Source organism: Podarcis cretensis, assembly GCF_951804945.1.
Source record: "Podarcis cretensis genome assembly, chromosome: 3".
Classification (NCBI taxonomy): domain Eukaryota; kingdom Metazoa; phylum Chordata; class Lepidosauria; order Squamata; family Lacertidae; genus Podarcis; species Podarcis cretensis.
This window is the reverse complement of record NC_137172.1, coordinates 92891470-92963301: the sequence shown is the minus strand read 5'-3', so window position 1 is coordinate 92963301 and position 71832 is coordinate 92891470. Positions and strand designations below refer to the sequence as shown.

Genomic DNA, 71832 nt, shown 5'->3' with positions numbered 1-71832 from the left:
TGAGAAAATCCAGTTTGTAGGAGAGAATGACTCGAGTCAGCAACACTACAAACACAACGTAGGCGGAATTTTCAAAGTCTGTTAACTGGACCTAGGGATTGAAAAATCACCAAATATAAGATGGACAAGTGTGCCAGAAGAACCACTAACATGGTTCAGCAGCAAGTTCACAGTCTGAAATCATTTTTGCTCTGTTGCTCTGAAACTCACACAACGGTAAGGAGACTGGGAATGGCCTTTGGGCTTCTTCCCTCTTTCACAATGGAGCCAACTGTAGACACCCCATACTTTCTCGGGCACAGAATATCCCTGAGCCTGCAAGGATTCAACCCATTAGATAAAGTGGATTCTACCTTGCAGGGTGGGGGGAATCTTGCATTCAGGCAAACATGGGGGCTCTGCCCCAGAGTGAAGGAAATTCCAGTTAGAAGCTGGAAAGTGATGTATAGATCAGAGCTTCCCCTCACCATACAATTTCTTCTGAGAATCCCAGGACTGCTAACTGTCTCCAGTTCTGTAGCATTAGCAAAGTAGTGACACATGCACTCAGTTTTATTTTATGTACCCAGAAGCTAAAATTTGTGGAACATTATATTCTTGGCGGGGGGGGGGGGGAGAATTAAGCCATGATATAAAAGCAGTTGCTCTTCATGATTTTAAGATGTCCATACCTATTACTTGTGTTTGGACAGAGATAGGGTGCAACACTCCAGGCTGTGAAATCAAATTAATCTGAGTGATGCTGAACTGCACACCTTATCAAAACTGAAGCCACTGATGTTTCTTTTAAAAGACATACATGACAGATGTGAGTAGACGGTTACAAACCCTTCAACTCTATGCTTTGGATTGTAAAGTTTTCGTTTGCAGTAAAGGTAAAGGGACCCCTGACCGTTAGGTTCAGTCATGGACGACTCTGGGGTTGCGGTGCTCATCTCACTTTACTGGCCAAGGGAGCCAGCGTACAGCTTCTGGGTCATGTGGCCAGCATGACTAAGCCGCTTCTGGCAAACCACAGCAGCGCACAGAAACATCGTTTACCCTCCCGTCAGAGCAGTACCTATTTATCTACTTGTACTTTGTGCTTTCAAACTGCTAGGTTGGCAGGAGCAGGGACCGAGCAATGAGAGCTCACCCCATCGCGGGTATTCGAACCGCCAACCTACTGATCGGCAAGCCCTAGGCTCTGTGGTTTAACAGTACTATCTATGAAACATGCTTCTTACTAACCTCCATTGGTCTGAACTCAACCCTCCATCCAATGTCTGAATTTGGAGGTGGTGGTTTGAATCTCATTGTCTGCCAATTTGTTGACTGAATATTCTGCAAGAGACAATATATACATTAAGGCTATGACCTCTAACAGCTTCAAGAGTGGTAAACTATTATGAAACTGTTTTTGCCACACAGTGAGCGTCATGATTTGAACACAGGCCTCCCCGGTTCTAGTCTAAAATTCTAACTAGCACACCATGCTGGCTTTTATTCTACCCCAACAAAAGAGCAATAATTTGAAGTTAAGATTGCAGGCACATTTCTGTCGTTTTAAACTGTTGATTCTTCACTAGAGTTTGATGCAGCTCTTCAGACAGGATGCTGGTTCCAGTGAGAGCACACTTTGTCTGTCCTTACACTTGCTTTTTGCACTGTGCCAGATGAGTTATAGGAGTCTCTCTAAGTCAATACTGACTTTTGCTCTGAATGCTTACCCGTACGTTTAGATATTTTTGGTTCACTCTGCACTTCTGCTGATATCTGATTATTTAAATTTAGACAACGGGTCTATTCTATGTCTCAAACATGGATACGCTTGTAATTTAAGAAATGCCCATGGACCACAAACTACTGCAAATCACTTGGCTTATCTGAATGCAGTTGCATGTTGCATGCTCTACAGCTGTCCATAGTACACTAAGTAGAAAAATACAGCTTTTACTATTAGGACACTAGTATAAGATACAACCTCAAAGTGGTCAGATTCATTTGCATCATCCAGGTGTATTTTCTCTTCGAACAGAGTCAAAGGATCACGGATAAATAAATGAGCAATGTGTTGGGCCAACAGATGGTCAATGCCTATAAAAATCAAGAAATTGGGACACTTTTCAATATTAAGAAGAAAACTGGCCTGTCAAATATGATAACTAGGTGAATTCATATTTGCCTGCAGTTGCTTCACTAAGAATTATTTGAGAAGTGGAATAATCACCATAAACCTATGAGCTTTTGCGAATATAAAGGGAATTATGGTTTGTGGCTTGTAGTGTTGCTATTTGTTGCTAATCCATTATTTCCTATTACTTAAGAACAAAATCAGATGAGGTGTGCTCTTCAGAAAATTCCTTAATAAATATCCTACTTTATGCACCATGGTAATTCAAGCACAGCTACTGCAAAATTAATCACAAGAAGCCCTTCTTACAGATTACGTATTGTTAAGACAGAAATCAACATAAACGTCACTGTCACGCCGTTTCAAATAAACTTACCTTCCTTCACTAACTGCTCGTAGATTTCTTTATCTACCGTCAAATCAATGTCATTGTATTTTTCACCACATTCAGAGAGATAACTGTCTATGGAATCGTATCTGGATTTATTGATTCTGTAGCGGTTGTTCTTCAACGGCTGTGTAATTTAAGAAGAAGGGGGGGAATCTAGTGATAGTAACCATATCTCGTAATTATAAATGTTACCTGGCAATAGATACCAAAAGCAGGCCCAGTTCACGCCACACTAAACAACAAACAATGATTTCACGTGAACAAGCACTGAGTTGGTGTATGCTATTTAAAAATTCCCCCTCTTCCCCCACTCACTGCTGTGCCACAAGAGAAAACAGCCCCCAATCTGGCTTGTTCTGTTGTCTGAACCAATGCTCATGGTGTTTCCACCAAGCAACCCACAAGCCATAAGCCAAAAACAAACTTTGGATACTGCTTGTGATCTGGACCTTTGTCAATGGATGACTTTTATCAAGACAACGGGAGCGCAACCCTGTTAATTCTGATTGATTTCTCATCAGCTCTTGATACCATCATCAACAGCATTATCCTGAACCGTGGTTTGGTTTCAAGGGGGTGGTTTCAGAGCACAGAAACTGGCTGCACTACTTTGTTAAAAACCCTATTTAGTATCTATGGAAAACTGTTGGGAGCAATCGTCAGCCAGCATCGTAACAGGTCAGGGATGATGGGAGTTGTAGTCCAGCAGGGTCTGCAGGTCCACAAGCTCCCCATTCCTGTGCCAAAAGAGCTTTTTAAAAAAATATAGATAGATAGATAGATAGATAGATAGATACCACGTGAAACCTTTGTTAACTAGCCAACTCTGTATTAAATTTAAAACTTGATTTTAAATGGATTTTTAAAAACAACAACTTTGTAGCTAAGGCTATATACTAGGACTGCACACTGACCATGCCATTTGGGTTGAATCCCAATTTGGTGCTTCATAAAGCAGCCTAAATTGACTTGGAAGACTCAGTTCGAGGGGTCAAAGTCTGCTTCATTCGCTCCCCTTCACTAACAGAAAGCTAAAAAATGGCAACAACAACAATGTTGTTTTGGGTTTTTTGCTAAAAGGGATTGTATATGTATATGTATATGTATATGTATATGTATATGTATATGTATATGTATATGTATATGTATATACACACACACACATACAGTGGTACCTCGGGTTAAGAACTTAATTCGTTCTGGAGGTCTGTTCTTAACCTGAAGCACCACTTTAACTAATGGGGCCTCCCGCTGCGCAATTTCTGTTCTCATTCTGAAGTAAAGTTCTTAACCCGAGGTACTATTTCTGGGTTAGCAGAGTCTGTAACCTGAAGCATCTGTAATTCAAGGTACCGCTATACAGTGGTACCTCAGGTTACAGACGCTTCAGGTTACATACGCTTCAGGTTACAGACTCCACTAACCCAGAAATAGTGCTTCAGGTTAAGAACTTTGCTTCAGGATGAGAACAGAAATCGGGCTCCGGCGGCGTGGTGGCAGCAGGAGGCCCCATTAGCTAAAGTGGTGCTTCAGGTTAAGAACAGTTTCAGGTTAAGAACGGACCTCCAAATTAAGTTCTTAACCTGAGGTACCACTGTATAGCCCAATCCAGAGTGGATTATGGTCATTTTCCTGAGTGCCTGTAGCCCTTTTTTTAAAGTGTCTGGACAGCTAAGGCACCACAAAACACTTCAGAGGTCCCTGCTTTGACTCATGCTCTTTTACAGAGATTTCCAGTAAGCCAAAAAAACTTCTCAGGCATCACGTTTTGCCCTGGCCTTTGTCCCAAGGCGACGCAAACTCTTAATACATACTGCAGAAGCATTTGCTACACAGGCTGTTATTATTATGGCTCAGGTCCTTGTGTGCACTTACCTCCAATCCCCTCTCCTCCCTCGTCCTGTCGTCTACGGAGGCAGATATCACTCCCCAACGGCAATCGATATCTGTCACGTAGCCTCTGTAGAATGGAGCTGCCGCACTTAATGCCATCTAAAAGAAAAGTGTCAGGAAGTACAGAAAGCTGCTAATGTAGCGCCATTTAAATCTAAAGATCGTTCGTTCCGAAACACAAGGCACGTTCCGTCCCCCGTCCCCCATCTTGCCTTCAACCAGAGAACTCTTACAAGAGCTGTATCTTACTGAATAGCAGCACATTTTGGGCTAATAAAACACACGTGGAGCTTTGGTTAGCATTCTCCAATATAGCCTCCCTCTTCCTAATCTAGCATGAGACCTAATCTCATTCAGTGTACTACAGCTGCATATTTATGTTCCAGAAAGAAGCATATACAGAGGGAGTCCTATGAGGAATACCTCATTCTATTTTTTAAAAAATGACAACTGGGTTTTGTTCGGTGTTGCCCATCAGTTGGCAAAAAGACTTCACCTAGCAGGACAGGGCTTTTTTTATCCCCAGGCAAGCAAGTTGTGCAAGAATACCCAGTTCCAAAGTGAGCATTTTATTGGCATAACGTAACACACTGCGCACAAATTGCTCTGCAAATCTCATTCTAGGGTGATTGGACCACTTCTCTGAACCCCTGTGTTCTCATCCTCCATCAGTTCTTGCAAAGTGCCCCCAAGTTGGTAGTATTCAGAAAACCTGTGCAGAGCCCTGTGCATTTGAACACCATAAGGTTAGGGTTGGATCTTATGGGGTACATGGGCCTTTGCAACAAATATTCTGTTGCCCTGCCTCTCTTGCTGATTTTTTCCCTTAAAAATAAAATTTATAAAATATACGAAATGCGTTATAATAATTAACACAGAACACAAGATAAAGCATGATCTACTAAAATAATAATTCATACATAATTTCGTTATTGACTACTGCCATTCACCACCAGTCTTCCCTTACCACTTCCTAAAACAGCGCCACTTTCCTTATATCGTTTTGTTTCCACAGTGAGGAGGCACCAAAGAGTTCACCTTTAAGTGCCTGTTTCACAAATGCTGTGAAAGTAAAATAGGATTTTTCAAACTCTTATTTTACCTGAACTTCTTTGGTAAGCGCAGCAGTGACACCACTTACACGCTAGGTGGAAGCCATTAACTTTTTGTAATATCTTGTTTGAAAACAAAAGTTATCCTTACTTATGACAAAAATCTAATTAAGAAATATGACCGTTAAGGCCAATATAACCTGAAACCCAAAGGTTGTTCTACTCAATAGAATGTGGGCACACACACACACATTTACACACGTTCAATATGTGTGTGGCCGTGCATATGTGCATCGCGCCGAACCCTGAAGTGACCCCACAAAGATATCACTGAAACGTCACTAAAAGGACAGAGCGGGGCATTTGCAGGATTTTTCAATGGGTTTCAGTTATACACAATTTCACTTGACCTGCACACACACACACACACACACACACACTTGACCTTCTTTATGTTGATTTTCTTTATGAATTATATAATGTTTGGCGGAATAAATTCTACCACTCACTCACCACGATGGGGCAGATGGTCGCTAGCTGATCATAAAGGTATCTTGCTTCAGAGATGCTGCAAGCCTGGAATGTTACCTGTAGGATGATATCAAGCCAACCGCTATTAAACCAAAAGAAATAAAATATGCACGGTCACTTTAGCAAGCTGTAGAACCAACTTCCCCTGACACCAAAGCTGCAAAAGCCTATGGTCACTTGCACTATTTTAACCAATTGCAACCAACCCCTTCATGCAGATATGAAGACGCAATTGTAATGGGAAATCCCAGTATGGTCTCCCAAGCAGTTCCTTGCTCACTTTCCTCCTAGGGATGGCTAGCCAGTAGGCTATACAATCACTTTATGCAAGCAGGAGCTGCAGGCTTTAATATGGAAGTTAATATTGCTTAAAAGCACTAGCAAAAATATATATATTTGCTAAAGCATTTGTTTCCGCGAGTTTACCTGAAGGCAGCAGTTGCCCATTCCAAACCCCATGGCATCCATGTAGACATGGTCAGGCTTGACTGCTCTTGCCCCTTCACCATCATCATTAGGGAATGTTTCTATGAACGGCGACGGAGTATTCTTGTCTTTAAATACTGCATTAGACAGGGTGACAAAAAGTTAAACCCGTTGCTAATGGTCCTACTTCCCTTTTTGAAAAGCAAATTATTTGCTCACTTACTTGGTACGTTTATCACTACTTTTTCTCCTCTTCTGTGTCGAATGTTTCTTGTTAAAGTACTAAAATGGAAAAGGAACCTGCTGAAATGCCATCTCAACAAACAACAGCCGCACCCTTTTTAGCGATTAGCAAAATATTATTTTATTTTTTAAACTTAGGTTTCCTTTGCGAACCATCTTCCTACTCAGCTAGGTTTGTATCAGAACAGCACTGCTGCTTCAGAGGACTCCTTGGATGAAGAATCCTCTGAAGCATAAATGTTATATTCTGCTACTATATATAGCTTGCTTTTATTTTCAGAAAGGTAACAAATTTATACCAACCGTTATTCAAATTTTTCAAGCTAAAGTGGTGTCCCAGCAACTTTTTGGGATCCCAATACAAATACAGTGGTACCTCAGGTTACATACGCTTCAGGTTACAGACTCTGCTAACCCAGAAATATTACCTCAGGTAAAGTACTTTGCTTCAGGATGAGAACAGAAATCATGCTCTGGCAGCGCGGCAGCAGCAGGAGGACCCATTAGCTAAAGAGGTGCTTCAGGTTAATAACAGTTTCAGGTTAAGTACGGACCTCCGGAATGAATTAAGTACTTAACCTGAGGTACCACTGTACAAGCATTTAATAGTGATTTAGATAAGAAACGCTCAAGTTTCTTGAGACATATCCTGGGTCTCCCAAGTTCAATCAAGTATGAGACGATGTGTGCAGAACTAGGTATACACACGATGGAATATTGGGTGTGGGCTAGCACTATAAAATACTGGTTGCGTTGCCATTTCCATTTCCAGCCTTCGAGTCTGATTTCTGACTTATTTAAGGACTCTTATAAATCCAGATGGTTCCAACACTTACATAAAAAAATCAGATCTATTGGTATTGACTTGGAACTCTTATATAATTCAAGTGAGCAATACAATTATTGTAATATTAAAATCAGATTAAGGGACATTGAAAAACAAAATATTGAGTTAGCTGTAAATACAATTTGCTCCCCCAAGTTTTATGGTTTAAATACAACAGATAACAGGGTCACTTACATTTCAAATTAGCCCAACTGAACGCTTTCCCCTCAACTTTTGTCAAGGGCAGATATTTAAACATCCCCAGAAATGATAGACATTGCGGATGTTTTTTTGAATGTGCCGGACACAGCAGAACATATTCTTTTCTACTGTCCATGGTACAACCAACTACACAAACACGTGCTTTCCCATTTTTTTTGGGTGGTCTAACATCACGGGACAATGAAAATATCAGATTCTATCTGTCTGACATTAACCTGGAAGTAACTGCAAATTTTTATCAACAGTATCTCTCAGAGTAGTGAATGGCACTATTTAGCGGGAAGAAACTCCCATGAAAATCCTCATTATGACATATTTTTACATGGCTGTTTATTTGTATATATTTTAAAATTTTAGATATGGATGTTTTATGACGGCCTATATTTATAATGCCTAATATAAAGGTTTGGCAAAGTAGCAAGTAGTCATTGTTATTCTGCTGCAACTATGACAGAAAGCTGTAAGAGAAAGCCAGGGGAGCAGAATTTATTTATCTTCAACTATAATCTAATGTTCTGCTGCTGCAGCAGTTGCCAGGAGGCAGCAAGCCGTCAGGGTCTTCACACGCACACGCACGCGCACGTGCACACACACACCTCTGCACAGCCTCAACCAGTTTATAAATAGAGAAATTCCTCTGAGGAGAAAGAGGTGTGCAAGTCTCAACTACCTGCTCCTAATGTAAGGAATGTTCATCAGATGTCAATAAAACTGTACCAGAAGCTGGCCACAGTCAACATATACATATTCTACATATACTACTGAGCAAAGAAATTTAAACCTGAAGGAGTTTATAAGTATCAATGAGTGTACACTTTATTCAGGTGGTATTCAGAAAAAAGCAATTCCATTTGGGAAGGACGTCTGGCTGCTCATGGTACTGCCTCACACGCACGTTTCCCTGCACTGCCACCCTCAAATCTGCTCCAGAACAGTTTTAGGGTGCACCCAGAAGGAGGGCAGTACGCAGCTTGTTTTCAAAAGCACTACATCCTCCGGTTAAGTTTTGCTTTCCACCCAAAAGGGAAATACTATTCTACGATTTGCACATCCAGAGAGAAAGGACAACTCTCTTCATTCTGAAATATACTCACCTAAACCTGGGGTGTTTGTTAATGGCTTCGTCCGGGAAGAAGAGCGACTTGGAGGCTCCTGTCTCAACAGGGGTAGGCACACACTCTGGTATCGTAAATCCTGGACAGCCCAGTCTATACATTTCAAAGCAAACCGTGAAAGGCTTTTAAAAATAGTCAAAAACATATAAAAGCTGGAAATTACTACAAACACGTCAGAACAAAACAAAAAGGAAAGTAACGTAAAGACAAAATACTTCGGGGTTGGGCACAACTTTCTCACATGGACAGAAGTGGAAATAGTTACGGGTACTCTGTATAAATACACTAATCTCCAGATTAGGAAGCAGATAGAGGGCTTGACAAAAGCCCTGTTAGATAAGTCACCAGCTATAAGACACCCTCCTTCTGTGCAAAGAGTTGGGAGGAAGAGGCAATGGCTTTTCAGGCTTGCAAGAAACCGTGGAGGAGGACAGAAAAAGCAGGAGGAATGCCTGCTATTTCTGGGCTTCTCAGGCTGCAGTGAATCTCTCACCAGGTGGCAAGGCACACTCAGCCCTGGTGGGCAGCATGATTAACGCTGTTTCAGCCCATATTAGAAGGATGGAGACAAACCTTGGAAATGATGTCACAGTGCAAACAGCTTCGTTTTGTTTCAGTACAGAAGCAGCCTCCAGGCGTCGCTTTCTCATGTTGTCTTGCACAGTGTTAAATTCAGACATTGTCCCTCCATAGGGTTGCCCAGGGGTCCCCTCAATCATATAGCTTCCATATTCTGGCCTCCACAGAGTTGGATGGCTGTGAAGGAAGCAATGGTGCATTTGAAATCTTTTTGACCAACGGCAAGGACAGCATACAACTGTGACTGTAAGTCAGTGGTGGCCAAACTTGGCCCTCCAGCTGTTTTGGGACTACAGTTCCCATCATCCATGACCACTGGTCCTGTTAGCTAGTGATGATGGGAGTTGTAGTCCAAAAAATAGCTGGAGGGCCAAGTTTGGCCACCACTGCTGTAAGTCTATCATCATCAACATCATCTCTATACCACTTTATATTTTAAAAATAACTCAAAGCCATTTACAGCACATTTGAATAATCAAATAAAACAATCCAAAATAAAACTTTACTGAAGAAAGTCAAATATAAAACATACAGTCAAAGCCAACATAAATTAACAGGCAACTTAAATATTATCTTAAAAGATTTCAAAGTAAAGCATTACAAAGGAGGTCAACTACAGAACACATATTTAACACAAGCAAAGTTAACAAAACAAAAAATTCTTTAAACATTTCGAAAGAAAACATTGCTAAATGAAGTCAGGTATAAAGGACGAATATAAGAATGAATGCTTAGCTTGGAATCATGTGTTTTCTGCCATAGACTTATGAACCTGCTCAGCTGCATCAGTTTGCCCAGAGTGGACTAAGTCTACTTTAGGTTTATAAGACCATCATCTTTATGAGAAAGAGAATTTTGGCCACCTACCATGAAGCAGATATCTAAGCTGGGCACCAAATGGCTCCTTAAACCAGGGTTATGGTTGCCAAAACGGAATGCCTAGTTGCCATTTGGGGCCAGATGGCTTGAAAGTCGTATTTTTCAATACAACTTTTTGGTTCCTGAAATCCATTCAGACTGTGCAGATAAAATATCATGGATAGGATTCTACAGGATGTGTTGTTAGTGTGTGAAAACAGTGAAGATTCAAGGATCCCCAGGCATGCACCTCGAGATGGTGAAGACGCCAGGTGCCACGTCCGGGTCGCAAGTGGCCGATAGCCAGGTGCAAAATGTGCCTGGCAAATTTTGAATGCTGACGTGAAGGTTCTTTCTACATGGGCTGAGATGTCTCTAATATTCTGGGTTTAACTCCTGCTGCCCAGACCCAGGGAGGGACGCGGGTGGCGCTGTGGGTTAATCCACAGAGCCTAGGACATGCCGATCAGAAGGTCGGCGGTTCAAATCCCCGCGACGGAGTGAGCTCCTGTTGCTCGGCCAACCTAGCAGTTCAAAAGCACGTCAAAGTGCAAGTAGATAAATAGGTACTGCTCCGGCGGGAAGGTAAACGGTGTTTCCGTGCGCTGCTCTGGTTCGCCAGAAGCGGCTTAGTCATGCTGGCCATATGACCCGGAAGCTGTATGCCGGCTTCCTCAGCCAATAAAGCGAGATGAGCGCCGCAACCCCAGAGTTGGTCACAACTGGACCTAATGTTCAGGGGTCCCTTTACCTTTACCCAGACCCAGAAGCATGTGACAAACATTTGGAGGGCCACATTGCTGTGTGTCACATGTCCCCTGTCTTCCTGGCTGACAGGCGGTGAAACCAGCCTATTGGGAGTCCCAATCATCCCAACTGAGAAATACTGCTCAGAGACATCAGCATTAACAGTATTCTGGCATGCAAAATGACAACCTGTATCAAAGCTGACGACTCTGATAAACGCTAGTTGCCACGTGGCAAATAACATACAAACCACGTTCTGCTCACCGCTTGGATACTGACTTAGAAAATCACCTGAGCTTCAGGAAATAAGTGGACCAATTCTAAGGACAGTTGCTACTTACTTTGGGTTTACTCTTTCTCCTTTTTCTTGCAAAGTATGAAGAACGTCTCCTCCAGTTAGGGACAACTGCGCTCTCTTGTTTTTATGGTCAAATACTACCAACATGTATTCCACCTGATGTGCAAAAACACGAACACACAACATTTAGCACACTAGATGAATACGGCAGGCTAGCCATCATTTGTAAACACATTGACGGGTTCAAGGCAATGCTCTGTAGGTAGGAATATCAGGTGTTTTATTGAACTTTCATTATCACAAATAAGATTGTTGTTGTTTAGTCGTTTAGTCGTGTCCGACTCTTCGTGACCCCATGGACCAGAGAACGCCAGGCACTCCTGTCCTCCACTGCCCCCCGCAGCTTGGTCAGACTCATGCTGGTAACCTCGAAAACACTATCCAACCATCTCATCCTCTGTCGCCCCCTTCTCCTTGTGCCCTCCATCTTTCCCAACATCAGGGTCTTCTCCAGGGAGTCTTCTCTTCTCATGAGGTGGCCAAAGTATTGGAGCCTCAGCTTCACAATCTGTCCTTCCAGTGAGCACTCAGGGCTGATTTCCTTCAGAATGGAGAGGTTTGATCTTCTTGCAGTCCATGGGACTCTCAAGAGTCTCCTCCAGCACCATAATTCAAAAGCATCAATTCTTCGGCGATCAGCCTTCTTTATGGTCCAGCTCTCACTTCCATACATCACTACTGGGAAAACCATAGCTTTAACTATACGGACCTTTGTTGGCAAGGTTATGTCTCTAATTACAAACCTGCAAATCCCTAAAGCCACAAGCGACAATACTCAGCAGATGTCACTGTAGTTTTTCAGGATCCTCAAGATGTTTTCAATCGGGGGGGGGCAGGGGGGATCCACCCATGAGAATTTCCCTCCCTGTCTTCCATTCCCATATTTGTGAAAATTCAATTTGGCACTAATGCTATTCCTTTCAGATTATTGTTTCTTTCAAAAACACACCAGAAAAAGCCTAAGAGTTGCTTCCTCATAGATGCACTAGCCTGTTACATAATCACACGGCTAAGGGAAAAGACTCATTTCAATCCCTGATGTGCTTTTACTGGTGTGACACATAACTGTAAATATGCATACATGAATCTATATATTGCATGGGAGTACAGTGGTACCTCGGGTTAAGAACTCAATTCATTCCAGAGGTCCGTTCTTAACCTGAAACCGTTCTTAACCTGAGGCGTGCTTTTGCTAACGGGGCTTCCTGCTGCCACCACGCCACTGGCGCACGATTTCTATTCTTGTCCTGGGGCAAAGTTCTCAACCTGGAGCAAACAATTCCTTGTTAGCGGAGTTTGTAACCTGAAGCGTCTGTAACCCAAGGTACTACTGTACAAGCGATTCTGTATGTGCCACAGGTATTTCTGTTGGCCATTTCCCCTCTATTTGTACCAGAGCAATGGGCCCTAATCTGTGTCATGTGGTCTGACATAACTAAAGGATGTGCAACACATACCACAAACCAGGAAGCGGGGTTTAGATTTACTATAGAGAACTAAACCTAGAGATTACAGTATTTTGTACACAACTAAAGGGAAAAAATGTGATAGATTATAGAGAACAAAGTGTGCTTTTCTTTGAACAGTGTACCGCAAAGCAGGGCAATACTATAAAAACAGACAATTTTTTAAAAAGTGATGTTTATTATGGTTGAACCCATAATACACAAAAGGGATTCTTAACTGGACTGTTTATGTGTGCTTTTGTAGAATTCTATTATGCTTCAATTTGTTTTCCCTTGTGAATTCACGAGGGGGGGAGAAAGGCCTCTTCCTACTTCACATTTCATACATGTGATTCAATTTACAAATATGTCATTCAATTTACTAACATTGAAGTCCTAAACTGAGGTTTTAATTCGAAACATATTCTCAGCCAAATGGGATTTAGTCACTATCCATGAGCTACTGATTGCAGACACAAATATACACAATGCAGAAAGGAGAAATACTGGGGAAATAACCTAAAACGTCTAATTCAAGGAATCTGCATTTTAGAAAAATTCTGACAAGTGAGGAATCTCAGGCATTAGGTGACCCAAGCAAGCTGTGATAGAGGCATCTGTTACAAGAATGACTGCACCAGTACAGGGTACATTTGCCTCTCCCCAGCCACAGTGAGTAGGTGTAATCCTACAGTAAGTTTCAGTGACAGATCACAGGCATAGAGACTCACCAAGCCATGGCACTTGATTGTCCAGTCTGTTTCTATGTGTCACAGCAGGGATGGGAAAATACCTGCTAGTGCTATCAGTGGCATCCCTGTGGCAAATTCAGTACGAAGTACTGCTTTGTCCAACTGAAAACACAACACACCTTTCCAAAATAGGAATCCTTGATAACTGTACACGAAGCTTTCCAAACTTCCTGCATCTTCATCTCCACCTCTAAGCTCTATGCATGGCAACTGTGGGAGTAAGAGACTGAACTCCTAAATACTGTTTGGCTATATTTTTGTGTTTGTTGAGTCTGCTGGTAAGGCTACCAGCAAATTCTCAGATTCTGCCAAAGCTGTGTTTAGGGAACAAACTTAGTGACATTTATTTTGGGGGGAGTGGGTGGGTAGGGGAGTAATATTAGAGACGTGTGGAAATTGGTTGCATGCATTAACATTATTTTTCCAGTCATCTGCATATATGTATTTGTTCCGTCCAGAACAATATTAGACACACAATTGCAGGTATAAAATAAATCCCGGCACCTAAAGCTTGTTACTCCAACCAACCAACAGAAAGCAAAGGCTGCAAAATCCTGTACACAATCAGGTTATTAAATCCTTGGTCTAAGGCTGTGATCCTAGAGACTTTGCAGAGATTTCAGTGCTACTTGTTTCTGAGTCAAGAGTCATAAGATTGAGCTTCAAATGTGTGAATGCTGTAGGATACCAACTGAGAAGAGAATGATGCTTTGGAAGTTCTTGCATTATGTAAGCTTTGTCACAATGAGTTTTGAAAGAAGCAACAGGGAATGTAATAGTCCACCAGGATTTCCATAGCACACTGTGATCAGGGTTAGAAACCGAGATACAGTGGACTCTCGGATTGTGAACATGATCCATGCGGGATGCACGTTCGCAACCCGCAGCGGCGCATCTGCACACGTGTGGGTTGCTATCTGGTGCTTCTGTGCATGCGCGATTTCGAGCTTCTGCGCATGCGCGACTGCCGAAATCCGGAAGTAACCTGTTCCAATACTTCCGGGTTTCCACGGGTCCGTAACCTGAAAAAACACAACCTGAAGAGTCTGTAACCCGAGGTATGACTGTATAAAACTTAGGAGCCAAATGGCATGTGCTGCTATTTTTCAAATGTAAAGAAATAAAAAAAAAATCCATGTATAAGACTAGGTTATTTTCTTAAAATATTGTGCTAAAAACTTGGGGTTGTTTTATACATGGATAGTGGAGAGGTGGGATGGGCGATTGGTGGCTGCTGCGAGAAGGATATTGTCCGTGGCGTATTTGCAGACGATTGGTGGGTGCCGAAAGGTCTACTGGCTATTGGCTGCTGCGGCGATTAGGTGGGTGATTGGTGCTTGTGCTTGGCGAGCGTGCAGACGATTGGTGTCTTCGCCGATGTGTGTGCGATTGGCTGTTGTGTTCCTGCGGGTGAGCGATTTTCAGCAACCCACCCAAAAAAGGTCAACAACTCTGGGCAATCTCCCCCCATTTTCTCTATTTGGAATCCCAAAAATGTCTTATACATGGGGGCATCTTATACACTGAAAAGTACGACAATCTTTTCTGAAGCTTTAGGAGGTCTGTTCATAATACAGTTTGGGTGTGATCAAAAGGGAGGTTTCCTGCTCTCTTCTGTGAAGAGAAAGTACATCATGGGCTTCTCACCGCCTGTTGAGAGCATTTCCCCCTTGCTCAGAGGAAGCACCTAAACACACACAGATATGCATGAACATCAAAGCCTGCAGATTTGTGTCTCTTGGGCTCAATCCCACCAAACACCCATGCCGCAGAACTTATATTTAACGGGGACTCATTAGGGCTCTTCCATAGGCTGGCAAATAACCATGACAAGAACAAAAGCTTCTTTGTGGAGAAATACATGTTTCTCCCTTCCCTTGGCCAAAGGAGTGGGCAATGAAGTATGTTTACCACACAACCGAAGGCTGTGCGCACGTTACTGTATTAGAACAGCAAAGGTTGTTTACTGCTGTTTCAGATCACATCTGCACATCGCTGTCCACGCCCAGTGGGCAAGAGAGGAGATGTTCGCATATGGCATATGTTTTGAAATCAGATCAAAACTGGTTTGGGGGGAAATGAATCCAAATGCAGCATTACTCAAGAAACTAAGGGATAAATCTGAATTGTGACTAATATTGTGCCTACATGGCTTCACAAATTAGTGGCAGGAGATCACTGGATGCAGAGTAAATGGGAACCTCCAGACAGCCTGAGTTTGCAGACAGGGTGTCATGAGGAGGCAGGGTATCATGGCAGGGTATCATGAGGAGGAGCCAAAACCCCTTTCTTTGCACCAAGGTAGAATAATATGAAATAACTTCTCCAAGGCAGAAGAACAAATGTCTCATTATCCTCTTCTTTCAGTTGTCTGAGGTCCTTTCTTTCGGTAAACAAACACCTCCGACGGAAGTAAAAGTGATACAGGAGAAGTAAATGTTTGCATTCAGACCAAGGGAGCAGAGGAATATAATTAGTTGTTATTCAAAAGCAATAGAAAATGTAAGTATGTAAAAAAAATAAATCAAATCAGCATTTGTAAAATTATACTTTCTTTTCTAAGCTTGACGTAAGATTTCAAGAAAATGTTTCTAAATTTGGAAAAGGAAAATGTAAGGCATAGACAACATTACGGAAAGATGTTGTCTGCATATCTTTACTTGGAGAACAGAACATTAATTGCTGTCCTTAACCCTTTTCATAAAACTTGTATTTTAATACTGTCAGGGGAAGTTTACTGTTATAAGTCACTTAATTTGAAATTATTTATTCACCTGCTTCCATAAAACAGGGATGCACATTTTTCTAATTATTAGTTTAAAGATTTGTATATGTGTAATGCATTTTAGTATTATTTTCATGATGTATGTACTCCTAATTTGGGATCACTTGGTGACAGGCAGGTTACAAAACACCATGCATAATGTTTAAAAGCAAACACTTCTTTAAATAAATGCATATAACATAAAGCTTCAAGTTAGCTGCCTTTTTCCAGAATCAAAAGAAAGTGTAAGAACCTTTAAATTAATTTTGAAAAGTTGTGACTCATTTGAAGTGCCGCTCCAGAACCAAATTAGCCCAGAGGCAAAAACTCTCACTGAAGTCAGTAGGATTTGACATGCTCAACTATGGCAGAGATGTGTGTTTGTTTCTTTTTCAGACTTACAGTTCTACAAATTAAAGTTGGCCTTAAGGGTACTTGTTATTTTTAAAATAATGGATCTTACTTCTAAGTAAAAAATTGTGTAGTATAAGTCTGGAAAGAACAGAGCCTAGTGCAGAACGATGCAAGGGATTGAACTTGATGGCACTAGTGGCCCCTTCAACTCCACAATTCTATGATTCAACTTTTAACACACAATTTAGTGTGTGCTGGACACAGCATTAATATGTAGTGCCCAACAGACACCCCCCCCCATGCTAAATTAAACGATACTGTTCTACAATTGTAAACGTTAACAAAATACAGAGTTTACAAACCACCAAGAGAAAACAACAACAAATATGGTTTGTTGTCAAGCAGATTCACAGATTTAACCAAACGAAGATCTGTTTCTTCTGGTTGGTTAATTTTTATACCATAAAACCTGACAAGATTAAACTTTTACTTTGATAGTATCGAATAGCTGTCTTTCCCCTGATGAGACAAGTTAAGAGTGTACATAACATATACATACACTGTATGCAGTGTAGATAACGATATTATATGTAACTTTTCAACTTTTAATAGGGATGCGGCTCATTAGTATACAAGATAAGCTTCAAGAAACCATGCAATTCTGTGGTCTTGGGTGTTAGATTTTGGGTGATGGCCAAAGCTCAGTTGTAGAGAAAATGCTTTGCATTTAATAGGTTGAATCTCGGCATCTTCAGGTAGGACTGGGGGGGAAACCCTTCAGTCTAAAACCCTTGAAAGCGGCTGTCAAATGTAATACTGGGCTGGATGAACCAATGGTCTCACTCAATATAGGATGTTCCTAATCTTCATGAAAATTAAAACTAAGAATGAAGCAAACCTAGGATATTCTTATAAAAGTCTTTTACACAAGCATCAAGTGAAGATGGGAGAGGCCAAAGTAGCTGCTAAATATTAGCTCCATCTTCCCTTCTGGTGAGTTAAATTACTTGTAAATATCTCATCCTCCACTTAGGAACATGCTACATTAGTTTGATTTTTTTCAATATATAAAAAACAATTAACAAACGAGTCTTGAATGTTTTTCAACATAACAGCTTTCCATGGGCAATCATCTTCAATTTTTATAAGATACCATGGCCCTAGGCAGCGCAAGTCAGGAGATGCTTTATGAAATCCACAATGTGTGGAGCAATTATCACAGGAATGTCTGTTATAAAGTTGCATGGCAATTCCTCCCATTAATTTAAATTCTTTAGCACGCTCGTAAGAACTGCAAGGGACGCGGGTGGCGCTGTGGGTAAAACCTCAGTGCCTAGGACTTGCCGATCGTATGGTCGGCGGTTCGAATCCCCGCGGCGGGGTGAGCTCCCGTCGTTCGGTCCCAGCTCCTGCCCACCTAGCAGTTCGAAAGCACCCCTAAGTGCAAGTAGATAAATAAAAAAAGGTAAAGATACCCCTGCCCGTACGGGCCAGTTGTGTCCGACTCTAGGGTTGTGCGCCCATCTCACTTAAGAGGCCGGGGGCCAGCGCTGTCCGGAGACACTTCCGGGTCACGTGGCCAGCGTGACGAAGCTGCTCTGGCGAGCCAGCACCAGCGCAGCACACGGAAACGCCGTTTACCTTCCCGCTATAAAGCGGTACCTATTTATCTACTTGCACTTAAGGCTGCTTTCGAACTGCTAGGTGGGCAGGAGCTGGGACTGAAAGACGGGAGCTCACCCCGCCACGGGGATTCAAACCGCCAACCATGCGATTGGCAAGCCCTAGGTGCTGAGGTTTTACCCACAGCGCCATCCGCGTCCCTAAGTAGATAAATAGGTACCGCTTTATAGCGGGAAGGTAAACGGCGTTTCCGTGTGCTGCGCTGGTGCTGGCTCGCCAGAGCAGCTTCGGCACGCTGGCCACATGACCCGGAAGTGTCTTCGGACAGCGCTGGCTCCCGGCCTCTTAAGCGAGATGAGCACGCAACCCCAGAGTCGGTCACGACTGGTCCATATGGGCAGGGGTACCTTTACCTTTACCTTTTAAGAACTGCAGGGTGATGCCTTTCATAAACAACATCTATCAGCCAAAGTGCTCAATACGAAGTAGGCTGCAAAGATTAAAACTTGTCTCACATTGAACATTTTCTTCTACCTTCCTCAGATACAAATACTCACGTTAGCTTGCAAATGAAAAAAAAAAAAAAACAGGTTGGAACCTCTGAGGATGAAAAGTGTCATAATGTTCTCAACCAGCCCAACCTACCAGATGCAGTAGAGAAGAAGCACAATGAATATTATTTTTTTTGGGGGGGGCCACCTCTTAGGCACAATCAACTTGTGTCTTTGGTGTTCAAATTCTTGCAACTTATTTTGCAACCGAGTTGGCAGAGCAAACACTCAAGTTTGTTGTGTCTAAGAGCACCTGACAAATTCATATTAGAAATGTGCTGGGCTCAATGAAGCACACTTTTGTGCACCTCAAGGTTCTCCCCCAAATGCAAATCCTTGCTCAGTTGTCTGCTAAATCACCCTGGCCTAAGGTAACCTTTGCAAGCTATACATTTCACACTTCTGTATCTCAAGTATAACGCTTTTCCACCCTTCACTTTCACTTCAAGGCTATATAAGGATTTATAATATACAAAACCTGCCACTCATTATTAGGTCATGCTATCATTGTATTTATTTCTCTTACACAATTTACGTGCCATCATTCAACATTGTTTCAAGGGCAATTTTCAAGAACTGCTGCTGCTGCTGCTGATATAGTCCAGCATCCTCTGGGCCAGCAACTAAGAAGCTGTACTTGGAGCGACCACATTGAAGCATCCCAAAGATGGAAGTGAAATCCATGCCCAGTCCAGCCCAGTGTGTATAAAGGTTTGGTTTACATATGACATTCATCTACATTCTGAACATTACGTATGTATACGGTGGTGCTTCAATGTACAGTAGAACTATCTTAAGGCAGATCCTTAAGATAATTAATAAGTAAGTAAGTAATGTTGTGCAACTCCTCCTGACATAACTTTCGTTTCTGCTGCCTGAACTTCCAGCATTACTCAAAGAGTGCCAAAACACAAGAGCACAGAAAGCCTTCAGCTTTGACATCATACACTTTGGAAGAGGTATATCGGTTACACTCACTCAATTTCTAGAAAAGGTTAATGAACAAAATTCTGGAAATCATAATATTGAAAACTCTTTCTACTGCCGCCCCAAACCATTTTTGTTTGAATTTGGTAACAGAAACATGAAATGACCCAAGACAGTGAAAAGTGTAGAGAAACCTGTCTTTATCTCTTTCCCCACCTCACCTCATTCATAACACTGGTGGTATTAACTGCTGTAGCAAATATAGGCACACACTACTTCAATCATTTTAACTCGGGATAATAGGAGAGCATGGTGGCACTGGTGTAAATGAACAGATTCACACCTACAACCACCTATTGGCCCTTCTGATAGGAGTAGCATATACAAACCCATTAATTAGTAAACAAGCACCATGCCTACTGAATAGTCATAATCTGGGAAGACCCAGGCACAATCTGTTACATGCATGAGGGAAGCTAAAGGGCATATACAAGCCTTTTAAACCACTTCTGAAACCAACTGAGAGAGACACAAGCTTTAAATCGGAAGCGCTTCTGGCTTTCCAAGGTGACACAGGTTTCACACTGCTAAAAATGGTCTCGGCTGAGTGTAAACGAGCAGAATTGGGGGTGCAAGGGAACCCACGTGTGTGTGTGTGTGTGTGTGTGTGTCTGTTATTGGTTTGCTTTTCTTTTTACAGTGGTACTTCGGGTTACATACACTTCAGGTTACATACACTTCAGGTTACAGATTCCGCTAGCCCAGAAATAGCACCTGGGGTTAAGAACTTTGCTTCAGGATGAGGACAGAAATCATGCTCCGGCGGCGTGGCGGCAGCGTGAGGCCCCATTAGCTAAAGTGGTGCTTCAGGTTAAGAACAGTTTCAGGTTAAGAACAGACCTCCGGAACGAATTAAGTACTTAAGCTGAGGTCCCACTGTATTATGTACCGGTATGAGGTGCTTTTTCATGTCCTGAACTGATCCAAGGGCAGCAAACAAATTTAACAAATATCAACAATAACACCAAAACAACCCCAAACTTTCCCCTTCAGGAGCAAACCCCGTCAACGTCCAGGAAACTGGCCCCCCTATGCAACACGTGCACCGTGCAGGGTGCTAGGCGAGGGCAGGGCGGCCAGCGGCTACCTGCCAAGGCTGTTGTGCTGAAGTTGAAGCAGCAAGCAGCAGCAGCAAAAGCGCGCCATGGTGGGTGGACGGAAGAAAAGAAAAAAAGAAAGAAGGAAGGAGAGGAGAGGAGAGGAAGGAAAGCAGCTTCTTGGCTCCGGCCTCCAGCTCCCTCTCCTCGGCCCCCACTCACCTCGTCGCCCCACTTGAGCACGTCCTTGTGCCTCTCGCCCACCGCCCGGTAGATGTGCAGGAACTGCAGGATGCCGTGTTTGCGCACGTGCTCCGCGTGGCGCTGCGTCTGCTCCCAGCTCAGAGGGGAGCCCTGCGACAGGAGCCCCATGGCGCCTCCCCGGGGGGGGGGGGGAGCGGCGCAAGGGCGCGCGGCGGGGCAAGGAGGGAGAGGGGAGAGCCGGCCGGGGCAGCGCCAAGGAGAAAAGCTACCTCCAGGCGGCGGCGGCGGCGGCAGGAAGGAGAAGGATCCCCCGCCGGGGGCGAAACAGGAGATCGGCGGCTGCGGCTGCTACTTCTCTCTTCCTCCCCGCCGCGCCTCTTTCCCCGCGAGGCTCCTGGAGGGGAAGCGCCTGTGCCGGCTGCGGACGGAGCGAGAGAGGCCAGCTGCGCGGCTCTGTGTGCGTGTTGTGTGTGTGTGTGTGTGTAGACGCAGGGAGGGGGTGGTGCTGGTGACCGTCCCGGCAGCAATGGGGCACGTGATCAGGGGGAAGGGGGAGGAGGCTGCTCTCGGTGCGCGCGCGCGCCTGGGCGTTTGCGTGCGTGCAATGTGCGCGCGCGCGCCCTCTGTCGCCGGCCGGCGGGCGGGCGGGCGCAGGGCGGGAGGCGAGGCGAGGCGAGGCGCGCGCCCGTGTGTGTGGCTCGGCGGAGGGAAGCGAGCGCAGCAGGAGGCCGTCGGCGCGCCGGGGGCGGTGACTCAGCACTTTCTCCGACGCCTCGGCTCGGTCCGCGCGCCTCCCTGAAAGGCAAAAGGGAAATCGAAATTGCGGGGCTGTTTTTCTTCTCCCACCCACCCCCTCGAGCCCCCTGCAAAGAATAGGTTGCTTTATTGATCTAATAATAGTAGGAGGAGTAATAACAATAATAACAATAATTGTACCCACTCTGCACAGCTTCCAGCATTTGCAAAAGCATAGGTAAAGGTAAAGGGACCCCTGACCATTAGGTCCAGTCGTGACCGACTCTGGGGTTGCGGCGCTCATCTCGCTTTATTGGCCGAGGGAGCCAGCATACAGATTCCGGATCATGTGGCCAGCATGACTAAGCCGCTTCTGGAGAACCAGAGCAGCGCATGGAAACGCCATTTACCTTCCCGCCGGAGCAGTACCTATTTATCTACTTGCCCTTTGACGTGCTTTCGAACTGCTAGGTTGGCAGGAGCAGGGACCGAGCAATGGGAGCTCACCCCGTTGCGCCGACCTTTTGATCGGCAAGTCCTAGGCTCTGTGGTTTAACCCACAGTGCCTCCCGCGTCCCTGGAAAAACATTTAACCTTAAAAAACCTTCAGATGTCTCTTGAAAGATATATAACAGCTCATCTCCTTGACATCTGATGGGAGGGCATTCAACAAGGTGGGCGCCACTACACATACTGGATATTATAACTAAAAGCCTGTGGGTCGTTTTTGTTGTTGTTGTTGTTGTTGTCATCAACAGGATCCCTAGAGCTCTTTGTGAAGAGGGATCCCTTGCTAGCCCACTCTGGGAATTGTAGCTCCGGCAGTGCAACTTGAGGATCGTTAACCGGCTCCCAGATTTCTTTGGAAGAAGTCGTGACTGTTTAAAGTGATGCCATAAAATGTATATACCCCAAAGAGCTATATCTGAGGCAGCATAAAATATCAGCAGTGTATGGTGTGCATGTGGCATTGCCAGAGTTATGGGGTGGGGAGAGGGGCCAGCTGGTTTTTTTCTGGGGGGTGGGAGCTTCCAGAGGGATGCAATTAAGTGTGTGCCAAATTGGGTCTTTGACCCGGGTGAAAAATAAAGCCTAGCTTCTCCCTAGGTATGTGGCCTAGGTAAGATGACTGGAAGTGAGCACACTTAGCCTTCCTGAGACAAAGGTTCAGATGTCACCCAGGAAAAGATTATTTTGACAAGTAGCCAATGGAGAAGTGCTAGGACACAAGGACAAAATAATAATAATAATAATAATAATAATAATAATAATAATAGATCAGATAGACTGGTAGCAACAGCCTCCAGTGGTTCACTCCTGAGTGCACTGAACTGAATAAGCTGGGGTTTGAGCCCCCACCAGAGGAATGGGAGTGAAAAAACAGATTCTTATCTTTTAAAAAAACAGTCATTATCAGGGGTAAAAGGAGAGGTCCTTTGGGGATTCAAACACACAAGGCAAACAAACACCACAGAACAGTTCCCTCACCATTGAGTCGCAGCAGCAAACAGCAAGCAGACGCACCATGGGCATTTGTCTCCCTGCTGCCCCAACATCTGGTTTCAGATGCCAGAAGCAGAGAAACTCCAGGAGGAGGTCTAGCTGAGTGGAATAGCTCATGCTTTACACACTTCAGTTCCCAGAATCAAATCTAGTGTACAACCCCACACTTAGCAAAGAGGGGAAAATATCCCCTCTCATGCCCACTTGAACCCATTACGAAGAACACCGCTGGCAGATCTTATCTATCTACCTTTATAAGGATTTTTTTTTAAAAAAATTGATATGAGAATTTCCTCATACAAATGAAATTACGACAGTGCAATGATAGGAGATCAGTTACGAAACGGCAGCAACGATAAGCTGCTGGCTATTGGAGAAAGGACGTCAGGGAAAGGGACGAGGCAGAAAGTTACAGAGCAAATTGTATATCCAGGCAACTAAAAAATTAGAACAACAACTACAACGTTAATGTCAGAAACTAATAAGACTTGAAAATGTTAGGCCTACAGGGATCTGGCTGCACGGTAGTTATTTTTATATGCATATGCCAAAGGCCGCTAGCTGGGTGGGGTAAAAACATGTACTTTGTACCTTTGCATAAATGGAAACACGTGTTATTTTGTTTTTACATGTGCACGTTGAAGATAATGTTGCAGAGCTGGGGCGTGAAGGGCAGGCCCATTAAGATACAGTGAACTAAAAATGTGTGCCTACCCCTCTGGGAAAATGAGGTGACTCCTAAGAAAGCAAGTTAAGGATTACAGTCGAAATATCTCCGGCTTCCGCACCTTTTTCTCAGGACTAGAGCACTGTGACAAAGCAAGCTCCACTTGACACAAAGGTGATTATGTGGCAGTTACGCAACTCCTAGTATCTTGGGACACACAAAAAAAGGCTGTGTCATTCTGACTGAAGAAATGTCATGATTGCTCAGCTATAGGGTGAAACAACTATCTGATGACTTGGCACTTTCCCAGCTCTTGTGACAGAACTCAGAACCATTTTTCTTGTATCAGGATTCCTGAGCTAAGGGCTTAATTGTAGAAGATATTAGAACATTATTAAGGGCCAGCGCTACCAGTAGGTAAAGCAAGACAGGCTGCCTCGGGTAGTAGATTTTGGGATACTGTTGAACGGCAGCGAATGGACAGAGGAAGAGGGCTGTCTTTCTTTCCTTCTTTCCTTTCTTCCTTTTGAATACATTTCATTAGAATTTATATAGAGAAATACAAAGCTTAATACCATTTTTTTGTCCAAAACTAAAACATTGATCTTAATAAAATAAAATAAAAACAGAGAAAAAGAGGGGGGGAGCAGGAAATATATATATATAGAGAGAGAGAGAGAGAGAGAAAAGAAATAGACAAGATTAAAAAGTGAGATAAAAATAAAGTTCAGAAATTAAACAACTTCCAATTCTTAATCTGACTGCTGTATATAAACAATATTCACTTCAACCACTCCAGTACAACTGTCTTCAAAGCCACTTTCTATAAAGCATCCTCAAATCCAAGTGTCATTATTTATTTTTATTTTTCATGCAGAAAGTCTGAGAGGTTTCCAATCTTCCATAAATGCTAACAATGACTTTTCCCCGGTTAAACATGTCAGTTTCGCCATCTCAGAGCTAAGTCCGTTAATTTTAACACCCGTTCTTCCATTGTTGGTAGTGATTAGCTTTTCCATCTTTGTGCATCTCCAGGCCATCTTTCATAAAATTCTGCTTTCCTTCACTTCCCTATGCAAGGTAAGGCTGCATCGAGATACGGTGGACAGGAGATAAGTTGGGATCTCCTGGTAAGATCTCTGGGTGCTTTTTCACGAGTCCAGCATAGCTTCCTGCTTCCCAGTGCCTTAGCGATAGGCACAACAACAAAACAACTTCCCCTCCTAAATTAGACTACTGAACTTAAGAAAGCTAAAGAGGAGTGTGTACTTTAAGTTCTGGTACTGAAAACAAATTCCAAGCTTAGGATATGCTTAGAAGCATTCAGGTTGTTGTTTTTTTAAAATTATTCTAACGGAATGATTCTTGTATCTGGCTCTGGTTGTGGATATTAAAGGTAAAGGGACCCCTGACCTTTAGGTCAAGTGGTGGATGACTGGGGTTGCGGCGCTCATCTCGCTTTACTGGCTGAGGGAGCCGGCGTACAGCTTCCAGGTCATGTGGCCAGCATGACTAAGCCGCTTCTGGCGAACCAGAGCAGCGCACAGAAACGCCATTTACCTTCCTGCTGGAGTGGTACCTATTTATCTACTTGCACTTTGATGTGCTTTCGAACTGCTAGGTTGGCAGGAGCTGGGACCGAGCAACGGGAGCTCGTAAAATACAAAGTAGATCCAGCCATAATTCTCAGGTTCCCAGCTTTCATTAAAAAAAAAGAAAATTGTAAGTTTCTAATGTTTGTAGATATGAGACAAAATGTACAGACATAATTCTTCATTTTTCAGTGAGAAATTAGCAGTTTCCCTCCTTTCAGTGTTTTTAGTTTGCTCCTTTCCCTTGGAAAAAAAAATCCCCTCTCCTGGAAAAATTCCTGTGGATGTCTATGGTTGCCTCAATGCATGTTGACTCTGTGTTTGTTGAAAAGTGACTCCAATGATTTCAGCCTATTTCTAGTTGAAAGAGGCCATCTTCATGGGGGTATGTGTGGATAAAATGTAATATATTATTTTGGGGTGTGCTTTCCTTTACACCAAGGATCAGCAAACTTTTTCAGCAGGGGGCTGGTCCACTGTCCCTCAGACCTTGTTGGGGGCTGGACTATATTTTGGGGAAAAAATAATGAACGAATTCCTATGCCCCACAAATAACCCAGAGATGAATTTTAAATAAAAGGACACATTCTACTCATGTAAAATCACTATGATTCCTGGACCATCTGTGAGCTGGATTTAGAAGGCAATAATAATAATAATAATAATAATAATAATAATAATAATAATAATTTATACCCCGCCCATCTGGCTGAGTTTCCCCAGCCACTCTGGGTGGCTTCCAATCAAGTGTTAAAAACAATACAGCATTAAATATTAAAAACTTCCCTAAACAGGGCTGCCTTCAGATGTCTTTTAAATATAGGATAGCTGCTTATTTCCTTCACATCTGAAGGGAGGGTGTTCCACAGGGTGGGCACCACTACTGAGAAGGCCCTCTGTCTGGTTCCCTGTAACCTCACTTCTCACAATGAGGGAACCGCCAGAAGGCCCTGGGTGCTGGATCTCAGTGTCCGGGCTGAACAATGGGCCAAATCCAGCCCCCGGGCCTTAGTTTGCCTACCCATGCTTTACACTAATCAGGATGCGTGATTTATTATTATTATTATTATTATTATTATTATTAACCCCCCCAAGGACCAAAAGGGTTTTGACTGTGATTGACATCTCTTCTGGAAGGCTGTCATCATGACTTATTGGAGGATTCCATTCAGTTTTCAGTCAGTGCATTGTTACTCCTTCCTTACCCAAAGGGAGAAGCATTTTTCTACCAGACTCATTGGCACACAATATACCTCCCTAAGAGCATACTGCTTCCAGTAATTGCACCTGTGGAATGTTGGGCAATGGAAGAAGTCATGTAAATGTCGTGACTCCTCCCCCGCCCCCACCACCAACAACATGGCAGATGTCACTTCTGGTATGGATCTCATTTGTCAGGAAATTAATTCTTTTTCACATTACAAGTTGCATACAACTTTCACTCAGTGTTTTGGAAGATAACATTACAATCATAGCTGTGCTAAGGAAAGGGTATTCTGAGGACATGAAATGCCCATGTCTGTTGCACTCAGATGGGTGTTTTATTGTGAAATTGGTGCTCTTACATGCAAGGTTTTTGGTGGCATCAAAACAACATAATTGGCATGAAAATAGCAGCCCGTATTTCCCTTCCCCCAGATTTAATTTAGATTTACTGCTTTCCTTTCCATGGAAAATCCATTTTTAAAAAGTTGTCAATCATCCTTTTGGGATATCTGACCCATTTGCAATGCTACACCCCAGATTGGAAGCACCATTAATCATACAAAGCAGTATGAGAAGAATTGAGGGTGTACAGACCCAATTGGAAATGAATTTGTTCTGGATGCAGAGCCTCTTCCTCGCAGCTGATTCATCACAGGTGACTCAGTTCTGATCTGACTGCAATTTAATATCCGGGCTAGTTAACATCCTGCTTCACTATCTTAAAGCCATCTTTTTTATATATGCAGCCTAAATACTAATGGCGAGCCTTTTCATATGTGGCCAAAACAGAAGACATGCAGGTAATATTCTACCCAATCAAAGCCTGACACAGCCTAGGGAGTTTAAACTGATCTGGGAGAGACACGATTTGGAATCATGAGTCTCAGAAATAAATGGCAAGAGCATAAATAGAGTGCATCTGCTTCCCCAATGACAAATCACTGCTTGTGTTTACTAAGGTGATTCCACAATAGTAATTTCAGTCCAAAATATAAACTCGTTGGGTTGAATCCAGTGCTAATCAGGCTCAGAGCAGACCCACTGACATTAATGAATGTGACTAACTTAGGTTCATTCATTTTCTAAAGTAGAAACCATTGTCAGCCAGCTACATGGAACACAGAATGACTGCTACTCCTTTACCACAATGCCAAGAACTGCCCCCCCTCCGCAAATCTAATGGCTTTAGCACCATATAGTAATCAGTGTCATGTTAAGGAAATAAAGCCAGTATTTTATGTGTTCCATTTCATCAGAGCCTATAGCATTTCAGATGAAGTTTTAACACACACGAATGAAGTTGCAGGGTCAAAAAGAAAATACATGTCCCAGCATGTCTTTGAAGAAAGAAAGAAAAGACTGCCTTTCTTATATTCTCTCCCCTTCCCTCTCCTCTTAGCATAGTCATGCTGTCTTCATAATTCCATCAGCTTTTAAACTGCTCCAGGAAACGTGTCAGAAAAACGTTTTTTTTAACAGCTCGTCACCCCATCTATTAAAATAAATGCGTGTAAGTAAATAAATAAGTATAAAACCACAACCCATTTATTTTACAAACCTGAGACTCACAGTGTGTCCACGGAAACTCACATCAATAGTGAAAAGAAGTACAGTGGTACCTCGGGTTACATAAGCTTCAGGTTACATACGCTTCAGGTTACAGACTCCGTTAACCCAGAAATAGTGCTTCAGGTTAAGAACTTTGCTTCAGGATGAGAACAGAAATTGTGCAGCGGCGCGGTGGCAGCAGGAGGCCCCATTAGCTAAAGTGGTGCTTCAGGTTAAGAACAGTTTCAGGTTAAGAACAGACCTCCAGAACAAATTAAATACTTAACCCGAGGTACCACTGTAATAAAGAATCAGACAACAAGACTGGCCGGGGAAGCAGTACCCAAGAGCTTTGCTACTGTGTAAGTGTGGCCTTCAAGGAAACATCTCTGGGCATGCTCAGAACAGATGTGTTGATTCCGGGTCTACTAGAGAAGTTAATTTGGCTGGATAGCCATCATGACAACATGGAGTGAGGGGGAGAACCAGGGCTGAGAGCCAGTAGCTCCATTAACATACAAATTTACTTCCACATTGTTTTTCTGCCTGGAGAGGGGGTGTGGCTGGGACCTCCTCTCCATAGGAATACTTTTGGACTGAAATTGGCTGACTGGTGCATAAAACGGATTGGCCAGAGAATGGGAGGGAGGGAAGGAGAAATGTTCCCCGTGTTTTTCTAAGGATGTGTGGTACAGGAAAGAGCATGGCGTTGAGATCTGGGGAATTTTTTTTTTTTTAATTGCTTGACATTTCACTAGTTGCCTGAATGGACTAGCCACTACACAAGTAGGAGAAACAAAATGTGGAAACAATACGACAAACCTAAATAGTGGAATTCAGCAGTGTCACATTTTAAAGGTATCTTCTCAGTTAACAATATGTACTAATAACATGGCAGCGTCTCAGCTGCATGGGGCCCTGATTCTGTGCAGACCGCACAAATCTGCCTCTGGGAAATGGATTCGATTTTTCTTTTTATGTTCCTTTTTGTCATGTGAGGTGCGCTCAAGTGCTGGAATGCTATTGAGTACAGTTACGTAGTGTGGCTGAGTGGGTGGGGGGTATCCTTTCTCTACACTTGCTGAAGTATCCCCAGGAATAGGGTATTAAAAAAAAAAATCTTGAGCGTATGATTGAAAAAGGAGCTTATTAGGAAAACCACATTGCTGAACACGAGATTGAAAAAGAATTTATTAGAGGGCGAAAGGGAGAGGATCCGTCACATAAACAGGAGGCAGCATATACCAGAGAGTACAATTACACTGTGCAGGAGAGCAAAACTTCTTCCTCGATGGCTGGGCATTCAGACACTGGATTTTAAGCAGGGAACAGTGAAGGAATGTAGCCTGAGCAGAGGTGGAGTTGCACATCACCAATGGCAATGGAACAAAACATGCATGGGGAGATGCCAAAGCCATTTTGGGTCTCCTTGCAGTAGAAACACAAATATTTCTGAATGGGTATAGCATGAGAAGCGTCCCTCTTCCAACATTTTTAATATAATGTTTTATTTCACAATATTAAAACCATATGTTTATTTTAGAGAGAAATATCCCTCTAACTTGGAACCCTTAGGCTATGTGCACGACGGTGTCTTAACATGCTACATGGGCAAAATTTCCATAAGATGAAACCACAAGGATTTTTGTTTTAAAGGAAGGGCGATTGAAAGGTTCTTGCTAACTATCTAAGCCTGAGAAACAGTTTGGCTCAAGCTTATGCTAAATCAACACCCAGCCAGCTATGAAGCTCAATGGGTGGCCTTGGTCTGGTGACTCTCACAGCCTAACTTAATGCAGAAAATTTTTGCAAGGATAAAATAGGGGGAGAGAACCACATACAGTGGTACCTCGGGTTACAGACACTTCAGGTTACATACACTTCAGGTTACAGACTCCGCTAATGCAGAAATAGTACCTCGGGTTAAGAACTTTGCTTCAGGATGAGAACAGAAATCGTGCTCCAGCGGCGCGGCGGCAGCGGGAGGCCCCATTAACTAAAGTGGTGCTTCAGGTTAAGAACAGTTTCAGGTTAAGAACAGACCTCCGGAACGAGTTAAGTACTTAACCCAAGGTATCACTGTACATAGTGGGAGGATATCAGTGAAACAAACAAGCAAACTGTGCTCTCTTTGTTGGAATAGTTAGCATCTGAGAGCAGCTTAATTCGCCTGAAATGATAGCTAGCTTTTGAGCTCGTCATTCTACTGCAGACTATTGCTTTGCATTGACCCATTTGCAAGTGTGTAAATATTAGTAAAACCACATATAGTAAAACCATATACTGTACTGCCTTTTGCCAGTTCAACAGCAGCTTTTGACCCTACGGACAATGGAAAACTAGGGAAGTTTTTGGAGTGCTTTGCCACACCCCTGGGTTTGCATGAAGTCAGGGTGTGGTGGGGGAGCAAAAGAAAAGTTAGGTTTGTACAAAAACAGTGTCCGTGTGAAAAGAGAGAGACACAGAGGGAAAAGACAGTTGCTTGGAACGATGGGACAGATCTGAATAGACTGGGAAGGGAGAAACCTAGATGGGTCATTTGAGGGGGGAGGTTTTAACAAAGAGAAATAATTGAGATAGCTACAACACAGAAGTCAACACCAAAAAGTGAACACGACAAAGCCTTTCTGAACTCCCTTCTCGCAGTACAGTGCTCAGATCTCATTTTAAGAGGTTTGGTCTTAAGGGTCTAGTTATTTTAAAGTTACAGAGTAGCAACCATTTGTTTTTGTGTGTTATGAATGGTTGGGAAATGTTTCTTGATACTCGCACAGTTGTCTGTAAATTTGATTGATATCCATACTGGTCTTGGTGTATATTTTATTGCTATTATGTATGATGTGTTTGCTTCTGCTTCTTATGGATTAAACAAATGTATGATTCAAAGAAAGGCATAAAAGATCTGTCAGGTAGCAGCAGCAGCAGCAGCAGCAGCAGCATGCATTGTATTGCCAGGTGTGTCAAGAATGAGTGCTAACACGGTGGCTTCTGTCATTTGCTGGCGCCCATTCTAGGGGTGGGGACCAAACTCTGTATTTTCTTCTTGGTTCCCCCACCCAGTCCCACCCATGTTTTTGTTGTAAATTGATACAATGCAGCAGTGCTTTTTCTCCTAGAAAAATAGGTGCCGGTACTCACCATGAAGTTGTTGCAGCAAGTGCCAGAAACTCCAGCGGGTGCAGAATGCCGCAGCGAGACTCCTTACAGGGTCCTCGCTGTGGGATCACATTCACCCGGTGCTATATCAGCTGCACTGGCTCCCGGTGGAGTACAGGATCAGGTTTAAGGTGCTGGTTTTAACCTTCAAAGCCCTATATGGCCTAGGACCCTCTTACCTACGAGACCGTCACTCCTGGTATGTCCCACAGAGGACCGTATGGTCTTCAAATAAAAACATCTTGGAGGTCCCAGGCCACAGAGAGGTTAGGCTGGTCTCAACCAGAGCCAGGGCTTTTTCTGCTGTGGCTCCGCTCTGGTGGAACGCTCTGTCACAAGAGACTAGGGCCCTGTGCGACTTGACATCTTTCCGCAGGGCCTGCAAGACAACTCTAGCCCAATAGTTGCCATTAATCTGATTTTAATTGATTTTATAATGAAATGATTTTAGTATATTGTATCATTTTACTGTTGTTAGCCGCTCTGAGCCCAGCTTCAGCTGGGGAGGGTGGGATATAAATAAAAAATTATTATTATTATTATTATTATTATTATTATTATTATTATTTTAACAACGAAAAAGAGATGCCAGTACCGTGTACCCTTGCATACCCCCTGAAGAAAAGCATTGCAATACAGACTTTCACTATATCCTTGCTCTGAACAGTGACACCATCAATGTTGCTTGAGATGGGCAGCTTACCGTATTTTTCCGTGTATAGCACGCCCCCATGTATAAGACAACCCCTATTATTTTAGTCCGTGACAAAAAAAAATTGGGGGGGGGGGGACATTGCCCAGGCCTGGCCGTAGCAACCAATCACACTCTGCCAAGCTCCTGTGACTGCCGCCACCAATCGCACATCCCCACTCTGTATAAGATGATCCCCAATGTTTGCCTTTTATTTCTAATGAAATAATATTGTCTTATACATGGAATTATACAGTAATTCCTGGCCTACACCTGCTCAAGGAGCTGTTGGCCCGGTCACACTGTATAACAACAGAGCCCAAGATAGAGAACCCGACTTAAAGAGCACCCCTTGCCCACTTGGAGACAGTGCTTTTTTCTTTTAAAAAAAATGATTAGGGGTACTCTCATTCTGTCTGAGACTCAGGAAACACCATGACAGGAAATGAGGCTGCCATCAGAGATGGTAACAACAAAACTGACCAATCACCATGCCAACTCCTACTTCACACATTAAATGCTCGCTTCCACCTGAGACTCAGGAAATGAGGCTGCCATCAGGGGTAGCAACGGAGCGGACGATTCACCATGCTAGAGAAGAAACTAAATTTTTTTAAATGTTTGCTTTCTTCTCTCGTTAGATTCACAAAATGTTTAGGGGTACCCCTAGAAAAAAACAAAACACACTGCCTGCAGACGTGGTCTGTCTCCATCAGCTACAAATTGCCTCCTGTCAACCCAACAGGGGAACTTTACAAAAGCCACTTCTGTGCTTCTTTTTAAGGAGCAGTCTGGTTATTTTTTTCTCAGTGTGCGGCTTAGTTCGTTTTCTGATATTTTAAAGGCTGGAATGAGTGGAGGTGCTCTTAGCTGAGATTCCCAAAGAAAGGCTGTTCAATGGGCTAACAACCAACCCTTGATGTCTCTTCCCACTCTCTCATACACCCCATAAAGGAAAAAGAAAAATGTATCCAGCCTCTGCTCAACAATTTCCATTATTCTCTGATTTCCCCTATACTCATCTGTCACCAACAAACTAGAAACCCTCGTGATCACTTGCCAGATCAAAGAGGGTCGGCTAATTACCTGGGCGGTCTGGCAGATGATATCATCACTAATGCTCTGAAAAAGTCCCAGAGCTGTTGTCCCCCTCTACTACATCATTGCTTTTGAGACCACTGTTAGGAGCTCCATAAGATTCTCCTCCATTCCAAATCTGAAAGGCATTTCTTTAATAGTGGCCTTCCAGATGTTTATGGTGGGACAGTAATAATTGGATGCAGGTGGCACTGTGGGTTAAACCACAGGGCCTAGGACTTGCTGATCAGAAGGTTGGCAGTTCGAATCCCCGCGACGGGGTGAGCTCCCGATGCTTGGTCCCTGCTCCTGCTCCTGCCAACCTAGCAGTTCGAAAGCACGTCAAAGTTCAAGTAGATAAATAGGTACCGCTCTGGCGGGAAGGTAAACGGCATTTCTGTGCGCTGCTCTGGTTCGCCAGCAGTGGCTTAGTCATGCTGGCCACATGACCCGGAAGCTGTACACCGGCTCCCTCGGCCAATAAAGCGAGATGAGCGCTGCAACCCCAGAGTTGGTCACGACTGGACCTAATGGTCAGGGGTCCCTTTACCTTTAAATAATAATTAATAAATAATAATAATAATAATAATAATAATAATAATAATTAGATTATTTATACCCCGTCCTTCTGGCTGGGTTTCTCCAGCCACTCTGGGTGGCTTCCAACAAAATATTAAAAATACAATAAAACATCAGAAATTAAAAACTTCCCTAAAGAGGGCTGCCTTTAGATGTGTTCTAAAAGTCAGTTAGTTGTTTATTTCCTTGACATCTGATGGGAGGGCATTCCACAGGGCGGGCATCACCACTGAGAAGGCCCTCTGTCTGGTACTCCTCATAAATGCAGGGGTTTTTTTGCAGAGGGCACATGACGTTGTTGGCATCCAAATGCCAGCCCATAATCACTGCCCTATTTAATCCATATTTCCCTTCTCTGGGAAAATGTCAGTAAGTGTAAAAGGAAAATCAGTTTATCAGCTACCCATTTTCACTGATAAGCTCCCATTTGGAAACACCCATAAAAACCATAAACCACTTTAACAGAACCCAGCGCTGTTGACTTCTCTGGATGCAACTTCCCTGAGTGTGGCCGGGGGGGAGGGGGACGGGATGGGACGACTTTCCTCTCTCCTCACTGGGGTTGCTGTAGCACCCAGGGCACATGGCCTACAAATAATCTATTTGCAGGACAAAAGGAAATGGGTCCAACATATTTCCTCTGTCATCTGATATCTCAGAGACAGATTGAAGGCTGGGATTTGCAGTGGTTTTCTCTTTGTTTTCCCGTTGAATTCATTATATAAGAGGCTTTTGTTTGACGTGGGCCCAGCCTTCTCTCCCCATTTAGCAATTCCTCTGTGGTTTGGATTTGTAGAATAGGACCCACTAGGGACTGTTAATGCTGATAAGCTCCCTTGTATTTCAGCTGGTGGTTCAGTAACATGACTGCTCACATGGTGGTGAGAATAATGGCACACAGTCCTAAATGAGGCTCCATTTTGGGGTAGCTGTCATCTTAGGAACAGCCTCTGCATCACTCTCTTGCACTTCCAGGAGCGCATGCATGTGTTCCATGCATGAGATCTGTGTCAGATGAGAGAAAGTGACTGATGGGCCCTCTGAAAACCAGTGTCTGCTTTTCTTTTAGCATTCTTCCCCTTGATATTATAGCATTCATTTCAATGAATCCTGGAGCACATGTAATAAAAGCGATCCTCAAACGTTTGGGAAGGATCATCGCTCAGCGACAGAGTATATACCCTTGTGTGCAGCAGGTCCCGAGTTCAGTCTGGAACCGTCATTTAAATGGGAAAAAGAACTCAGAAAATTGCCGCCAATCAAAGTTTGGATTTGATATCCCGCTTTATCACTACCCGAAGGAGTCTCAAAGTGGCTAACATTCTCCTTTCCCTTCCTCCCCCACAACAAACACTCTGTGAGGTGAGTGAGGCTGAGAAACTTCAGAGAAGTGTGACTAGCCCAAGGTCACCCAGCAGCTGCATGTGGAGGAGCGGAGACGCAAACCTGGTTCACCAGATTACAAGACTACTGCTCTTAACCACTACACCACACTGGTTGATATTGGGCTAACTGGACAAACCACCTCCTTCTAAGTCAGTCAGTTGCTACAATCATTTGTGAAATTCAGCACAGCCTCTCCCTGAATTTGAAATCAGTTTGAACTTACAGAAGCATGCTTCACCTGGCTGATTAACTCTTGCAGCCAAAAGGTGTGCTGGATTGCTTGCACGAACAGAGCTCACACAGCTAATCCCACAAATGAAGTTTTAGGTCAGATCAAAGCTAATGACAGATTGAATGTACAAGGAGGAGAATGACTTGGATGAGTGATACACCTCCCTCGCTTCTCATCTGGGGTGAAAAACAGTTAAACTTTTGAGAACCAAGACCCAGTGAAAAAGGACTCCCTGCCCCCACTGCCAATACTCCTTCTGCTGGTTGTTACTGCAAACTATGGACCCTCCAAGTGTCCCTATCTTCTAGGGACAGTCCTGGATTTACAGAAGCTGTCCTGGTTTCTGATTTTATCCTGGAATTTCCTGCTTTTCCTTGGGATGTCCCTATTTCCATTGGGGGAAATGCTGGAGTGTGTGGTAGGACATCCCTATTTTAATCAGATAAATATTGGAGTTATGCGACTCCTGAGCTAAGGAGATGAGTAACTATACAACCTTTAGAAGACATTTGAAGGCAGTCCTGTATAGGGAAGTTTTTTTTAATGCTTAATGTTTTATTATGTTTTTATATATGTTGGAAGCCACTCAGAGTGGTTGGGGCATAAATAATGAAATCATCACCATCATCTTCATTGGAGAAATGTTGGAGGGTACGGTAACTAACAGTACTTGAGCCAGCCTAAATTTTTCAAATGAGATCAGTCCAGTAGAATCATACCCAACGTTTCCTCAGGGCCTCAATCCCACCTGGTTGCAGGGCAAGGAGTTCAGAACATTGGCTTGCTATCCAAGTAGATTGTAGAGGAGGGATAAGCCAGGAGGATCATAGGATCTCTCTTAGTTGCCTCCCTCGACTTCTGCATCATTCGTAGGAGGTTGTTCTGAAACCAGGCCTATTTAACCTGCCAAATTTGCAAAGGCATGGCCAACTCAGTTTTTCCCCCAAGGCTTAAATTCCACCATAGGATCTAGCCTGCCATGCTAGCAGAGCAGTTAGTTCCAACCCTTCGTGTGTTTGTTTCGTTTCGTTTCTTTGTGGAGCTGATGCTTTCTGTCCCGCCCACTGTCCTTCCTTGCTTCCTGCTTGCTAATTGTGGCCCCAGTGCCTTAACTCCAGGGAATTGCTCAAATGGAATTTCCCATTCCTACCCCTAGCATCAAACTAGCCTGCACTCTGTACCTCTGGCAACCATTAAATTAATTTGAATGGGAAACAGCAAACCCTAGCAGCATAAATCTTCCATGACTGGTTTTTACATGCCCTGCCTCTGTAATATTAGTTGGGTAGCAGAGGACATAGTGGGTCTTCTTTTGCTGCCAAATAAGACCCTTAGGGTCATGTCTGATCTAGCTAGTTTTCTAGCTGCTGTTTTGTCTGTTAAAAAGGAATGGGTTGATTCCCATATGACTGCCTGCCAGCACGATTTAGAATAATGGGGGAGGATAAAGAATGCCAGACTGTGGGCCCTAGATTACTCTCCTTGGGGCTGTCTTCAGAGGTGGACTTTGCCTCTGATTATTCCTGGGCCACAGCAAGCACGAGTGGTGGACTTTTCTAGGAAGCTGAAACTCCAGTAGGTGTTAAAGCTCTGCAGTGTCTGGTTCCAATCTCTAGCTGGAACGGAACCCATAAGGATCTGTGAATGGGATATACAGGGAAGCAGTTGAGGGCAGTACCAGCTGAGAACAGAAATCGAGGGTATTTGAGTTCAACTGTAGTAAGAGTTGTGGCATTCCGTTGGGCTCTCTCTGTTTCGTTCTTCAACTTCCCACGGCATCCATTCACAAAGCTTGCAGCCACAAATATGACACAGCATCAGAAGAGAATCTGGAAACAAAACAATAAAGCAAAAAACCAAAACCACCACACCAACCACCACCAAAGACAAACAAACCACAAAACACCAGCTGAATTCTAGAGCAGGCATAGCTAAACTCGGCCCTCCAGATGTTTTGAGACTACAATTCCCATCATCCCTGACCACCGGTCTTGTTAGCTAGGGGTGATGGAAGTTGTAGTCCCAAACCATCTGGAGGGCCGAGTTTGCCTATGCCTGTTCTAGAGAGAACTGAAATAAAGCCATCATTTGTGTTTCATTCACTACAAGGAGAGCAGGTAAGCATAAGACTTCAGTCAGCACTGTTTTTTAATGAAGCTGGTAAAGAAGCAAGAGAGCTGTTTGATGACAATGTAAATAAGGAGTGGATTTTGAATTAGTAAATATATATATATGTTTCAGCAAACTGTCCATGAGAGAATCCTGCAGCCTCCTAGATGTTGTTTGGCTTCCCAGCATAGACAATGTTCAGAGATTATGGGAGTTGGAGTCCAACAATACTTGTAGTGTCACAGATTTCCCAAAGGAGGATTTCTTGGGACAATTTGGTGATTTATACTGTACCTTTTGCTTGCTGCTGCCACACCTGGAGTCCAACTCACTACATCTGATGAAGAGGCTGGGATGACAAGAATTGATCCTCTGGCACTGGGAGAGCTTTTTAAAAAACCATTCCGTGCTTGGCTTAAAACACTACCATAGAATCATCTTTCAGCACTTATGCCTCATAGCGTCACGAAACCATTCGTCGGTTAATTATTGCCCTGCGGATCAATGTTTATAATCCTTTCCTTGAAAGAACTCGCTTGTGTGTTTCAGATCACTAAAACAGATGCCTCAGTCATGACATGCTGCTTGCATAGCAGCTAAGTAGTTCTCATTAGATCGCTTATAGGGCAAGTGAATAGAAGCCTTCCTATAGAAACAATGCCAATTCTTTTGCTGCGGACATGTTGTCCATAGTTCTCCTGGCTTTTCATTAGGGCCTTTGCCTGTGCTAGCTGCCTTCCACAGAGATATTTAGCAGGTGAAACGTATCCAGCCATGGAGACAAAGTGACAAAGTGCACAACTTTCATGTTTCAGGAGCATGCATGTGCTGCAATCCTAGGCTTGGCCACAGCTAACAGCATTGATGCAAAGCTTCTTTATTTAGATTTAAAGTATCACCTCTCTCTCTCTCTCTCTCTCTCTCTCTCTCTCTCTCTCTCTCCTCTCTCTCAGTACGTGCTGGCAATGGCTGCTTTGCAATATGAAGTGTAAAGGTAAAGGTACCCCTGACCATTAGGTCCAGTCTCAGACGACTGGGGTTGCGCGCTCATCTCGCTCTATAAGCCGAGGGAGCCGGCGTTTGTCCGCAGACAGTTTCCGGGTCATGTGGCCAGCATGACTAAGCTGCTTCTGGCGAACCAGAGCAGCGCACAGAAACGCCGTTTACCTTCCCGCTGGAGCAGTACCTATTTATCTACTTGCACCTTGACATGCTTTTGAACTGCTAGGTGGGCAGGAGCAGGGAACGAGCAACGGGAGCTCACCCCATCACAGGGATTCAAACCGCCAACCTTCTGATCGACAAGCCCTAGACTCTGTTGTTTAACCCACAGCGCCACCCACGTCCCTAATATGAAGTGTAGCTACCTACATTTCCACCTCTGCATTTCTCAAGGAGTCGTAGTCTGATCATCGATGAAAGGCAGGGCTCAGACATTCTCCAGACTAGGCTCAGGTTGAAGAAACAGCATCGGTTGTGGGGAGGTCTTGGAGAAAGGAGAAACAGGGGGTAGGACTTCTAGGTCAGCAAGATTACAGCTTCCCTACTTTTGCAGTGTAGCTGGGAGGACCTAACAGACTTGCATTGAATTCCTCCAGGAAAATCAGTGGATGCTGGATTAAGCCCTGTGAACCGCCCTGAGACCTGTGGGTATAAGGTATACAAATTTAATAAATAAATAATAAAATAAAGTAAGCTGGGAAACTAAGTGGTGCACCAGCTGCTCTCTTTCCCTGCAGAAACAAAGAAGCAGCCACACCCTACTATCCTAGGTTTAAAGTGGGAGACTTATCTGGCCTCTAAAGAGGGGTGAAGGGAGGTGACACGAAGCCTTGATTTCTTGGCCAGTGGCTTCATAGCAGCAAAGGATGCAATTCACAACCATATCTGTATCAGAGCAATTCCTGTTGAACTTCATGGCACTTAACTTCCAAGTAAATATGAATAAAATTTGGGGTGTCAGGGTGTGCATAAATTTCAATAATGACCTTCTTAGACTTTCTTTGATCAGTGTTTATTCAGAGCCCGGTGTCCTATGAGTGAGATTAGTGGTATTTGGAGAAGTTAACCCATAAATAGTTTTCTCTTCTGACTAGTAGTTTGGCCTTTTAGGCAGTGCCAAGGGAGAAATCATTCCAGTACAGCTTTGTGTAGTTAGCGAGAATGCCTTCCTGAAAAGAAAGTCCAAAGGGTGAGTTCTGGAATGCAGGCTGAAGGTAATGTGAGTTAGCTCTCATATTTGGCTAATGGATATCTGAAAAGGACAATCGGCTTATTTAAATTTGGCAGAGATGAATTCATGGATAGAGTACTTGGGCTCTTACCTTTTGATCAAACCTGCAACATTTCATGGGGAAACCACAAAAACAGCTTTCACAAAATGCTGGCAGGTTGTTCAGTGAGAAGGAATGCATTTTTTGTTCAATGTGGTGGGTTGATGGGTAGCTACAAAGACACATAGCCTTGTGTCAATGCTCTTTGAGTGCAGCGGCTGGGGGTGCACATCTATACCTGCAGCCAGGTATATACAATAGTGATCTGACCAGCCATTTTGTATCCCTTTAGGATGTCAGGCTGCAATGCTGCTCTAACAAGGGAAGCCTCAGTTGCCAGCATTTCCCTGTCAGGATCGAGACCTAGCAATCCTGTGTTTCTTTGGCTTCCTGGTCCACAAACCTCAGCTTCCCAAGCTCCCGGGCTCACCTGCCACAGCTCTTCCTGTCTCTAAGGCTTATGGTCAGTTTTGCCCCACCCCCACCCCAGTTCTATGTTCTTCTGATATTCTACTCCTTCAACTCAAAGTTGCCACCACAGTTTATTTCCTAAGGTTATTGTGTTTCAGATAACTCTGCCCCTCTTCTGTTATTCATTCTGTTGTTCCTTGGCCAGTTTCTTTAGTACTCAACGCGGCCATACCATACAGTTCCTCCTGATCTTAAGCACAATGAAGTTTGTTCAGAGTCCGTTCTCAGATTACACACTTCTTGCCTCAATGGAACATTATTTGATATTTGACGTTTAACTGCCCCTTTCCTCAAGTCTCGTTCATCCAACCATCTTTTCTCGCACTCTCAATTCATTGCCCACCCTCAGCGCTTCAGTTCCTCTGGCCTAATTGTTTGCTAGCTTCTTTATATCCCAGGAACCTCTTTGCCAATCCTCAGTCCGTCTCGTAAGGTTTTACTTTCAGCCATTCTGTCCGCTTTCCCTCCCCTCACAGAAGATGGACTTTGAACTGCTTGGTTCCCTGAACATGCCATGCCTGCGTGGCCCAAGCCAATGCATTTCAAAGGCTTCTCTGCCACAAATAGAAATCGCTCGAATCCCATTGATGCCCTCTAGTGCCAATTTCAGCAGAGACTTAGCAGCACATTTCTGTGGGAAGGAGTGCCATGCATATTCATAGCACAAAGGGTTATTTGAGGTTAATAATCTAAAGGTCAGGCTCCATGCTAGAGGAGGTGCTGCTGACAATATGCTCTCGAACATGTGAAAGCTGCAGCTGGCTTATCTTCATTATACGTTTTCCAGCAAACTTTTTTTCCTAGTGAAGGACAGACAGCAGCTGTCAAAGATGGCAGTCATCAAAGAGAAGAGCCACACCATTACGCTGCAACACGAACAGAAATTTGTTATGGTGAACAAAGGAGAGGTTGCATTCAGTGATTGTCTCTTAATTGATGTTTTCCATAATAACTATTTCATGAATGGACCACGCTGGATAGCTCAGTTGGTTGGAGCATGGTGCTGACAATGCCAAGTTTGCGGGTTCAATCCAGCTGCATATTCCTGCACTGCAGAGGATTGGACTAGTTGACCCTCAGGGTCCCTTCCAGCTCTACAATCCAATGATTCTACTTTTCGCTCTATCTCGAACAAGGTTGGGGAAGCTCTGGCCAGAGCCGTCTTTCCCATAGGGCTTAGTGGTGCATCACGCCAGGGCACCGGCCTCTCAGGGATGCCCCAGCAAGTGGGGGAGCTGCATGGCTTTGCCGGCGGCCTCCCCTTGCCCTGCACACCCACCAGCTGCGCCCCGTCAACCATAAAGCTTCCTCAGGAGGAGAGTGATCCCTGCAGAAGCTTAGTATGGAAGCTGCGCCCCCCCCAACCATATGGCTGGTAGGCGTGCAGCTTTCCTCCCAAGCCTCCAAGCCTCTGCAGGGATCGCTGTCCTGCAGCTGCATGGGGAGAGTTGCACCCTTCTGGGTGGCTGACAGTGCACAGCTACGGCCACCCCAACACTATCAGTGGTAACTTGGGGGCGCTGGGTGGATATTTGCACACCACCGCCGGTAGCACCCCAGCTGCTAAAGATGGCTCTGGCTCTGGCCTTCTCATAGTGGCTCAGACTGTTAGTACATCCAGCCCAATATTTTCTGCACTGGCTGGCAGAGGCTCTTCAGACACGGGGATCTTCCAGCCCGAGTTGCAGATGCTTGGGATTGAACCATGTGCTCTACCACTGAGCTATGTCCCACTTATTCTAAGAGTCCCAGATCAGAGGGATAATATTCTCTGTAAAATAAACATGTAGCTTTAATATTTTGAAATAAAACATTGATTTTGGGTCAGAGAAGAGAATATTTTCACACTTCACCCGTGCAGAAAAGTTTGCATTTGTACTGCAAGGAGATCCAAAGTTCTTAGAGCATCATGCGCCCCCAGGCATGTTTTGTTCTGTTGCCATTGGTGATGTGCAACTCCACCTCTGCTTAGGCAACATTCCTTCACTGCTCCCTGCTTAAAACCTGTTGCATGAATGCCCAGCCATTGGGGAAGAGGTTATGCGCTCCTGTTGCTATTCATTCATACTCTCCGGGACATGTACTCTCCTGTTTATGTGCTGAATCTACCCCCCTCAATAATTCCCTCCCCCAATTGTGCATCATCACTCACGCATTCAAGCACTCCCCCCCCCAGGCATGCTTCCCCAAAACATTATCCAGATGTTGTTGTGACTCCCCAGCAAGGCCAATGGTCAGAGATTATGGGTGCTGCAGCCCAACTACATCTGAAAGTCCAAAAATCCCCACTCCCGTTTTACGGAATGTATTGGACATAGCCTGTTGAGGCAGGTGACCCTATTTTAGTCAGGAAGAATTGGAACAAAATTGCATTTCAAGCTCTAAGAGAGAATTTACTGCTTTGTCCTATACATAATTGGCTTTGAGTTCATAAAGAAAGTGTTGTATTCTTGGTGTGAAATTCAAGAACGTTCTTCATGTCCTCCGGTTCCTTTATTCCGTCAGTTGTAATGTTGCCCCCACCACCACCGCAGTCTTTAAAAAGTGGTTTAGACTGACAGTGTTCGGATTCATTAAAATTATACAGCTTGCTCTGAACATTGCAGGTTAGTGGTACCCTACCATTCCAAACATGGTCCAAGACTTAAGGTGGCCTGCATATTCTTGATTGCTCACTCTCCCATTTTGGCAGTCGGGATGAAAATCACCTCTCCAAAGCTGCTATTTGCATTTTAAGGGAAGCTCCCATTGGTGCCCATGGAGGCTTCCACTGAAATGAAAATAGCAGCTTTGGAGAGGCATTTTTTTGTCAGTGCTGGCAGAGAGAGGAGAAGAACTCCCCACCCACAACCTGCAGGTGGCTCAAGAATCACGCCCCGCCCCCTGTTATTTACATAACAAAACTGTGCAGATTAATTTCACACATGCAGTTAATATCACATCCCCTTGCTCCCCCACCTAGGCAAGCAGCAAAACCCAGCAGGTTTAGCAAGCTCCTGGTGAGCTGTGTTCAGCTCAGCAGGTCAGATAGCTCAGGCAAACATGATAATGCACCTGAGTTGCTACCACATTTATTAGCAAATCACTTTACTCATCATAAGCATATCTATTAGTCTGATTTCAATGGGATTTACTTCCTGGCAAAATATTTAGACTTGGAACCCTATTAGGCTTCTCACAAAAGGAAAAGCCTGGTTGTGTGAATCTTATTTCAGCCAGAATTGTGTGAATTTGAACGACATTTTTCTCTCTTACAATTTCAGCCTTTGGCTGATACTGTATCTTTCAACTGCACATAATGTATACTGCGGGTTTGTTTCTTTTTTAAATACAATATATATTTCCAGTTTTAATTACAACAGCCTTTCTTGATTCGGTTTTCCAATGTGTCGGCATCATTTTACTCCTTTGCAGAGTTGTAGCACAGTCTCATCTTCTTTGTTTACCCTTCTTCTTCGAAAGAGAGTTAGCACAGAAGCACAAAGAACGTACAAAAGAAGTTAATATGAAAACATCGCCTGAGGATTGTATAATCACGTGGCTCATTGATGTGTTTTAAAAGAAGAAAATGCACACATTTTATGTTAACAGGGCACTTTTAAGCCGAATACATACAGTATTTAAAAATGCAGTACAGCGTCTATTGCTCCCTAACCTGCCTCACAGGGTTGTTGTGAAATAAAATTGGGGGTTGGAGAGAGGACCATTAATAATCTGAGTAATGGTGGGATACAAATATGATATAATTGGTAGAGAATCTGCTTTACCTGCAGAAGACCACAGGTTCAGTTCCCAGCATATGTAGGTAGAGCTGCATCTTCAATTGTCCATAGTGCAGACGTGACCTATGTCAGAGTTAGGCAGAGTGTTACCCTCTAGATGTTCTGGAGCTCCAGATGTTCTGGAGCTCCATCTCCTAGTCTGTATCCCAAAGCCTTGAAACAGCAGAAATGATGGACTGTACTTTCATGCAAGGAATCAGAAAATTAAGAACTTAATTGACAGTCAACACAGCTTTCTATAAAGTACACAGGGTGTGAAATAAATATTCCAAGTACTACATAATGGAGGGAAAAAATCACTGAGGGGAATAATAAAAAGAATATTTTATGGTTAGAGTACTTATATTACTTCAGTGGAGATGGGTTTCATTTCAACAGACTTCACAATTGCCTTCAAGGTTTGATGAGTAAATAGAGTGGCTGGATCCAGACACATCAAAGAAGCATTTCAGTTAAACACGTAAATTTAAACGGGGAAAACAAGTAGAGAAAAATGGGACTCCACTTCGCCATCTGGTGGCACATTGTTATATCGCACATACGGTGCATATAAATTGCTTTTCCTTTACCAGTCTAGCTCAGTCCGGTGTTTGCTGTGCTAGTAACACATTTACTGTTCCACCATAGTGCATCAAATTTTTAAGTAATAAAGTTCTCAAACTACATTTGTGCATCTTCCACTAAGAAAGGTATGTGTTCTCTTGTACCTACCACAGTCTAGCCTGAAAGTGTTTTCATTTTATAACTTCATCTTTTGAAAACAAGGAAACCTGAACCCCTCCAAAAAGTTGTTGGACTCCCATCAGGTCCAACCAGCATGGACAGTGGTCAGGGGTGTTGCAAGTCCAACAAAAACCTGGAGTGTCAGGTTTCTCATCCCTGTTTTTAAAGCACGTCTGTGGACGTCACAATATTGGAAACTGCTCAGTGTCGTTAATCTCTGTTAACTTAGATCTATATCTTAAGTGAAACAGAGAAGAAAGAGGAGACGAGCAGATGTATACCAGACAACGTGTTTTCCCCATTCATATTCGTTAGTGAGAATATGAAAGCTACCATCATTTTATTCCCTACAATCTAATAAATCATAAATCAGTTGAACCTTCAATCAGTTTATTAGTATAACATTAGATTTTCATTGACAGCAACCTCTCTCTCTCGCATCGTACAACATGGATCCAGGTATTTTGTCCAACATTCACTTACCCTTAGACTCGCTCAAGTTTTTCCAGAGATAATTGTGCAAATAGCATCACACTGTCTTATTGTGAATGACACCTTCCTATGCGCAAGTTTTATTACCATGCTTCAATCCTGTCAATGCATTGCAGGCTTAGTCTCTGTGGCAAGGTTTACCAACAACCTCCTTTTACTGCTGCAGCTACTGTGCTTCAAGCTCTAGAACAGGGAACATGTGGTATTTATTGGATTCTAGCTGCTGCCACACACACAGAAATTAGCAGCTGAAGCGACTAATTATCTCCATGCCACTTATTTCAATGCCAGGAAGAGCATGTCAGGTTTCTGTTAATGACACAGGAACAGGGCTTGCATAGGAGGTAATAACCTTTAGCAAACAGTAACACACAACTATTATTCCTTTTTTACATTTCTTTTGCTACAATCTCAGTTTAATTTTGAAAAGTATTATTACCGTAACTCCGCTGGGATGCGGGTGGCGCTGTGGGTTAAACCACAGAGCCTAGGACTTGCTGATCAGAAGGTCGGCGGTTTGAATCCCCGCGACCGGGTGAGCTCCCATTGCTCGGTCCCTGCTCCTGCCAACCTAGCAGTTTGAAAGCACGTCAAAGTGCAAGTAGACAAATAGGTACCGCTCCAGCGGGAAGGTAAACGGTGTTTCCGTGCGCTGCTCTGGTTCACCAGAAGTGGCTTAGTCATGCTGGCCACATGACCCTGGAAGCTGTATGCCAGCTCCCTCGGCCAATAAAGCGAGATGAGCGCCGCAACCCCAGAGTTGGTCACGACTGGACCTAACAGTCAGGAGTACCTTTACCTTTACCTATTATTAACTCCAGTCACATGACTCTGGAGTTGCACTGACTGAAGACTGCTCATTTTGAAATTATTAGCTCCAGGGGTGTTTCGGACTACCATGCCCATGAGTCCCAGCCAGCACAGTAAGGAACATGATCATGGCCATGCCGGCTTGAGCAGATGAGAGTTTTAGTCCAAAACAAATGGAAGGCAAAGGCTGCCCCGACGTGAGAAATTTTGCACCTATTTGTATCCCTGTTGAAACTGATGGGACTAAAGGCCCATGGACACTTCTGCTTGTCTGTTGTATAGAAAGCACAGGCCCAAGTAGTTTTCCTCTTGACCCACCATTTCTCCTTTGCCAGGGAAAACCCACTCTTTAGTGCTAGGTAAAGGTAAAGGGACCCCTGACCATTAGGTCCAGTCATGGCCGACTCTGGGGTTGTGGTGCTCATCTCGCTTTATTGGCCAAGGGAGCTGGCGTACAACTTCTGGGTCATGTGGCCAGCATGACTAAGCCGCTTCTGGCGAACCAGCGCAGTGCACGGAAATGCCATTTACCTTCCCGCCAGAGTGGTACCTATTTATCTACTTGCACTTTGACGTGCTTTCGAACTGCTAGGTTGGCAGGAGCAGGGACCGAGCAACAGGAGCTCACCCCGTCACGGGGATTCGAACCACCGACCTTCTGATCAGCAAGTCCTAGGCTCTGTGGTTTAACCCACAGCGCCACCCGCGCCCCTCTCTTTAGTGCTAAATGGGAGCAAATGTCAATCCGGAGCAGAGACCCCATCTCCTCAATCTGATTGCGACATCACGCGTGGGAAGTCGCTTGACTTCCTGACGTTGCAAGGAGCCAAGGGGTGGTGCCAAACTGCCTCTGAACTTTGAGGGGGTCCAGCTCCCTCAAAACAAAAACATGGGGTGGGGTGGGGTGGACAAAAGTGCCTCGGCCATTAGGAGCTGGCACCTATGATCTGGAGAAAAAAGCCGGATTGTCATTTGCTCCAATTAAGCTATAAAGAATGATTTTCCCTGGAGGACAGCATCAGGACAAGAGGAAGCAAGGGTGAGTCCTAACTGCAGAATCGGCAAAAGATGCCACCACACCTGTAAAAGGTAAAGGTAAAGGTACCCCTGCCCGTACGGGCCAGTCTTGACAGACTCTGGGGTTGTGCGCCCATCTCACTTAAGAGGCCAGGGGCCAGCGCTGTCCGGAGACACTTCCGGGTCACGTGGCCAGCGTGACAAAGCTGCTCTGGCGAGCCAGAGCCGCACACGGAAACGCCGTGTACCTTCCCGCTGGTAAGCGGTCCCTATTTATCTACTTGCACCCGGAGGTGCTTTCGAACTGCTAGGTTGGCAGGCGCTGGGACCGAGCAGCGGGAGCGCACCCCGCCGCAGGGATTCGAACCGCCGACCTTTCGATCGGCAAGTCCTAGGCATTGAGGCTTTAACCCACAGCGCCACCTGCGTCCCATACCACCACACCTGTAGTAGCCATTAATACAAGACTCCTGGAGCCATGAACTTGTCACATTGGTTCTACAGTGGTACCTCGGGTTACATACGCTTCATGTTACATACGCTTCAGGTTACACACTCCGCTAACCCAGAAATAGTGCTTCAGGTTAAGAATTTTGCTTCAGGATAAGAACAGAAATCTGACGGCGTGGCAGCAGCAGGAGGCCCCGTTAGCTAAAGTGATGCTTCAGGTTAAGAACAGTTTCAGGTTAAGAATGGACCTCCAGAACGAATTAAGTACTTAACCTGAGGTACCACTGTATTTCCATGTGGTTGGAGTTTTAAAGGGCCACTTGTTATGATGAGACGTAGGCTAAGATCCTAAGAAAAAACTTGTGACGTTAGACCAGTAGTCCATCTAAGCCAGTATCCTGTTTTCCACAGTGGCCAACCAGATGCCTGCAGTCACCCACTGCTGTTGTTCCTCAGCAAATGGCATTCTGTGGCAAATTGTCTCTAAACGTGGAAGTTTCATATAGCCAGCAATAACGGCTATTAGCTATTGGTAGATGGGTCATCTATGATGTTAGACCTTTTCATCTGTTACATTGAACACAGGTACAAGCCATCTCCATTATGCCTATACAAATTGTTTTGTGCAAAAAAAAAAAAAAAAAAAAAAAGGTGTACACTTGTTTATTGGTACAGTGCCACTATTCCATACACTGGTACACAGATTGTACATATTTTGAATTTAATGTGTATCTCCCACTGAAGTCTAATCCCCATCTAAGCCAGTAGCCATAACTATGTATTGTGGTTGCAAATTCCATATTTTAAATGTTTAATATTTTAACTATGGGTTATATGAAGTAGTACTTTCTTTTGCGTGTTTTGAATCTCATAATTTCAGAGTCAAATTTGAGCAGATGCATCTCTGATTGAATTCCCTCTCATGCTTCATAACTGCATAGCCTGCCTCAGAGAAAGCCACAATCCTACTAAACTTCAAATGGGATGAAAAGACCTTCTTAAGGGCTCCACTTTGTGCCAACGGAGGCCTTGGCCAGTTACGTGAAAACTTGGAAAATAAAACTTTCTTCCTACCTGACAGACTGCCTTCTGTTCAAGATTTCCCAGCTCCTAATTTTTCATCCAACAACATTACCTCTGCGGACAACTAACATCCTTTATATTAATGAAACTGCTATCTGGAAACAAAAGAGCCCGGCGAAAACAGCATCTTTTATAGGGTCAGGAACGGGACTGCGAAACTGACAGTGACAAAAATATAAATGACAACATGCGTCGCCAAACTCAAGACCTAAACACAAAATCCAGCTTCCTTAACCTTCACTTTATCTCAATGCATTCTTCATGTACACAGAGGACCTATGCACACTCTTCTCCTTCATCAGCTTGCATTCAATGTCACATCCGAGGGAGACAAACATACGCTCATGTTTAATAACATACAATCATTACCTCTCCAAACGAGGGAGGCCTTATACCTATACATCCCATTTAGATCATAGGCAGGCTGACCTGAATGGCCTACTTTGGGGGGGGTGAGGGGGTGTAGAATCCCTTTTATCTGTCAATCACACCAAGCAAGTGTGTATAAAGTGGTACCTCAGGTTACATGCACTTCAGGTTACAGACTCCGCTAACCCAGAAATAGTGCTTCAGGTTAAGAACTTTGCTTCAGGATGAGAACAGAAATCGTGCTCCGGCGGTGCAGCGGCAGCAGGAGGCCCCATTAGCTAAAGTGGTGCTTCAGGTTAAGAACAGTTTCAGGTTAAGTACAGACCTCCGGAACGAATTAAGTACTTAACCCAAGGTACCACTGTATTCAGAAAGACCTCGTAACACCGAAGGAACAACTGGATTGTAGAAGTGACCCTGAGTCTGCATTCTGGCCAGGGCTGGACACCACAATTGCCCACAGAGCCCTAGTTATGTAGTGTTGCTGCAAGGCACTGTGGGAAAACTACAATGGCAGCTGCCATAGGAACCAACTCCCAGGGGCAGAGAGGGCTTTGCCTCCCCCTCCGTAAAACATTCGAGGGGCCTGTGCCCCCCCCCCCAAGTTGATGGGCATTGCCATTCAAATGGTGTGTGTGCACCACGTCATGTGATTGATTATGCAGGGCGGGGCTTACCTGCCCCCCCATATTTTATTCAAGTTGGCACCCCTGGCAGCTGCCCATCACTCATCCGTGTACTGAAAAAAGGGGCACTGGGAAGTGATGTCAGCCACTGCTGCACTTGACTTTTGTGTAAGAAATGCCTTGGTGGATCAAACAAGGGTTCTAGTCCAGAATGTTGCAAGAATCCCAGCAGGCACCAGAAGGCCCACCAGGCATGGGATGGCAGCCTGACTAATAGTAGTAGCAGCAGTAGTAGTAGTAATAATAATAATAATACTTTATTATTTATACCCCGCCCATTTCGCTGGGTTACCCCAGCCACTCTGGGCAGCTTCCAACAAATTATTAAACATTAATGTTAAACATTAAAAGCTTCCCTAAACAGGGCTGCCTTCAGATGTCTTCTAAAAGTCTGGTAGTTGTTCTGGTGGGAGCGCATTCCACAGGGCGAGTGCCACTACCAAGAAGGCCCTCTGCCTGGTTCCTGGTTCCTAGTAGCTCTTGATTTTAAACCTATCAGAGCCTACGGCCCCAGCCACCCTGCCATGATACTTAGCTTGGGGACAGTCTGCCCATAGAGCCACTCCTGATTTATTCCACTTCCCTCCCTCCCTCCCTCCCTCTCTCTCTCTCTCTCTCTCTCTCTCACACACACACACACACACACACACACAAATAAACAAACAAAAACCCCCAAAACAATTTGGGTCATTTTTTTCTTGCAGATTGTGAAGAGACAGAGATTATTTCTATTTTTTACATTATTGGTTTGAAATATGACTCAGCAACATGGATAGGGCCATTCAAGTATATAAACGGGGGGCGGGGGGGATGCTTTTCAGACTCATCTAGTTAAAGCTGACTATTCTTCTTCCATACTATATAATATAAGCAATTCAAGTGGTAATGCTTTATTAAATTAACAATAAGGTTTTGGATTCCCAAAGTTTCCCCTGTCATTCCACCCTAAACAATACTACTTAAAACTACCTTATTGGACCAAAGTGTTTTTTCCAATTTCAGCTTACCTATTACTATGAGCCAGTAATGTACAAACCTTTTTTGCTGTTGTTATAGATCTAATGCAGTAGTGTTTACAAAAATGCTGTAATCCCCCCTCCCCCCCCCCCCAGTTTTTAGATTTTAAAAAATAGCTGAATGGTATGACCGAGATGAATTTCAATTCAAGCTGCAATCCTCTGCACACTGCTACCGAAGTAAGCTCCATTAAGCTCAATGGAGCTTACTTCTGAATACACAGGCAGAGCATTGAGTTCTTGGAATACAATCAGGAGCTGTCAAGATCAATGGGGGCTTTGCCATTAACTCAGTGAGGGGTGTGTGTGTTGTATTATTACATTCCTTCACAGTGAAAAGGCTGTTTTTTAATAGCAGCTCCTACCTGCTCTTCATCCTATAGAGTGGCCTTCCTTAACTTGGTGTTAAGGAAGGTCCAGTTTCTCAATCCACCAGATCTGCAGCTCAGCCTGGTGGCTCGTGCTGGCAAACTCTTTGTGGTACAGCCCCGGGGTGCCACCAATGCTCCTCCTGCCCCAATGTCAACCAATGAAGTTCTTCCAAAAGTGGCCCAAAGTTGAGCATAAAGGCACATGAGCTTAAACCTACTTCCTCCCCCCCCCAAAAAAGCTCAACAACCCTTGTTCAATCCAGTAAGTAGATCACTGCCAGTTTATTTATAGTGGGAGTAGATCACAGTCTTTTGGAAGTTGGACGTGCCTGATCTATGTTAATTAACCTAGGGCAGAACTTTTATGTGAAAATGATGTCATTAAACTGGAGAAAGCTGGCCAAAGTCTAGAAATGCCAGGGTTGAACTTCTGTAGGTCTGCTGTCTCACCCCTACATGGAAATTATTGAAGGAAGTAAATCTAATGCATATGCAGGTAACATTTTGGGCACTCTGCGATGTTTGACATAGCCCTATGCATTGCAGCCCAAAGAGACTTTAAAATATTAAGTGGGATACAAATTGATTAAAGAAAAGAATAGTCCTGGGATAACGGTATGTTAGTTTTACATAGCACGTGAGTACTATATTTTCAAATATATGTTGGATATCTTTGCCTATCCTCTTTTAGGCCGAAGCTCCAACTCTTGAGAACTTTATCCAAATAAGCTGTGCAACCTGGGAAACAGCTCTCGAAAGAAGCGAGGTGCTTTTAATGTTTAAAGTCAGAGGCCTGTGGCTTTGTCCTGACGTGGCAAATGCCTTACATTTTTTAAATTTCTCAGGTCATACCATGCATTTCCAATGACATGAAAATGGGCTGGTTTTGCAGAACTGAAATTCACTGGCAAGCAAAGGTCACCTCCCCCCCCGCCCCCCTTCCTATAGGCACGTAAAAAAGGGTTTAACCTAGTCTTTCTAAACCTACGTTTTTAAATACTTAAATACTGACTGGCACTGAAGATACTGAGCTAGCCCTGGATTCCCGGGTTTTGGTATTGGGCATGGCAATGGTACAGCATGACACTCCGACAGTGGCCTCCGGCAACTCGTCCTCATCGGTCCATTCATTAAGACCAGGGTTGTAGCACTGAATACATTTCTTGTATTTCTTTTCTATTTCATTCCAGCCTCCCACCAAGTAAATTTTCCCATTGAGGATGGAAGCGCCGGCGGTGCTCACGCCGGTTGGGAGAGGAGCGGCGTAATTCCACTGGCCGGGGTAAGAACTGTAACACTCCACAGGAAGCACGTCTACCCTTTCCCCTCGGCCTCCCAGTTGGGACCCTCCCATGACATAGACCTTTTCCCCAAGGGAAGTGGCGCAGTGCCACCCTCTCGGGGTACTCAGACTGGGCTTGTCTTGCCAGCTGTCGCTAGCCGGGTCATACATGCAAACCGAGCGGGAATAAGCGTTATTGATGTAGCCTCCGGTGACCAGGATCCTACCATCTATGACCGCGCTAGCATGGCAGCACCTAGCCACCTCCAGAGGGGCCTTCATTTGCCATTGATTAATTGCCGGGACATAACATTCGACCGAAGAGAGACACCCTTCCGAATTGCGGCCGCCCACTGCGAAAAGAAGACCGTTAAACACATTCAGGCTGAAATGGGTGCGCTTTTGATTCATGTTGGCCAGGTGTATCCATGTGTTGAAACGAGGGTCGTACCTGGAAGAAATAGGGAGGGGGAAAGGATTACTGCTGCGATCCAGATACGAACTTCGTCTACAGCTCTAAGCCACAACATTTGTATTTGCTGTAGCTGCCACGCTCTTGTTTGCTACTTTTCTCAGAAATGAAAACTCCCAAACATTGCCATTATTAAGGGCTAAACTAGATGCAAGCCCATTATCGGATCTTAGCTTTTCCCAAAACTAAAAGCAGCGATCAGCCCAAAGTCAATCATAATAATGATTAAATAATAATAATTTATTATTTATACCCCGCCTATCTGGCTTGGTTTCCTCAGCCACTCTGGGCAACTCCCAACAGAATATTAAAAGCACGATAAAACATCAAACATTAAAAACTTCCCTAAACAAGGCTGCCTTCAGATGTCTTCTAAAAGTCAGATAGTTGTTTCTTTCCTTGACATCTGACGGGAGGGCGTTCTACACGGCGGGCATCACTACTGAGAAGGCCCTCTGCCTGGTTCCCTGTAACCTCACTCTTGCTGTGAGGAAACCTCCAGAAGGCCCTCAGTGCTCAGTCTCAAGGTCTGGGCTGAACGATGGTGGTGGAGATGCTCCTTCAGGTATACTGGGCCAAGGCTGTTTAGGGATTTAAAGGTTGGGGCCATAGTGTTGACCAAAAAGGCTGTATTACTCTCTTATCTCCTGTACAGTGGTACCTCAGGTTACAGACTCTGCTAACGCAGAAATAGTACCTTGGGTTAAGAACTTTGCTTCAGGATGAGAACAAAAATCACACAGCAGCAGCAGGAGGCCCCATTAGCTAAAGTGGTACCTCAGGTTAAGAACAGTTTCAGGTTAAGAACGGACCTCCAAAACGAATTAAGTTCTTAACCCGAGGTACCACTGTACTGTTTTCCTAGTTGAAATCACCCCCTCCCCAAAACTGCTCATTGCTTATATGGCATACTGTCCAACTTTTCCAGAGCCCAAACAAAAACAAGCATCTTCCGGAATGTGCTCCCGAGTGAGTCACATGACCTACGGTACACTGCGCTCTCAACATGAAAATTCACTTTTTTCCCGAGTAAGGTCTCACGAGGCACCCCAAAAACATGTTTTTGGACACCATGGGAGGTTACGGCCCCCAAAAGTGCTTTTTCGGAGTGACAGCGTAGCATGAGAGTGCAGCACCCAAAATGGCCGCTGCGATCTTGTGTGGGAAAACGTGATGTCCCATTTTTTTCCTGGGGAACTTGGGAGGTATGATACGGCAGCGGGATGATTGCTGCTATGGAGCAAATAGAAGTTTCAGGCAGGAGAGATGGTCGGCTGGAGTCCTGCACTACCACGTCTTTGCTCTGCCCCCCCCCCCCAGTTGGCATCCGGAGAAGGGGCGGAGCAACAGTTAGCAACTAACAGGGGTATCACTCTGGCATGGGAAGCTTGTGCAGGGTCACAAACCCTGTCCACTGCTTTGATGAGAGAGCGGTAATTACATCCAGAAAGTGGCGTGTGGGAGAAGATAAAATCTTCCTTCCCTGGTAAAGGTAAAGGGACCTCTGACCATTAGGTCCAGTCACGGACGACTCTGGGGTTCCGATGCTCATCTCGCTTTATTGGCCGAGGGAGCCGGCGTACAGCTTCCAGGTCATGTGGCCAGCATGACTAAGCCGCTTCTGGCGAACCAGAGCAGCACACGGAAACACTGTTTACCTTCCTGCTGGAGCAGTACCTATTTATCTACTTTTCAACTAGGAAAACCTTGACGTGGTTTCAAACTGCTAGGTTGGCAGGAGCAGGGACCGAGCAACGGGAGCTCACCCTGTTGTGGGGATTCGAGCCGCCAACCTTCTGATCAGCAAGTCCTAGGCTCTGTGGTTTAACCCACAGCGCCATCAATGTCCCTTTCCTTCCCTGGTACTGTGATCCTATTCATGCTCATACATGCATCTTCATAAGAAAAGCCCTTCTGGATCAGACAAAAAGCCTATCTATTCCAGCTTCCTGTTTCCCACAGCAGTCAACCCGATGATAGGCATGAAGGCAATAGCCATCTCCAGCTGTTTGATGCACAGCAACTTGTATTCAAAGGCATACTGCCTCTGACCTTCAATATGGTATGTATATAGCCATCGGGACTTGCAGCCATTGATAACCTTGTCCTCCACGAATTTATCCAACCCCATTTGAAAACTGTCTAACTTGGTGGCCATATATCTTTGGGGAAACAGAACTTTCTACATTGGGGAGTCTAGTTCATAACCGCTTGTACCACATGTAAGATGATGACTCATATCTCAGCTGGATAGCATTACCTTGGTTTCCAGCATGGAGACATGTAAAAACAATGGACAAGGGAGTTGGCACTGAAAGAATGATCCCAAGGAAAGCATAAGAATTGCAATACTGGCTGAGCTGCTTGCTCAATAGGTCCATAGTTTAATCAACGAACAAAATGGGGACCATTTGACATGACAACCAAAATGGTCAAAGGCCTGGAAACGATGCCTTATGAGGAACGGCTAAGGGAGCTGGGCATGTTTAGCCTGGAGAAGAGGAGGTTAAGGGGTGATATGATAGCCATGTTCAAATATATAAAAGGATGTCACATAGAGGAGGGAGAAAGGTTGTTTTCTGCTGCTCCAGAGAAGCGGACACGGAGCAATGGATCCAAACTACAAGAAAGAAGATTCCACCTAAACATTAGGAAGAACTTCCTGACAGTAAGAGCTGTTCGACAGTGGAATTTGCTGCCAAGGAGTGTGGTGGAGTCTCCTTCTTTGGAGGTCTTTAAGCAGAGGCTTGACAACCATATGTCAGGAGTGCTCTGATGGTGTTTCCTGCTTGGCAGGGGGTTGGACTCGATGGCCCTTGTGGTCTCTTCCAACTCTATGATTCTATGACATCAATTGTCTTAAATTATTGTTGTACTAGCAGCAGGCTGGGCTCAGTAAGATGTTTGAATCTCGCTTGGTAACAGCTCTGTAATAAAACTAGTTTTAATAATATGCACATTTCATATTATTTATTTATGTACTTCATTACATATTCCCCCCATTATGTTCCAGTGAGCGATATCTAATTAAGTCATACCCAGAGTAGATATATTAAAATCATTGGGCTTCCTCTGAGTATGACTAATGTTGGGTATCACCCAGTAATTTGTTGCGTGTGAGTACTGGAAAAAGCTTGAGTTTAGTATGCATAGTGTATCTATTCTTTTGATTCTGGCATGGGGAAAATCAAATTGCTAGCTCACCAATAAAACCAAACTGAATGGACATTTAATATAATCTCACCTCTCTTAGTAAACTTATTTCATTTGTCCCTAGTTATTTCCCAGAAATGTTTGAAATACCCACTGACTCTCGTACATCAATGCAAAACATATGCATATACACATACAAAAAGAGAGATGGAGGCAGAAAACTTCTCCTTTGGAGAATATTCTTACTATTTGTTAATGTAGTTAAAAGTACATGACTCAAAATCTAATATTGGAAATGGCCAGAAATGGCACTTTGTGGAGTAACATATTCTAGTTTCATTAAATTTTATTATATTCTCTGTGAAATGAGCCCATCTGTTATTTGTATGTAACGACATAGAATTTATGTATGTATTTATTTATTCATTTAATTTATATGCTGTATTTCTGCCAAGGCACCTAAGGTGGTTTATAATTTACTGTAAAATTGGGAGGAGGGGCAAGAGAAAGAGGCTGTCTGGTTGGCTCACACAATAAATGAGGGAGTATTTTCTATTGACTTTCTGGGATCAGAATTTCGGTCCGGGCATTCTTGTGGCCACTGTAAACAAGTCTGGCTTCTCAAGTCATATTTACAGTACCTTCATCCCTTTCCTAAAATGTCCAATAGCACTACTCATAATGCTTCAGATAACAGTGAGGAAACGGTAGGATTAAAATCCTGGCTTTATAGTAACTTCAGAAAATATATTAGCCCAAATGTTTAGAATTTGGGTAACAGAATCTTCCAATTGCAATATAGTTGCTGCTAGCCAGTCTGATTTGTAACATTTGCAATCTACAAAAACTTATGCTACAATGAACCTGTTTGTTATTAAAGGGGCCACAAGACTGTTTGCTGTTTTCTTGGCAACAGATTAATATGCCTACATCCTTAGAATTTGCCCTGTGAGAATAGGAATATTTGTTGCATTGCTATATGTTGCTAATTCTAAGAAGCAGGAAAGAAAGTATTAATTCAAAAGAAAATAATATCAGCCTTGTTGTTTAGTTGTCTTGCAAGGGCCTACGACTCTGTAATAATATAGAATAAAATAAGGTTCCTCAATCTCTGTATTCCTCTCTCTTCTGACTCTGCTTTCAGCTACAAAAAGAAAAAAAAGTTTGTGACCTGCTTTAATTTGGACATAGTGGCTGTTTCCAGACAACTGCTTGCCAAGCATTTGCCAGATTTGGTTATACAAAGTTGATCAAGAGGTTAGACTATGTCAGCTATTTATTGAGTGTTCATTCTAAGTTGCATTTGGGGAGGTTATACAGGGTTGCATCAAGCAGTTGCTATCCCATGTTTCCAGGGCATTTCCCCATAACTTTTTATAATCGCAAAAAGTCTGTTTCTGGGGAGAAGCAGCAGTTCAAATATGCCAAATGAACTTTACTTGCTTAACGTGCATTTGCCAGTATGTGACTGAATCCCACCCAAAAATACTCTGGATATATAAGCCTATAAAGTACTCTAAAGCATATAAATACATTTGCTGGTTCAAGTTATGAAATATATTATTTATATCCTGTAGCCACAATTGAACACAAAGTTAACATTTATAATTATATGTTCTATACTGGATTTACAAAATTAAAATACGGAGCGTTCTTTTCATGTTTCATCTTTAGTGCCTATTGAATGATAACTTTACGATCAGAAGTAAATAATTTAATTTCAAAATTATCAAGCCCAAGCATGGCTTTAGGACTGATGTAAAGGAAGAGCAATTTGATTTCCATTATATTCCCCTTGGTACATGATAATACTTAAGATTAGTGCTCAAAGCACTTCACTAGTCCTTTCAACAACCCTGTAAGGTACGCCAATATTATCATCCCCATATTTCAGAAAGAGGCTGAGACAGAGAGGCTCGTCTAACCATAACAAGTGAGTGGATGGCATAAACTCAGTCTGTGAGCAACTGTGCTGCAGTTGCTGAAATGAATAATGGCCATGACAGAGAGATCAGCTTGCTTCAAGGTACCTGTTGAACTAATGGCTGAGGTGAAATTTGAAGCACAGATGGCCTGCTAAACAACCCCATCTCTCCAGTACAGTTGCTATTCATGTGCCACTCCCTATCCCAGCAGAGCTAATAACAGCTGGAAGTGTGTGACTTACAGTGCTGGAAATGGCATGGGAGCAGAGGATTAAATACTATTCAAAATAGCACTACAGGGATTGTTCATTAGCAAAACCAGCATCAAGGAGACTTCTCCTTGTCAGTTCTGCTCTACTACGAGCTCTTATGTTAAGCCGATGAAGGAAAGATAAATATGGATAGATACCTTTTAAAGCCTTTTAATGAGAGCTAGCATTGAGGGACATGGGTGGCACTGTGGGTTAAACCACAGAGCCTAGGACTTGCTGATCAGAAGGTCGGCGGTTCAAATCCCTGCAACAGGGCGAGCTCCCGTTGCTCGGTCCCTGCTCCTGTCAACCTAGCAGTTCAAAAGCACGTCAAAAGTGCAAGTAGATAAATAGGTAGATAAATAAGCGAGATGAGCGCCGCAACCCCAGAGTCAGCCACGACTGGAACTAATGGTCAGGGGTCCCTTTACCTTTACCTTTAACATTATCAGCAGCGCTTAACCCCCCCCCCCCAAATATTCCAGTAATCTGACTGAATCCTCAGTGCATTTCTAAATGGCTTTTCTGCTTAGGGATGCTTGAGGCTTTCATTCAGTCCCCATTTTGAAGCAAACTGACTTGATCTGAACTTCCTGGACACAGAAGAGAAGACAGTTGTCCTTCAGTTTTCGTACTTCGACTCACATCACCCTTTCTGCCAGTGTGTAACCTCCACAGGGTCTGGGTTGCTATGTCATGTGACCAAGCTGAATGGATTTTGGAATGAATTAAGTCTCCCCATCCTGCCCTGCCCCCACCAGTACTCCAGAATAGCCCCTTTGGGTGCCTTGACTGAGCAGGGCTGAGACAGGACTTAGCCCAGTGTCTCTTTGGCTGAGCTACAGATACACCTATTCCAAGCTCTGGTCATCCCAGTATACCTTGGGTTTGGGTTGCTCCCAAAGTCCAGTTCTATTTTAAAGGCTTGCTTTGTCTTAAATTAGGGAACTAGCCAGCAGTAGGCCTGTTCCTGAATAGAGTTTGGAATAAGGTTAGGTGAATAAGGAATAAGGAAGGTGAAATGTTAGAAGCAAAAAAAAAATTGCAGCCTAAAGTGTGTACACTGCTTCCCAAACCAGTAGTTGAAGTGCCCTGGATATTCCCATTAATGCCCATTGATGCCAATGGGCACTATTCTTCCAGGGGTAATAACAGCTGCAATCCACTTGGGGCAGTCCCATAGAAAATCCTGCCTCACTTGTCTGCTCCCCCCACCAAGATATAGTAGACTGCTAGCAATGTGTAATCTCAGTAAAATCCACATCACCCCTTGAAGCCTGAAGTTGGAAATAAGAACAGTGAAAGGGATAGGATGGACCACAGTCTATACCATCTTGACGGCTTCTGAGACTTTCAGACAGAAAAGAGGAGATATGGATTGTGTTTATTTATTAATGAGCTGGTTGAATGTAAAACTGAGGATCAAATTTGGCAAAATGTGAAGGGTGGGTGACGCTGGGAGATTGGCAACGTTGGGGGGGGGGATGTATATTATATATTTATACCAAAAAATTCTAGGGGTTTCATTTTCATCTCTGCACATCGCACCAGTGAGGCTGAATTGTTGATTACTGGGGCCAGATGTCAGACAACAATGTTCAAGGCCACGTTAAGGAGGAATGCATGCATGTTGACTGGGAGGAAGCAAGATCTGTTTTTCTCAGGCAAAGTGTTACTCAAGAGGTATCAGAAGGAAATGTTTGAAAATGGATGAACGACTCTTATAGAGAGTTCTTATAGAGCTCTTATAAAGCTCTTATAGAGCTCTGGAGCCAAGTGAGGATTAACAATTAAGATCCACCCTCTATTGTGTGGGCAGGTAATCCCTCCCCTTACCTGGCCTGGTTTCCCTGGCAACGCTTCCCCCAGGTGGGATTGGACAACTCACTGGGGTAGGCGGGGACCTCCAGGTATCCCACCTGAGGGAAGGCAAAGCCTATGCTGATGGGGCCACTCCAGATCCAGGGCTGCACGCGTCCACGCAAAAGGCGCCCCCCGTTTTAAGTGGGGAGCGGTCATTATAGAGAGATAGAAGAGGATTTACTCTACTCAGCTGTTTTGAGGACAGGCTATAACAATGTATAAAAGCCATAGCAGAAATTGGTAATTGAACAGTTGATGTGTAGGGAGAAGGGATGAATGTATTTTGAAATGAGAGATGGAAAAGTTATTTTATTGGGAGCACCAAGGGAAGGAGGAAAATAGAGGGGACATCTGGGGTGGGAGGAAAGTCAACGTTTAGATTTGTATTGAATTTGTATTAATTTGATGAGGATTTGTTAAAAATTATGGAATATCAATAAAAATAATTGCCCCCCCCCCAAAAAAAACCCCTCAATGTGTCTAGCATCACATCTGGCTTGAACCTATGGAACTGTAAAGGCTCTCTGCATAGCTGATAGAAATGTGTCTCTATTTTAAATGTGTTGGATGGATATCTTTGAAAGAAACACATATCAAATACTATCCGAGAGTAGGAATGCCTGTCACGTTTAATGGTACAAGCATGGTAAAAACCATGCTGAAACCATCCATCTTTGCCACAACCCACAATCTATGAGAATCCAGATATAGGGGCACCTTGCTCTCCTGTGGGTGATCCTCATCCATACATGGAACTCACTAAGCCATTTCCTCTAACATCCCTATAAATACATGGAAGAAATGAAGCAATGTTCATGACAGTGCGGAAGGGTTGCAGGAGGACTTGTCTCATGAGCATCCTCAGATTCACAGTGAGGAAGCTGCCTTATAGGCCAGACTGTTTGCCCATTTAGCCCAGTTTTGTCTCCTCGGCCAGTCTGCAATTCTTTGAAGTGGAGATGCCAGGGCGTCTTAAAAACATGTGCTGTACCCCTGAGCTACAGCCGCTGCCCCAATTTAAGGGATTGTACACATTGCCTCTTTTGCTACACATACACATTTTGGGGGAAACTGCGAAGGGAGTTATTTTCTCATTCCATATGCTCTGCACGAATTCTCAGCAAAAGAGGTACATGATGTGCAATCAAGACACTCAATGCAATTCTGCCTGGGAGCCAAGCATAAGTGGACTCTGAGCTTCTTAGAGGAAGAATGGGGAATTTACACCAGCAGCCACCAGCAGCCAGTGCCATAGCTATGGAGGGGCTAGCTGGGTTTTTGCCCTGGGTGAAGCCTCCAAAGGGGCACCATTGAGACTCCCACCCTGTTTGTGTGTGTGTGCAAGTACACATGGGGGAGTTTTTGACCCGGGTGGAATAAAGTCTAGTTTCGCCCCTGCCAACAGCCAAATCTACCTCACAGGATTATTGGACAAGGGGGAGAGAAATCATGTGCACCACCCTGAGCTCCTTAGAGGAAGGACAGGATAAAAAGTCTGTGTGCTTTTCCCCCGCTACCCATGTCCATCATGTTTTATCATGTTTGAATTAAAATTGGTCATGTATTCATTTATTCAACTCACCTTTCTTGGTGCTTCTGGCCTTCCCATCGGTGACAGTCAACGAAGTTCAATTCAGAGTAGACCCACTGAAATTAATGTGCCTAACTTAGTCATGATGATTAATTTTGGTGTGTCTACTCTGAGTAAAACTTCACTGAATACAACTCCCAAACTCCTAAGCCATTTCAGGCAGTTTTGAAGATGCATCTGAATGACCAGCTTGGAGGATGAGAAGGATTTGTTGTATAATTATTTATGTTCGCATTAAAAAAATAAAATAAGGGAGTTTATGGGCTGCTGTCAGAGATCAGCATTGTTGGGCACCTGCTAAGGCACACCCTGCCAGCAGGGGGATCACGGTCAACTCCTGAAACCTCCTCTTTGCTGCTTCTGCCTGATTGCCTGCCATCACCAAGCAAGTGAGCAGGCAGGAGCAAGAAGAAGAAGCAATGGCAAAGTGAGCAGAGGGAGCAAGGGCTCTTTGTTCTGCCTTCTTTATGTGGGAGGTGATGTTGATTAAGCCCAAAGGGAGAAGGATGCATCGAGACAAGATGTGGGCATGGGTCCACTGAAACTTACTGAGAACACCTTGTCCAAATGTTTTCCCCAAACCTGAATCTCCAGCACTGGATGGTTTTCATGTTAAGATTAACACGGTAGCATCCCGTGTTTTTTTATAATGAATGATTTTAGAGTGTTGTTTGTGTTGTACTTTTGTACTGTTTTATTGTTGTTAGCCGCCCTGAGCCCAGCTTCGGCTGGGGAGGGCAGGATATAAATAATAATAATAATAATAATAATAATAATAATAATTATTATTATTATTATTATTATCCCAGCCGACTGGATGCTGTGCTGAGTGGGTGGCGAGGCTAAGTAGATGGCCATGCCCCTCCCCAGGGCTGCCACGGATTGGCTCATTTGAAGGATGGGTTAAGCAGGAACCCGTGAGCCTCTGTGGCCGCAGAAGCAGACAGGGAAACAATCTAAACCTACTCATCCGGGGGAGAGAGGAGATGCCACACTGGGCTGCAACTGCTGCTCACTGGCAAGACAGTAAATGACCATTCTGACCCAGCTCTGGCTGCCTGGTCATAAGAGGCTCCCAGTGCAAATCTTTCCACTGTACACCATATGACCATCATTTACAGAAACACGATATATAGACCACAAAACTGTCTGGGAAACACAGCCATTTCTACACCCTGAACAGTTCCTAGTTTGGTGTTGATGCAGTGCATGTTGGGAAATCAGTGATGCCATCACATGATCACCACCCCTCACATTTGAGAAGCCCAGATGCATTAACCCCACACAGATACTGGCTCCCAGTGTGTTTGTGGTTTTCTGTGCGTAAAAGATAGTGTGCGTTTATTCTCCTGAGCATCAGTGATGCCATCACATGATCACCACCCCTCACATTTGAGAAGCCCAGATGCATTAACCCCACACAGATACTGGCTCCCAGTGTGTTTGTGGTTTTCTGTGCGTAAAAGATAGTGTGCGTTTATTCTCCTGAGCATGGCCCACTGACAACTTTAATATTGGCAAGATAACCCAAAGAGATAAAGAAGATAATGGGTCCTTGTCCGTGTTGTAGGCCAGGTGAAGGGTACCTTTGTCCCTCCAGAGGTTGCTGAACCACAACTCTCAGCACCCCTTTCTTGCTTGGACTAATGGGATAAACATCTGCAGCCCCGTTCCCAGTGGCGTAGCGTGGGTTGTCAGCACCCGGGGCAAGGCAAGTAATTTGCACCCCCTAACCCGTGGATTTGCGCCCCCTAACGTGTGGATTTGCGCCCCCTAACCCTAACCCCCAGATGTTGCGCCTGGCCCCCCTGCACCCCCCACGCTACACCACTGCCCGTTCCATACCCCAGTTGTAGGGTAATAAAGCAAATGCACTTGATACCTTACACCATTTAGAATCATAGAATTGTAGAGTTGGGAGGGACCCCAAGGGGCAATGCAATCTTTTGCCCAATGTGGGGCTCAAACCAGTCACCCTGAGATTAAGAGTCTCATGCACTTAAATATAGGCCAGTAAATATATTACTATGACAAAGAAAAGGAAAACGTGCCTGACTAATCCTATTTCAAATTAGTACGCCAACTGTGAAGCACCAGCAGCTCTCGGGTGGAGAAGCATTTGAGTCTTATCCAACATGCATATCATCCGAGACATTTGAGTTATTCAGGCGTTCATAAGGGGACTTAAACACACAACGAATGGGGAGCGTGCATGAGCCTGCTTGCGGTGTCCCCATTGTCTTCCATGGCTGCAGGAGGCTTTCCTGCAGGAGACAGTCACCCTTGAACATACAAATGTCAATGGAAAAAGGGAGTGGAGCTAGCATGCTTGTACATGCTTTTTCCTCTTTGCAACATCCCTGTTGTAAACATATAAATAGGGATGCTGTTAATCTAACTTTGTCACAAAGGCATTTTTTTCTGGCTGTTTCTTCCTTCCAAAAATAATAACCGACCTTTGCAGGTACAGTGATGAACAACTTGGATTAAGAACGCTGCTAACCCAGAAGTAGGTGTTTTGTATTGTGAACTTTGACATGGAATCAGAACATGTTTTACTTCCTTTTGAGTCTGTTCCATTTGTAAATTGAGCCCCCCGCTGCTATGGGAAAGCATGCCTTGATTTAAGAATGCTTTGGTTTAAGAACGGACTTCTGGAATGGAGTAAGTTCATAAACCAAGGTACCACTGTATTCCCTTTCGGCACGGCTTGGATGGCATTTGTCAATCACAGGCACCTATGCTAAAAACAACAACCTCAATCAAGATTGTTCTTCCATTGCTGTTTATGCATCTGCCTCTCCCTCTCCCTCCCTCTCCGGAGCTGTTATGTGCTGAACATACTACCTCTATAAATAACCAGTTACCTGCAGAAATTGCTGACCGCATGCTTAGCCTGATTCCTGGCATCATTCTGGTCTTCTCCACCTGCCACGTAGAGGAATCCATCCATCACGGTGACGCACTGGTTGAAGCTTTTAGCAGGCATCTCAGTAAGCCTCTTCCATCCATTGTCAGGGTCTCTGTATAAAATGTCTCTGCTAAGGGATTTCTCTGTTAAAGCTGGGCGTCCCCCAACCGTAACCAGGACCCGTAATCCTCCACGAATCCTTGTTCTCCTAGACTGCAATGTATTCTGGTGGTAGGGAAGCAAATGGTAATTCATGGCATCTACTAGAAGTCTATGGCAATCTGCATCTTGCATCATTCTTGGTACAGTCTGAACATAATTCACCAGGTCTTGGGCAGAGATGGTACCAAAGCGAATGTTGCTCAACAGATCCGCAGCATATTTTGCTCTTTTTTGGTCAAATTCCAGCCATCTCGTTGCAATTTGGAAGGCAACGAGTTCAGAAGGCAACTGCAAGTCATCGTCTGCAAGAAGTTCATTGATCCGGTCAAAAGTGAGCTTTAAGAACTGATCCGATTCGGAAAACTCAATGAAGTTGTCTCTGATGAATTTCTGAGCTGCTTCCTTGGTGGTTTTGAGTCCATATGTCTCTGCGATGTTGGCAACATACGTGCAATTCTCCACGTTGATTTCTTGCATCAAAAAATCACTGCACATCTTCACAAGGGTATGAATCTGAAGGTAGATGGCTGTGGAGATGATGCTACCTATAGTATAGAGCGAGAGAGTGAGCTTTCCTGTGTAGGCATATGCAATGACAGTAGCTAGGCCCAGGGGAGATACATCGTTGAGGTCCACTCTCTGAGTTGATGGATCTTTCTTCAAGATGTTGTGGAAGTAATCACTGCAGGAAGCCATCACCACCTTGTGCACATCGAAAGACTTTGTTTTGGTACCGATGACTAAATCACAGAGAAAGTTCTCCAGTCTCATCCTGCACAGCCCTTCCAAAAGGTTGGGACTGTAGAGAGCATCGGAAACCTCAGTTGAGACACAGCTGAAGCCATTCCCCCCTTCCAAAAGGCCGTTCAAGCCGTTCAGCTTGCTGAGAGGACCATCTTCCACGATGATGGTCAGCTCATTGATATCCACCTTGCTCTTTTTGACATTCTTCTTCTTGGGCGCCATGACTGCAATATAATATCACAGCCAGGAGCTAGCTAGAAGAAGGAGAAGGAGGAGAAGGAGAAAAGGACAACTTTTAGACCCGTATTTAAGTGCATTGGTTTTCAGCAACTCACTGAAAACGACTGCAAAGCATCCTTGCAGGCAGCAAGAGGAAACGGAAAAATAAGAAAAGTGGAACAGCAGGAGATTACGGAAAACTCCTCAATCACACACATCTGTAACCTCATGCAAGGTGTATAAATGTTGCTTGGTAAATGGTGGCTTGTATCTACTCAGTGTCTCATGTCAAACTCGTACTCCCCAAGTGGTTTGTAAAAATATAATACTGAAAAGAAAAACCAGCTGAAATTACAAAATCAAACATCAATTTAAATGCCTGCTGAAATAATAAAAATATATTCAGAAGTTCAGTAGGGAGTGGGCCTGTCTGACCTCAACCTGAAGGGAGTTCACTAAACTATGATGCTTTCTGAATGGCTGACACACCCAAGTCGGACACTGAGATAATAGCAGGGAGCCCTATTAGTGGTTTGCTGTGGGCCAGAATCTGACTCAGGTCAATGAGTTGAGCTTTTAGAGTTGTGGGTCCAACTCAGCGGAACTCCCTGCCACAAGAAGTTATACACGGGCACTATCCCTACAGAGCTTCAGATGCCTGGTCAAATCAGTTTTTATTTTTGGAGGCTTTTTCACCCTGAATGCTTCCGAGATGTTTTGCAGCATTGTTTTATATAGGCAGTTTCAAAATTAGGTTTAATTTCTGTTTTAAGTTATGTATATCATATATCATGCTTGTAAGCTGCTTTGGGACCTACATAAAGAAAAGGGGGTATATAAAATTTTAAAATAAATAAATAATCTCTCAGACCAATCTGCTTCACAGGGTTGCTGGGCCCATAACACGAGAAAATTGTGCATTGACCTTGAGCCCCATTTTTTTCTTTTTTCTTTTTTTGTAGTGTGGACAAGCTGACCAATAGATAGGATTCGCAGCCCAATCCTAAAGCACATTTAGTATGAAGCAAGTCCCACTGAGCCTGGATAGCTCAGTTGGTTAGACCATGGTGCTGATAACACCAAGGTTGCAGGTTCAATCCCTGTATGGACCAGCTGCATATTCCTGCATTGCCGGGTCCCTTCCAACTCTACAGTTCTGTGATTCTGTGATTCTGTGAAGTTCCAAATCAGTATGCTTCAGGATTGGGAATGTGCATATTTATTCACTTAAACTGGAGACTGCCTCTGTCCTTCATATGTAAGAACAGACTGCTCTTCTCTTTTGTAGATAGACTCAGCGGCCTGAGGGAATTATTTTCCTCCAAAACAGCATGACTAGACTAAGAGATAACAGTGAAAAAGAAACATACAATTTTGAAATAATAAATCAAGTTGAAAGTTGTGGCTCTTTTACACCTAACTACTACTGAATTGGATAGAACAGGCCCACTATAGTCTTTCAATCTGTTTTGTTGTACATAAAAAAGTGTTTATTGTATTTTTAAAAAATAGCCTGGGGAGAGGGGAGATTATTCGGTTGTTTTGTTTTTAATTATGTATTTTGTGTTTTATATTGTGTAGGGCGGAATACAATTTTACTTACTTACTTACTTAACAATAAAAATAATAACCTGTTTTAATTATTGTCAGGACATTTTACATACAGCTTAACATCTTTGATCAAAATCCTTAAGCAATTTACAGAAATTATGAAACAAAAGATAGTAAATGGTATACATTAAAATAAGGTGCAGAAAGATAGTAATACAATAAATGCACTGTAAAAAAATCCAATAATAATAATACAATAACAGCATAGATGAATTTTTAAGATGGGTTCACATGACAGTTTTCCTCATGACAAGTAATGTTTCTTCACTCCTTGCCCATGTGGCAAGCGCCATACAACACTGAGTACAGCACGTGTTTAATTTGCATTCAGCTGAAATCAACAACCTCCCTTCTTTTCAGACCATGTAGTAGTTGGGGATCTGAAATGGTATTAAATTATATAGAGCTCCACCAAAGGACCAGGAGTACAGGGAAGCAAAACAAAATCCTACTTGTATTGGCAGGAAAATGGTTATGGATGACCTCAATATTTATTTGCACCTGCCCCACTGAAATCAGCAGGATTTATCTTTTGAGCAATTGCAGACCAGCCTAATTTACAGTTTGTCCCCACAAAGCACTGGCAGATTTGTGCATTTTGGTTTTCACCAAACCAGCTTTCTGGTCTAAACTCTCACCATGAATTGATCCAGACTTCCAGCTGAGTACTCTGTCACATGACATGGGAAACTTTCCTGAATAATTCAGTCGCTTCTTCCTCCTCATAAGACAAGTGCTATGCCAGCCTCAAACAACATTGAAGGGCACCCGGCTGGGTGAAACTGTTGTAATGCCAAAAGCAGAAAGCCAGCAACCCACATTATTGCCTACAACTCAGGCCTGTAGGGTTGGTAGAGGACCAATGAGAAACCAACCTTCCAAGTGTCCCTATTTTCCAGGGACATCCCTGATTTAGAGAAGTCATCCCGGTTTCTGATTTGATCCCGGAATGTCCCACTTTTCCTTGGGATGTCCCTATTTTCACTGGAGAAATATTGGAGGGTGTGGAGTTATGCGATCCCTGAGCTGTCTGAAGACAAGCCTGTATAGGGAAGTTTTTTAAAAGAAAAGTTTAATGTTTTATTTTGTTTTTATATATGTTGGACACTGCCCAGAGTGGCTGGGGCAACTCAGTAAGATGTGTGGGGTATAAATAGTAAAAAATATCATTATGGAATGGGACATCCCTATTTTCATCGGAGAAATGCATAGCTGTCAACTTTTCCCTTTCCTTGGGAAGAATCCTATTTGGAATAAGGGAATGTCCCTTAAAAAAAGGGAAATGTTGACAGCTATGGAGAAGTGTTGGAGGGTATGTGACAGAGTGAAGCATCACCTACATGGATTTGGATGCTCTTGATAAGGTAGACTAGGACCTGAGTTCAAATCTTCTCTAAGCCATAGAGCATAATTTTGGACCAGTCACTCTATCTCAGCATAACCAAACCCCAAGAGTCAGTCCTGAGGATAGAATAGTGAAGGGAGAAGACATTTGATCCACATTTGATCTGCTTGGAGGAAGAGGAAAATCAAAATGTAATGAACATTTTAGATCAAGCGAGTGCATTGGCAGCCCGAAACAAGCCCCTGCGAGTCCCCTTCAAAGAGCGATGCCAAATGTTAAAACAGGCAAGGGTTAAGGAATGCTGTATAGTGGAGTACCATCTGCATTAGCTCTTTCTTGCACACAGTTTTTAAAAAGCACGAGCCATTCAGCATTTTAAGTATAGAAAGGAATGGTTAGTTCCTCTTTCAGGAGGTATGGCGTCCACCTGTCACCCAGTCCCTCCTGCTAGGTGGCAGCTATGTGCAAGCGAGCGAGATGATTGTGTGTGTGTGTGTGTGTGTGTGTGTTAGAAGCATCAGCCATCACCCGTGTACCAGAATGAGCAGAGGTCCCAGAATGTCACTTTGCCAAAGTGGCGGGTCAGCTGCTCTCCCCCCCCCCCAGCTGCATTCCTCAAGCTGCATCTGTTGAAAGCTATCAGGGACGTTTCCAAGAATAGCATCGCTCTCTGGGGTCTCTCAAAGCCGCTTGCCATTTTAAGGCACGTCCAGTTTAAAGTGCATTTCGTGCTTGGGGTTTTAATTCTTTTTAAGGGAGAAAAAAAGAAATATTGCCAGGTGTACATTTGCAGCCCTTTCTGTTCTCCATTACTAAAAAAAAAAAAAAAAAATTCTGTTTATTTCACCGGTACAGGTTGAAAATAGCCAGCATGCTTTGGATATGTATCAATTCTCTCTTAGCTGGCTATGCCGATATTCCTTTGGCAAGTGCAATGAACATTTAAAGACAGCCAAGTATCCTTTACATATTTAAAGCTTAATATGAGATCTATGTAAGGATTTGTAGCTCAGGTTTTTTTAAAAAAATAATAATTTAAAAACAAATTTTATCAATATTTAAAACCATTGTTTTTCTATGACATGCTAGCAGGGAAGTGCCGCCAGCCCTGTGAAATTTTAGCAGCAAAAGTCCTTGCGGCTTTTTCTTGGAGCAAACTTTCACCACATTACTTGTCAAAAACTGTACAGGAAAACACGCAGTTAAAGGAAAGCCTTTGCCAACTTCATTTTCCTTAGGGCCTCCACCCCTCCCCATAGCTATAGCTGGCCACGTTAAGTTTGTAGCCTGGAGGCAATTCATCCCAGGGCATTTTCAGCTCTTAAATAGAAGGAACACCACCACCCCACCGCCTAGGAATGCTCAGAAACCCAGAAAGCTAATCAGCTCAATAAGAACAGGATTAGAAAGCAGCCTTACCCTTCTCAGCAACAGAGTCTTCCCAGAACTGAGCAGCACAATGTCTACGAGAATATTTCTTGAAAAGAATGAGAAAAGGCAGGGGGAAGGGGAAATGGATTTCACCTGAGAAGTCCTAGCTAGCCACAGAAGTTTCAAGTGTGACCCTGCTGCCACTGTAGATGAGAGAGTCTGGAGCCTGCGCTCTGGGGCACTTTAAAAATGACCCCTCCCTCCCATCCTTTCCTGTCACCCAAAAGGGTTTATGTTTCCTCTGCTTGCTTGGCTTTGAATCTGAAGTCAACTTAACTGGACGTCTACAGGATAATAAAATGAGGGTTAAGCTCCTAGAAATTACATTCCTTCCATCGCTGCTGTACTACGGCAGGGTAAATGACTAAAAACATTGTCCTTAGAATAACTACATTTTTAAAAAACCTTTACCCCTCTGAACTTTGGTTAACGCCTACTGAAAGTTTTCCCTGCTCCTCCCTTCCAGCAGGTTTTCATATACAGTGGTACCTTGGGTTAAGAACTTAATTCGTTCCGGAGGTCCGTTCTTAACCTGAAACTGTTCTTAACCTGAAACACCACTTTAGCTAATGGGGCCTCCTGCTGTCGCTGCACTGCTGGAGCACGATTTCTGTTCTCATCCTGAAGCAAAGTTCTTAACCCGAGGTACTATTTCTGGGTTAGTGGAGTCTGTAACCTGAAGCGTCTGTAACCCGAGGTACCACTGTACAGTCTGTAACCCGAGGTACCACTGTACAGTGGTACCTTGGTTTAAGAACAGCTTAGTTTATGAACAACTTGGATTAAGAATGCTGCAAACCTGGAAACAGGTGTTTTGGTTTGTGAACTTTGCCTTGGAAGCAGAACATGTTTCGCTTCCTGTTGAGTGTGTTCCATTTGTAAATTGAGTCCCCCGCTGCTATGGGAAAGCATGCCTTGGTTTAAGAATGCTTTGGTTTAAGAAAGGACTTCCGGAACAGATTAAGTTCATAAAACAAGGTACCACCGTAGACTGAAAGGCTGTAAAACTTTTTATGGGTTTCGTTGTAAATTGGCGTGTATAGGGTATTAGGGTATGGGTAGTATCTCTGGTGAGGGACACATCATGCTTCTCAAGTCCCCTTTTGGTCCCCACCCTGCACTCAGCTCTCACCTGTGGCTAGTAGAAGCTGTCAGCATGTGACAATGGCCACACCCTTCCAGCAACTCCTTCAGTCAAGCTAGTGTTCAAATGTATTGCTCTGCTTTCCTTTGGATCACATTAGCAAGGCCAAGATATAATCTGGGCAGCCTTTCCATTGCAGACCATTTGCCCTGAACACTTTGCAAACTGTTCCCCTTCTGCAGCATTTAGCCCCATACCCTCTAACATGTCCAGCCCCCAACCCAGGCTGTGTGTCTTCTGGGCCATGTACTCAGGGGAGTTTCGTGACTTGCACGTGAGCCCGGAGCCAAAAAACAGGATGTCCCAATTTAACCAGAGCAGTTGAGGGGTATGTAGTCCTCCATTTGTTTGTGTTCCCAGCTCGTGTAGAAGAATTCGGCCTTGAACCACTTTAGTTCTGATTCTGAAAACGTTAAGCCAAAGGGAGGTTTATTTATTGACAACTGTTGGTGGTGCTGGAAATCGTTGGCGCATGATGCCAAGGCCTAGGCAGCTAACAGAAGCCATTAAGATATAATCACGAGGTCTCCCGATAGCCAAGGGTGTGAGCCAGCCCTTAAGTAGGTCTTGGCAATGCCTTGTGTTTCATAGGTCAATATAGGTCAACTGCACTTTTTCTCAGTCCACAACCGT

The 71832-nt window shown here is 43.9% G+C and overlaps 2 protein-coding genes and 1 long non-coding RNA gene across 5 annotated transcripts in view; all 3 read right to left on the bottom strand.

Annotated features, from left to right (window-relative positions):
- GCLC (glutamate-cysteine ligase catalytic subunit) overlaps window positions 1-21579 on the bottom strand; it is a 27778-nt gene extending 6199 nt beyond the window's left edge. The window contains exons 1-12 of the mRNA XM_079970456.1: window positions 21090-21579; window positions 11338-11450; window positions 9386-9568; window positions 8792-8905; window positions 6630-6688; window positions 6407-6543; window positions 5963-6037; window positions 4380-4496; window positions 2490-2628; window positions 1964-2076; window positions 1231-1323; window positions 1-91 (exon numbers count right to left, since the gene is read on the bottom strand). The exon at window positions 1-91 is cut by the window's left edge and continues 14 nt beyond it. Coding sequence (XP_079826582.1) covers window positions 1-91; window positions 1231-1323; window positions 1964-2076; window positions 2490-2628; window positions 4380-4496; window positions 5963-6037; window positions 6407-6543; window positions 6630-6688; window positions 8792-8905; window positions 9386-9568; window positions 11338-11450; window positions 21090-21239 — 1384 coding nt within the window. The 5' untranslated portion in view covers window positions 21240-21579. The remainder of the gene's footprint in view (window positions 92-1230; window positions 1324-1963; window positions 2077-2489; window positions 2629-4379; window positions 4497-5962; window positions 6038-6406; window positions 6544-6629; window positions 6689-8791; window positions 8906-9385; window positions 9569-11337; window positions 11451-21089) is intronic.
- A 24125-nt stretch (window positions 21580-45704) lies between these two features.
- LOC307212943 lies at window positions 45705-47640 on the bottom strand. Its single transcript, XR_013837267.1, has 3 exons — window positions 47565-47640; window positions 46119-47183; window positions 45705-45742 (listed from the first exon to the last, which is right to left on the bottom strand). It is a non-coding gene; the product is annotated as an uncharacterized lncRNA (long non-coding RNA).
- A 2745-nt stretch (window positions 47641-50385) lies between these two features.
- On the bottom strand, window positions 50386-70237 carry KLHL31 (kelch like family member 31). 3 transcript variants are annotated; one of them, XM_079970459.1, is made up of 3 exons: window positions 70149-70237; window positions 64500-65703; window positions 50386-52828 (listed from the first exon to the last, which is right to left on the bottom strand). In XM_079970459.1, exons 2-3 carry the CDS (start codon window positions 65669-65671, stop codon window positions 52096-52098), a joined length of 1905 nt encoding a protein of 634 aa, XP_079826585.1. In that variant the 5' UTR covers window positions 65672-65703; window positions 70149-70237; the 3' UTR covers window positions 50386-52095. The 3 variants fall into 3 exon arrangements, with proteins under 3 accessions (XP_079826585.1, XP_079826583.1, XP_079826584.1); XM_079970457.1 differs by having other exon boundaries at window positions 70044-70225; XM_079970458.1 differs by lacking the exon at window positions 70149-70237 and adding an exon at window positions 67918-68061.
- Window positions 70238-71832: the final 1595 nt, after the last annotated feature.

Coding starts and splice junctions, on each gene's coding strand:
- KLHL31 (XM_079970459.1), bottom strand. CDS start 65,671: ATGGCGCCCAAGAAGAAGAATGTCAAAAAGAGCAAGGTGGATATCAAT. Junction 52,829..64,499: donor GCGGTCAGCAATTTCTGCAG/GTAACTGGTTAT, acceptor TATTTCTTCCAG/GTACGACCCTCGTTTCAACA.